This window comes from Nicotiana tomentosiformis, chromosome 4, assembly GCF_000390325.3.
Source record: "Nicotiana tomentosiformis chromosome 4, ASM39032v3, whole genome shotgun sequence".
In the NCBI taxonomy this organism is placed as follows: Eukaryota; Viridiplantae; Streptophyta; class Magnoliopsida; order Solanales; family Solanaceae; genus Nicotiana; species Nicotiana tomentosiformis.
In genome coordinates this window covers 114,384,856-114,456,944 of record NC_090815.1, presented here as the reverse complement: position 1 = coordinate 114,456,944, position 72,089 = coordinate 114,384,856, and the positions used below count along the sequence as shown (strand labels likewise).

The following is a 72,089-nucleotide window of genomic DNA, read 5'->3' as shown; positions in this document are numbered from 1 at the left end:
TATAACACTCTTATTTGTTCATTTAAAGGTCATCAAAAGCATATATACAATAAGTTAACCTCTTCTTATGTAAAAATATTGGCCAGATTCTTATTGGTCTAAGTCTAAATTCCTTCTATACATATTCGTCAAAGACCAAATAAAAGTACATTACCTTAAACTCATTCTAAATAAACTCTGCCATTGACAATTTTGCAATTTTAAAATCATGTTCATTAAGACAATTTTTCAAATTTATAGTTGTTTCAAAGTTTCAAGTATATTAATTTATTTAAAGTTTAAATATCAGTTATAGTTATAATTTTACATAGTATGGACGTAGATTACTTTATTTTTAAAATTAACATTAATAATAATTCTGACTTCTAGAAATTTATACCTAAAGTTAAATAAAAACTCTTTAAAAATAAAAGGAAAACAAATTAACATGCATTGGTGATGCCTTTTAGGTAATCAATTGTTGAAAGTATTTGTAAAAGAAAAAATACTATGAATTATATACATCAGAGGCTAAGGATAAACATTAAACTCCCAAAGCATGTTTAAAGTCCGCAAGGATATAATGTTGGTTTAAGGAAAGAATTGAAGTAAAGTAAATTTTAATTGAATTTGAAGTCCCAAATATTAGGAACTTGTATGTAGTTTAAATAAGATTTTTTTTTAAAAAAGCTTTAGTTGATTTTGAATTCCTAAATATTAGAAAAATAATTAAATGATTATAAAATCTATTTTTAAAGTGATCTAGTATAACATCTTTTTTTAAAGGGTAAAAAAGATGAACAATATTTCACTAAGGACCTTCATACTTTTATATAGTATAGATATAGATTACGCGCGTTGTATGTGTTCTCCTATGATTGAATATTTAAAAGTTTAACATACATATTATTTAAAATATATTCGAATGTAAAATAAATTTTTAAAATTATAAGTTTCTAAAACGATGAATGCTTAATGGAACCTTATGTAACCTTTTCCTTTTCATTCCTACAATCAAAGAGTAGAATACAAGTCTGTTTAGGCTTCTAAAATTAGAAGCCTATAAGAACTTATATTCTACCGTTTAATTGAGGGAAAGAAGAGGAAATTTTTTAAAGTTTCCTTTTTTTTCTTTTTGTGTTTGATAAGCAGGAAAGTTTTTGAAATATTCTTACATAAAACAGACAACTTCCTTCATATGCAGTTTTGAAGGATTTGTAGTTAAAGTTAAATTCTAAAATATAAGTTTAGCCCTAAATATTAGAGTATGATTTTTTTATTTAGGTGCAAAGATCTAGAAAAGTCAAAGTGGTATATTTATAATAAACACCAAAATTCGCGTCACATAATAAAGTTAAAAAATAAATAAAGAGAATAATAAAATTTTAAAGATTAATTGTTATTACAAATCCAATACAAGTGCGGTTACGAAAGGTAAAAAGTTGATTAGCTATGTTAATTTGAGTACTTTTCAGTTAAACTAGGCCTAATAAATCCCTTATCAAGAAGTTCCTGAAGCTGCTCTTTCAATTCCTTTAACTCAGTTGGTGCCATACGATACGAAGGAATAGAAATGGGCTGAGTACCCGGTGCCAAGTCAATACCAAAGTCAATATCCCTGTCGGGCGGCATACCCAGCAGGTATGTAGGAAACACATCCGGAAAATCTCACACCACCAGAACAGAATCAATAGAAGGAGTATCAGCACCAACATCCCTCACAAAGGCCAAATAAGATAAACAGCCCTTCTTAACCATCCACTAGCCTTCAAATATGAAATCACTCTGCTGGGAACATAGTCTAGAGAACCTCTCCACTTAATCCTTGGTAACCCCGGCATCACCAACGTCACAGTCTTAGCGTAACAATCTAGAATAGCATGACATGAAGACAACCAATCCATACCCAAGATCACGTCTAAATCAACCATACTAAGCAATAAGTATAGATACATGAACAGATGAAACTAAGGACTCACGTGGCATATCCAGATAATGAGCAAAATACGATGATACATACGAATAAGTGGAACCGAGGTCAAATAATATAGAGGCATCCCTGTGGCATACTGAGACAATACCTGTGACCACTGCATCTGAAGCAACAATATCTGGTCTGGCAGGAATAGAATAGAATCGGGCCTGACCGCTACCTGATCGGCCTCCCCCTCTAGGGAGACCTCTAGCTGCCTAGGCCCTACCATAAGCTGGTTGGGCGGGTAGTGAAGTAACTGGTGCTGAAGTCGTAATCTGACTCCTCTGCTGAGCTGGACCTCCCGAAAGGCGGGGACAATGTCTCTTTATGTGACCTTAATTTCCATACTCAAAACAACTCCTCCCTGCAAATGGCGGTGAATATTGAGGTGGGACCCGAGAACTAGATTAACTATCAGAGGGACCTGGTACAGATGAACCCTGAACTGATGGTGCACGAGACGAGCTCTGAGCTAGAAGGGCACTAAGAGATGACTGGCTCTGATGAGCACTGTATGAACCATGGCTAGATGATATACCGCGGTGAACCAGATGAGCCATCTTGGCGTGCCTATAAGGACGTCCTCTGTTGTGGTGGAACTGACCCCTAGAAGGAATACCGCTGAAACCACCCGATCTACGAGGCCTCTTGGCCTCCTTCTCTCCACGGTCCTGACTCCGGACCATCTCTATCTGCCGAGCAATATCGACTACCTCGTCGAAGGTAGTACCAGATACCCTCTCCCTAGTCATGAGCAACCACAGCTGATACGTGAGGCCATCAATGAACCTCCTAATCCTCTCCCTATCAGTGGGAACCAACCAAACTGCGTGACGATCCAACTATAAAAACCTCATCTTGTACTAGGTCACAGACATGCCATCCTGACGAAACTGCTCAAACTGTCTACGCAGCTCCTCCCTACGAGACTGTGGCACAAACTTCTCCAAGAAGAGAACGGAGAACTCATGCCATGTAAGTGATGCTGCACCGACTGGCCCGCTCCTCTCATAGGCCCTCCACCATCTGAAAGCAGCCCTAGTAAACTGAAAAGTAATGAATAAGACCCCACTGGTCTCTAGAATACCTGTCGTGCGAAGAATCTGCTGGCACCTGTCCAAAATGTCATGGGCATCCTCAGACTCAGCCCCACTGAATGATGGAGGCTGGAGCCACCCAAACCTCTCAAGTCTCCTCTGCTCATCATCAGTCATAACGGGACCCACCTGGGCCTGAGCAACAACAACCGGCTGGACTGGTAGTACCCCCGGTGTCTGAAATCCCTACATTACTTGCTCTGGAGTACGGGCGGCGGGGGTATGAGTACCTCCCCCGACCTGAGAAGTGGCTGGTGCGGCCTGAGCCGAAACCACCTGAGCAAGGCCAGTGCAAACAGTCTATATCCGGGCCATAGACTCTTGAAGGCCTAGAATCATAATGGGCACAACTGGTGCCTGAGCTGGCCCCGCTGGCTCAACCACATCCGGAACATGCTCCTGAGTTGGAGCAGCTGGTGGATCTGCAGGTGCTGCTCTAGCTACTGTACGAGCTGCACCTCTGCCCCTACTGCGGCCCCGACCTCGACCTCGACCTCTCGTGTCCAGCTGGTGGTACTGGTGGCTGGACATCCTATCCGGTTGTACGTGTTCTCACCATATGTGAGAGAATAGAACAACATAAATTTAGTGACCGGAATCAACAAATTCGCACGACAAGAATACAAGAATGTAAAGTTTCCTAAGGGTTCGGTAGCCTCTCGAAGATAAGTACAAACGTCTCTGTACCGATCCGCAAGACTCTACTAAACCTGCTCATGACTCGTGAGACCTATGTAACCTAGGCTCTGATACCAACTTGTCACGATCCAAATCCAACTTGTCGTTATGGAGCCTATCATGGTACTAGGCAAGCTGACTATGCAGGCATTTCCAACACTCTAAAGCTTTGAAAGAAACAAAAGCAGTTAAAATTAAGGAAAAACCTTTTAAAAATAGAGTAAGAAATCATAATTCCATACAAAATCTCTCCCAAAATCGGGGCGTCACCGAGTACATGAGCATCTACATAAAGACATGGTCTAATACACCGTCTAGGTAATAAAACTGAAACATAAAATGAAAGATAAGGAGGAAGAGGTAAAGTTTGTGAACGCCAAGCAGCTACCTCGATAGTTTCCGAAAATTCAGACTCCATAACTCAGCACTCGTCTTGACTAGAAGCACCTGGATCTGCACACGAGGTGTAGGGTGTAGCGTGAGTACAAGCAAATCTAACCTTTGGACTGAAAGGTAGTGACGAACTCAGCAGGTGCAGTTCAATATAGAAATAACAGTACTTCAATGTAGGCATGCTTTCAAGTTCAACAGTTAAATTCAATTCAAGTAAAATAGATCAATCCTAAATGATATGAGGAGTATGACCTCTCTACATCTACATGCTAATGCACATACTGTATGTGATGCACTACGTTGAAAGCCTCGTGTACTCACACTTTCAGAATACTCAATCACTCAGTATTGTATATGACCAATCCAGCCCAAGGAAGATCTATCCCATAAATATATATACATCAACTAACAGTCAGTCACTCAGTACTGTATAAGCCAATCCAACCCAGGGGAAGATCCATCCCTAAATATAAATGATTCGGACAAGATTCATGTCCAGGGAAGATCCATCTCTCAATATAGTCAGCTGTGCATACTGGGGTATGTACAGACTCCGGAAGGGCTTCTTCAGCTCAAGCGCTATAATAAGCCAGATCCAGGTATAAATTAATAAAATATATTGCGGCGTGCAGAACGATCCCATAACTGTCGCTCTCAATCAGGCCCTCGACCTCACTCAGTCATCAATCTCTCTAGTCTCTCTCTCTCTCTCTCTCTCTCTCTCTCTCTCTCTCTCTCTCTCTCTCTCTCTCTCGGGCTCACAATATCATGAAACTAGCCCAAAAATGATGATATGATACAGTAATAAATAGCAACGGAGATTGAGATATGATATGCAATGAATAAATAATATTTAGTACGAAATTGTAATATAATCAATAAGTTGACAGCAAGAAACGACCACTATGGATCCCCAACAGTACCAACATATAGCCTAAACATGATTTCTAGCATGATTGGTAGCTTAATTACTTATCACAGGATGAAAACACAGATATCAACAAGACAAATCCACTATACAGTTCCATGGAATCGACCAAGTCACAGTTCTTACGGTGCGCGCCCACACATCAGTCACTTGGCGTGCGCGTCACCTCAACCCCAATCATATAACACATAATTCGGGGTTTCGAACCCTCAGGGCCAAGTTTAGAAGTGTTACTTACCTCAATACGAGCAAATCTCTACTCCAACACACCTTTGCCTCGCGAAAGGGCCTCCAAATACCTCGAATCTAGCCACAAACAATGCGATACAATCAACACAGGCTAAAGGAATTAATTCCATAAGGAAATACTAAGTTATTAATCAAAAGTAAAAAGTCGACTCAAAGGTCGGCCCCCGGGCCCACGTCTCGAAATTCGATAAACGTCACAAAACCTGAAAGCCCATTCAACCACGAGTCCAACCATACCAAATTTACCAAAATTCAACACCAAATCGCCACCCAAATCCCCAAATCAAACTCTCCAAATCTCTAGGCTCAAACTCCCAAATTCCACCTTAAATACACACAAACTAGATGAGAAAATCAATGGGGAAACACTTTTATTGAATAAATTAGACCACAAGTGACTTACCTCCATAAATCCCCCGAAAATCCTCTCAAGAATCGCCAAATCCCGAGCTTGAAATGTTTAAAATGGTGAAAAATCTCGGAACCCTCGTTTATAAGACACTGCTCAGGCTTTTCGCACCTGAGGCCAAATGACCGCACCTGCGGAACCGCTTTTACTGTAAAATCCTATGCTTATGCGGAAATCACTTAAACCCCAGGGCCTGCATCTGCTCTCTAGGTACCGCACCTGCGGAGGCGCTTCTGCGGCCCACTATCCTCCTCTGCGGAACCGACCTCGCCCCTCAATCCGCATATGCGGGCTCGCAGATGGGGTTACCCCCTCGTACCTGCGCCCCGCCCCAGGCCAGCCGAGCTTCGCACCTGCACATAACCAGCCGCACCTGTGGCATCGCAGGTGCGAAAAATCACCTCGCACCTGCGACCTCTGCCCATATCTTTCCAGGCCGTTTCTACAATTCCCTTCTCGCTTTTGCGAGCTCACAGTTGCGGTCAAAACTCCGCAGGTGCGATCGCACAAGACTGGTGCACTTCAGTAGTCTTTCAAATTTGAAATCTTGATCCGTTAACCATTCGAACTCCACCCGAGGCCCGACGCCGAAACCCATCAAATCACGTCCGATTGACCCCAAATTTTGCACACAAGTCACAAATGACACCACATACCTACTCCAACTCCTGGAACCGGAATCCGACTCCGATATCAAAAAGATCACTCCCGGTCAAACTTTCTTAAAAATTCACTTTTCGTCATTTCAAGGTTAATTCAACTACGGACCTCCAAATGACAATCCGGACACGCTTTTAAGTCCAAAATCACCCAACAGAGCTAACAGAACCATCAAAACTCCATTTCAGAGTCGTTTACATATAAGTCAACATCCGGTCAACCATTTCAACTTAAGCTTTCAACCTTGAAACTACCCCGGTAAGTCACATAATAGTTATAAAATACAAAATGAACAGTAAATAGGGAAACGAGACTACAACTCTTAAAACGACCGACCGGGTCGTTATATTGGATGAGAAGATTCTGGAATGGGGCGTTACTAAAAGAAAAAAATCAAAAGGAATAACATATAAAAAGATAATAAGCCATTAATGAAAGAGGTATAGGAAAACTTTTTGAGGAACTGCGATTTCCTATGTATTTTACTGAGTAAATATTTAAAGCTGGTCGTAGACTCGTAGTTGAGGTGATGTGGCACGTCTGCATAATCAATAATTGTATATTTTTTGTTCTTTTTATTTTTTCAACAAAGCAAATAAAACCCTTCAATGGCTAGCAATTGTATTTCTTTTTTTTTTCAAACAAAAGTAAAAAGAAAGTAAACTAATCCAAAGTATCTTTTCCTTATAGGTTGTGTTCATTGGAAGTAACTATTTTTACAATTCCAGAGATTGTCGTTGGTAGCCATATCACTTTTTAAAATTCTCTTACTAACAGTCGTCTTTAAAAGTCCTTTTTATCTCATTGTTTTAGTCTCTTTTCTTTCCGGGTAGAACTCCTTTGTCAATTTTTTCATCTTTCATGAATTTGCCTTATTTTTTATACATTTTCAAAAGTCTAAAAATATAATTTGAAAAACTAATGAGTGAATGATCATGATAAGATATTGAAAAAGATGTTCCATTTAAGAAAAGTCAACAATCATCTTTTCGCGTCATGATATCAACAATCATTTATCTTTTTTTATTTATCTTTTTTTTATTGGCATAAACAGACAATCATGGTGAACATTACGTTAAGAAATTATTTTTTTCCGGTTTAAATAATGTTCTCCTCTATGCCCGAGGATTGGAGGCATGTTTTTGGACATTCCAGTGCTAGGGAACCTATATAATACATGATATAATTTGGTAAAAGGTACCACAATTAACCTTTTATATTTTATACTAATTAATACGGTTTTACATATTCTTATATCTTAAAATGCAACTATCTATTATCATACGCGATTCCTATTGTGTATAAAAAGATTATACATCATGCACATCAATTTCTTCGTATAATTACCATGGTAAAAATGGATTGATCTTAATTATAAAAATAATTATTATTCAGACTAACATTAATTGCTCAGCAATTCTGGTTAAAAAATCCTAATCTAAAATGACACTAATTACGGTAGAAAAATATAATGCTAAAACCTAAAGTGACGTAAATTGTTGGGCAATTTAATTTTGGTTTTCTCGAAATACCTTTTTCTATTATAATTACGAATTTATCCAACATAAATTGTACTTACAAAGGGTAAAAAAGGTGAACGATATTTCGCTAAGAGTTTCATGCTTTTAATATAGTACTAACCTATGCGTACACGCGTTGTGCGTGTTCCCTATCTCAATAAGTATAAGATGTTAAAAAATTACATAAATATTTTATTATAAATTATTTGAGTAATGACATAAAGATGAAAGAGATAAAATGTCTTCAAAAATCCAAGCAAGAAAGAATATAGATTATCAATTAAGCTTTCAATTTAAAGAAACACTTACAAATTAATTTTATGAAATAACTACAATTTGTAAACCTAATAATAGATACTATCTAAAAAATATTGTCTTTTATTTTTTTTGATATTGCATCCTTATTAGGTGCGATGACCCAAAATGTCATCTTATATTTTAGAACACGAATCTGCGCTCTTAAGCCTTAAAAATCTTAATTTTATCCTCTTCGATTTGCGTGCACAGTCCGGGCATATTTTCGCAAAGCTTTTATGTTGAAAATTGATGAAAATAAGAATTTATGCCTTAAAAGTTGATTTTAGTTGATTTCGGTTAATATTATTGGTAAATGGCCCGAATCTATATTTTGACGATCCCGGTGGATCCGTATCGAATTATGGGACCTGGACGTATGCCCAGAATCAAATTCGGTAGTCCCTACCTCAAGTTATGAATTTTTGATGAAAATTAAAAGTCTAAAAATTAATTATTTTTAAGAATTGATTGATGTTTGGCATTGTTAGTGCCGAGTTCGTATTCTGGTTTCGGAGCCTGGTACAGGTTCATTATGATATTTAAGACTTGTCTGTGAAATTTGGTGTGAAACGGATTTGATTTGACGTGATTCGGACGCCCAGTTGAGAAGATATGAATTTTAAAGTATTTTTGAGAATTTTATTTTAGCGATTTGATCGCGCGAGCAAGTTCGTATAATATTTTTAGACTTGCGTGCATTTTTGATTTGGAGCCCCGAGGGCTCGGGTGAGTTTCGGATAGGCCAGGGATGTTTTGGACTTTGAAAATCTGGTATTTTGCTGCAGCAGGTATTCTGGCAGGTCCTTCTTCGTGTTCGCGAAGGTACTCTCGCGAATGCGAAGAGTAAACTAGGCAGCTGATATTTTCTTCTTCACAAACGCGAAGGCTTAGTCGCGAACGCGAAGTGATGGGGGCATTACCCTTCGCGAACGCGACTAGCTCCTCGCGAATGCGTAGTGTTAGGCACACATGGAGGAGGGTTGGTCGTTCCATCATCGCGAATGCGAGCAACGTCTCGCGAACGCGAAGGCCAGGGGGAGTAACCATCGCGAACGCAAGCAGGGTCTCGCGAACGCAAAAACTTGGCAGCCAGTACCCTTTGCGAATGCGACAGTGGCCTTGCGAACGCGATGCACACTGTCGCCCAGTTCATAAAACAGAATCAAACATGGGTTTAAGCCATTTCTTCAACATTCTTCAAGAACCAAACGGGTAGAGGCGATTTTCAAGAGTCATTTTCTTCCCCAAAGTGTTGGTAAGTGGTTCTAAATCATTTTCTTTCAATTACCCATTACATTTCTTGAATTATCAACTTAAAATCTAGAGTTTTCATGGTAGAATTAGGGGTTAGGGTAGAAACTAGAAATTTCGAAAATTTGGGGATTTAGACCTCAATTTGAGGTCGGATTCCAAAATTACTTATATATTCGGGCTCGGGGGTGAATGGATAAATGAATTTTGGTCCGAATCTTGAGTTTTGGCCAAGCAGGCCAGGGGTCGATTTATCGACTTTTTGGAGGAAAATTTGAGAAGATTTAATTTATGCAATATAATTTATTTATTTAGCAATCTTTGATATTATTGAGTCATTTTTGAATAGATACGAGTGGTTTAGAGGTGAATTCTAAAGGAAAAGCTGTGATTGAGAATTAAGTGGCTTTTGGAGCGAGGTAAGTGTCGCGTCTAACTTTGGCTTGAGGGAATAGGTATTATGTGTTTATTTGCTACGTGTTTGGTTGTTAAATACGATGTATAGGTGAGGTGACGAGCATGTATGCGTCGTTGTCGAGTCATAGCATGCGAGTAAAATTCGATTCTTGTCTATTTTGTAGCCTTAAATTCTACTATCCATGCTTAGCGGGTTTTTTTTAATATGTTGGGTGACTTATATCTGGTTTCACTGAGATTTGGTAACTTTCGAATATTGATTCAAGGTTGAGGTTACATTGTGCTATTGATTATGGGTAAAATATCGGTTTCTTTGTGATACTCCTATCTATCCGTTGTTATTGATTTTGTGCTTTGTGAGAAAGAGTGTAAAGCACGAAGGGTGATGCGTGCATGCATTATTTATATTGTGAGGAAGAGTGTAAAGTACGAAGGGTGATACCGTGTATATTATAAGAGGTTTAATGCATGAAGGGTGATGCCGTGCCGTTCTATTTATTTATTTGGTGAGGTTGAGAGTAAAAACATGAAGGGTGATGCTGTGCCATTCTATTTATTTATTTGGTGAGGTTGAGAGTAAAAGCACGAAGGGTGATGCCGTGCAGTTTTCCTTTGCTGTTTTATTCGCTCAATTCGTTTAAGGATTTTCGGTTTAATTTTGTCTTTTCATTATTCTCACTCTTTATATTGTATTCCCCTACTGTATGTCCCCTTCCCATTATTTCTGCGTTATTTGTTTATTTACTGCTGTTGCCATTAGCATGATTATACTGTTCAAGTTATATATGGGTGTCTTGTCCTAGCCTAGTCACTACTTTGTCGAGGTTAGGCTCGACACTTACCAGTACATGGGGTCGGTTGTACTGATGCTGCACTCTCCACTTTCTGTGCAGATTTTGGTACCGGCTCAGGTTGATCGAGATTTTTCTATTGGTCCGCTGTCCGGAGACTCAAAATAGATATGTCGGCATCCACCGACCTTGAAGTCCCCGTCTATCTTTTTTGTCCTACTGTTTTCTTTCATTCAAACAGTTGTATTTCTTTCAGACTATTACTTGTAGTAAATTCTAGAATGCTCGTGAATTGTGACTCTAGATCCGGGTGGTAGTAATTAATATAGGTTTTATAATATTTCGCACTTCTTATATTTCATCTTAGTTAATTATTGTTATTTACTGAATGGAAATAAGGAATTGGTTTAATGATTCTCTAACGTTGGCAAGCCTAGCAAGTGAAATGTTAGGCGTTATCACGGTCCCGTCGGTAGAAAATTTCGGGTCGTGACATTAGGGAACATTAAAACCTACCAAATTAAGCTTTAAAATTAGAAATAACTACGTAAGAGTTAATAAAAAAAAAATAGATACTTCATCGAGGAACATAGGCGAGAATTCTCTCCCATCTAAATTTTCAAATAATATTATAAGTCAAATAGGTGTACGACCCCTTAAACTTGGCTCCAGTTTCTATTTTAACACCTTAACTAAGCCTATTACCTATTGAATACTTTAACCTAAATCAATGTATGCCTATTAAACACAAAAGCTGACATGGCAAGAGAGCTGTATTTCACCCCCTCTTACGCGCGTGAATTTAATGGGTTTAAGATAATGTTTTTCTTTTTTTTTGTTTATATCAAAATTGACATTTTTAAAAGCAGAAGAAGAACGACAATAAATTTTATTGTCGAAATTAATGGAGATCGCCGGAATTAATAAATTTTATTGCCGGAATAAATTTTATCAAGGTTTTAATATTTACACACCAACCACGAAATCGGTAATAGACAGAACACGAACGAATCTCCGATACCACAATGATGGAAGACCGGAACAGATGGGTTGCACATTTCAGATGAAGCTGCCAAGGACAATCAATCCTATATCAATGAAAGGTATGGACAAAATTTTGCATCAAAGAATGCGTGTAAATACTTCAAGAAGGTAAAGAATGCTCAAGAGGCCCATGAAGCTTAGATCTACTTGGCCTTTTAGTACACACCTTCTATGGATTCAACTTCCGATGCAACATCCAATGATGAATCCAATTAAACTTCTTTATCAGGTATACATAATTTCAGCAACTAATCTCCCTAATACTGCCTAAGAATTACTGATTTCAGTTGTGGGCAAAAAGGTTTGAATACAGTTGAGTCCAGCATAATATTGTTGTCCCTCTGGTCAAAATAACCTATTTCAGGTAGGCAGTGAATGTCAGATGATACCTCATTTTTAACAGATCTAAGCTTCACTAAAGTAGTAAATATTCAAAGGCTCAAGAGGCCCATGAAGCTGATATCCGCAAGCTACCCCCAACGCTTGCTGGGGTGCTGGACGATGATGTACTTAGGCTGGTGGGATTTCATGGAATGAAAAAAGAAAGGGGGTAGTTGGGAAGAAGATGATGGTGAGAGGGGGTGTTTAGAATAAATCTTTTTTGTTTTCAAAACTTTTTTTTGACTATTTGGGCCCAAATGCCACGTGTCTCCCTCTTATTTGTCATTTTTGCTAAGTCATTCATGTGTGAATTACACGCACCTTATTGTTTTTACTGGTTATGAGTAAAGTGTTCAATAGATCACTTTATATAATATTAAAGTGTCTAATAGGAAAAACACTAAGTTAAAGTATCAAAATAGAAACTGGAGCCTAGTTTAAGGGACCGTATGGCCAATATTATATTTATATTACATAGTTCAAACAAGAAAAAAATTTATAAGGTAAAAATTTTAAAATCTTATATAGAAAGTCTTACAAAATAGTTAAAATAAGGAAAACATTACTCCTAAATATTACCAAAGCATTAAATGACTAATTTGTCTAGTGTGAAACTTATTTTTAAAGGGTAAAAAAGGCGAACGATATTTCACTAAGGGGTTTCATGCTTTTAATATAGCGCGTGACCCTCGTATTAATAAGAATAAACTTTTAAAAATAATATAAATAATATATGTGAATGCAAAAATTCAAATTAGTGAGTGAAGGAATTCAACTACTAATACAAATACATGAATTCAAAATTCAACTACTAATACAAAATTTTTTTGCTCAATACTCGAACAACACAGTTTTGATAATAAAATATGGAATCATAGTTTCTTTAATAGAAGTAGTCGCTTATATAATTCAAATAAGGTTTAATTGTGTATAGTTCTGTAATGATCCGATCAGTATTTTTGAGTATTACAGCTCTGTTCCCCCATTTACTGCTCTATTTGTGCTTTATAGCTGTATTATGACCTATCAGATTAGTTAGTTCGGGTCCGAAAGAATTTCAGAATGAATTGAGACACTTAGTCTCATAATGGAAAGCTTAAGTCTGAAAAGTTGACCGAATGTTGGTATATGTGTAAACGACCTCGGATTTGAATTTTGATGATTCCAATAGCTCCGTATGGTAATTTTGAACTTAGGAACGTGTCCAAAAATTTATTTGGAGGTCCGTAGTGGAATTAGGCTTGAAATGGCGAAAGTTGAATTTTTGGGAAGTGTGACCGGGGGTTGACTTTTTGATATCGGGGTCGGAATCCGATTCTGGAAATGGGAATAGCTTCGTTATGTCATTTATGACTTGTGTGCAAAATTTAAAGTCATTCCGGATTGATTTGATGTGTTTCGGCACAAGATATAGAATTTGAAAGTTCTAAATTCATAGATTTTTGAATTGGGGTATGATTCCTTGTTTTGATGTTGTTTGATGTGATTTTAGGCCTTGAGTAGGTCCATTCGTATGTTTTAGGACTTATTGGTGTATTTGGTTGAGGTCCCCGGGGCCTCGGACGAGTTTTGGATGATTAACGGATCAAAAATTGGAGTTGTGAGGTTGCTGAAGCTGTAGCCCTTATGGTGTGATCGCATCTGCGAGGGTCTTGGCCGCAGGTGCGGCAGCTCGAGCGCAGGTGTGGAGTTGGAGGGTGTCAGCAGAGGTCACACGTGCGATGGGATTTTCGCACATGCGATTGCGCAGATGCGGGCAGGGATTCGCAGAAGCGGAAAATGGTGAGGAAGCCGGGCAGCGCAGGTGCGACATTTTTCCGCAGAAGCGGGTGCGCAGGTGCGAGCCCAGGCTCTGTAGGTGCGAAAAGCCTGGGCAGAACCCTTTAAGTTCGTGGGTTCGATATTTTCACCCATTTTCGGATTTTGGAGCTTGTTTTGGGCGATTTTGGAGAGGAATGTTTTCACACAATTTGGGGTAAATGTTCTTGACTCCCTTGTGATTATATTTCATGAATTAATCTTCATTTTTGGTGTAAGATTATCGAATCTTCAAGAGAAATCGAAGGAAATTCCTATAATTTCATAAAACAAATATTTGAGTTTTGAACATCGATTTGGAGTCGGAATTGAGTGAAATTAGTATGGTTGAACTTGTAATTGGATGGGTTATCGGATTTTGTGAGTTTTGTCGGATTCCGAAAAGTGGGCCCCACAGGCAATTTTTGGAGTGTAATTTCAGAATTTGTTGGAAAATATTAATATTTTGATATGGAATTAATTCCTATAATTGTGTGTACTGAATCAAATTTATTGTGGCTAGATTCGAACCGTTCAAAAGTTGATACGCGCAAAATGGGATTTCTGGAGCATGTTGATCTTGCTTGGAATTGGATTCGTTTTGTTCGAGGTAAGTAACTCTTCTAATCTTGGAGCTGAGGGTATGAACCCTGAATATATGTATCATGTGAATTGTTAGGAGGTGACGCATATGCTAGGTGACGGGCGTGTGGGCGTGCACCATAAAAATTATGACGTAATTGGTTCCGTGGAATTTTGTAGTCATAATCTTGGCATTTTCTATGTAGTTTTATGTGTTAAAGAAATTGGGCTGAGAATCATATTAAAAATCATGTTGAGGCTATGTGCCAGTATTATTATTGAGACCCACAGAGGTCATATTGCTGTGAATTATTTGTTTAAATTGAAATTTATACTCAGTCATATTTATTTCATTGCATATCATATCTCGGTCTCTGTTGTTATTTATTGATACATCATATCATCATTTTCAGGCTATTTTCATGACATTGTGAGCCCATGAGAGAGAGACGGGAGAGATTGATGACTGAGGGAGGCCGAGGGCCTGACTGTGAGGATATTTTTGGGATCGGACTGCACACCGCAACAGGCCATGTTGGCGATATATATATATATATATATATATATATATATATATATATATATATATATATATATATATATAATAATTATTATTATTATTATTATTATGTTGTGGATCGGGACTGCCTGCCTGCCGCATGCCTTATAGGCTTTATATAACACATGAGTTGTCCGTGCAGTACGTGAGTTGTCCGTGCGGTTTTGTAATGACCCGACCTATCGTTTTGAGCATTTACACTTCGCTCGTTTGTTTGAGGGCATGAGTAGATCCGTATGATGCATTTTGACATATGTGAATTGTCGGTTTTGATTTTCAGGTTATTCGGAATCGAAGTGGAAGAATGGATTTCATTGTTGAAGCTTTAAATTGAAAAAGTTGATTAAGTTTGACTTTTTGTGAATTTGAACCTGGAACGTAGTTTTGATGGTTTCGTTAGCTCCGTTCGGTGATTTTGGACTTAGGAGCGCATTCGGATTTTGATTAGGAGGTCCGTGGTTGATTTTGGCTTGAAATGGCGAAAGTTGATTTTTTGGAAAGTTTGACCCGGGGGGTTTACTTTTAGATATTAGGGTCGGAATCTGATTCTGGAAATTGGAATAGCTTCGTTATGTTATTTGGGACTTGTGCGCAAAATTTGAAGTCATTCTGGATTGATTTGCTATGATGCGGCACGAGTTATTGAATTTAAAAGTTCAAAGTTCATAGATTTCGATTTGAGGTGTGATTCATCATTTCGATGTTATTATGCCTGATTTGAGGCCTCGAGTAGGTCCATGTTATGTTATTGGATTTGTTAGTATATGCGTATGGGGACTCAAGTGGCTCGGATGAGTTTCGGATGAGGTTTGGATCAATTTCGTTGCATATTGCATTGTTGAAGTCTGCTGATTCTGGTGTTTTCGCACCTGTGGAAATGGGCTCGCAGGTGTGATAGTCGCATGTGCCACAAAGGCGTCACAGATCGAGACGAGAGCTGGATGAGGAGGCCCGCAAAAGCGGCCAATGCGCGCAGAAGCGCGACCGCATGTGCAGTGCCCGGCATCGCATAAGCGATCATGGCTGACCAAGATGTTCTCACAGAAGCGAGATTTTTCCCACAGAAGCGAAGGTCGCAGATGCGACCTCTTGTCCGCAGGTGTGGATTGACTTGGCTGAATCCTTTAAGTTCGAGGGTTCGCAATTTTTCACCCATTTTCAGATTTTGGAGCACGATTTAGGTTTTGGAGCAATTTTTATCACAAGGATTGGGGTAAGTGCTCTACACTTGGTTTTGATCTTATTCCATGAATCTACCTTCGTTTTGGTAACTGGATTGTGAATTTTAAAGAGGAAATTGGGAGTTTTTGCCTAAAAGTTTCATAATATGAATTTTTGAATTTTGAACATCGAATTGGAGTCGGATTTGAGTAAAACTAGTATGGTTGGACTCGTAATTGAATGGGTTGTTGGATTTTGTAAATTTTTTCGGGTTCCGAGGTGCGAGCCCGGGTTGAGCTTTTGGCCGATATTTGGACTTTTGATTCAAGATTTGATCTTTTTCTATCGGGATAGGTTCTTTTAGCATTGTTTGATGTACTTGAGTTATTTTTGGTTAGCTTCGGGCTGTTCAGAGGTCGGAACGCGCGAGATGGCATCTTTGGAGCATCGTTTGGCTTGCTCGGCATTGGTATTGGCTTATTCGAGGTAAGTAACTCTTCTAATCTTGGAGTTGAGGGTATGAAACCCCGAAATACGTGTTATGTGATTAGTGTTGAGGTGACGCACATGCTAGGTGATGGGCGTGTGGGCGTGCACCATGTGAATTGAGACTCTGTTGTTCCCATGACACTGTATAGTGGTCCTACTTTATTGATATCCGTGTTTTCACCATGTGATAAAGTAGTTAAGCTGTAAATCATGCTAGATATCATGTTTAGGCATTATGCCGATACTGTTTGGACCCATACTGGTTATTTCTTACTGTCATCTCACAAATTTCATTGATATTTCATACTCAATCATATCCATGCATTCATACCATATCTCAGTCTCAGATATTATTTATTGATACATCATATTAACTTTAGTTTCTTACCATGACCCACTACATTTCTAAAATTACTAGTTTTAGTGTATGTGCGTTGCACGTGTACATCGCGTCAATTAGTATAAAACGTGTAAAAAAGAATAAATTATTGAAAAATAGCAATTGATGTTAAAATAAATGCAATATTTGTTCAAATGATTACAATAAATGTTATTAAATTAATACAATAATTGAATTCAATATCTTCAAAATATATAAAGATGATGGATTTAGTAGAATTAGTTATATAGTATTTGGAGTTTTGGGATTTTATTAATTATTATATAGCTATATGTTATGTTGTTATATCACACGCAACATCTATTTTATTAATGTTATATTCATAATATCATAATACAATAAAATAATAAATTAATTATTAATTTTGGACAAACAGGTATTTTTAACGCAATTAAGCACACATTCTTTCAGTTGGTATAAATAAAGTATAAAAACTTTATGATAATCAATGTGTAAGGAATAAATTAGTTTTCTATTTTATTGGACAATACAAAAAAAAAAATCTAATTTTAATTTATCAAGATTCTAATATAAATATTTTATGTAGAAAAATGAGGTTAAGTTACTTTATCACAAAAGATATTAAAAGTTTAAAAACTTGTTCTGCTATTTTCTTTTCTTTTTTCCTTTCTTGGGTTTAGTCTAACATTAATTTTTTTAATTTAAATATTTATATGTATGTTTTTAGCATGTGAGATTTGTTCTTTGTAACTTTAGTACATAACACTCTTATTTGTACATTTAAAGGTCATCAAAATTATATATACAATAATTGAACCTCTTCTTATGTAAAAATATTGCTGAGATTCTTATTGGTCTAAGTCTAAATTCCTTCTATACATATTCATCGAAGACCAAATAAAAGTTAACATTTTCTTAAACTCATTCTAAATGTCACGACCCAAATTTCTCCTCCATATGACATCGTGACGGCACGTAGTCCCTATGACTAGGTAAGCCTAATATTGCGGAATAATAAAATAAAAACATAAATTTAACAACTAGTTGTTCAAAAATACACAGTAATCCCAAAATCCAGAACATCGTGAATCACAAACTACAGAAGGAAAGTCTAGTGTCTTTATATATCAGAGTCTAACAAAAGAAAAATACAGAAGATAACAGACATGGGAAAGAGTAGAAGGGGACTCCGAGGTCCGCGGACGCGGCAGATATACGTTGAAGTCTCCAAAGTTGTCCTGGCTCACTGATAGTGCGGCTGATAAGGAGCACCTGGATATGCACATGAAAAACATGTGTAGAGAGTAGCATGAGTACATCACAATTGGTACCCAGTAAGTTCCAAGCCTAACCTCGATCGGGTAGTGACGAGGTCAGGTCAGGGCCCTACTGGTATGTATATATATAATAAAAACAAGGTAGAATGAAATACCACAGTAAAATAAAGACTAAAATTTAATAGGAATAAAATCATAGAAGACAACAACTCAGTATATAGAGATAACAATGGGGAATCTCCCGAGATACCATCTCGTAGTCCCAAACGTAAATGTACAACGGGATCTCCTGGAATACCGTTCGGTAATCCCAAAGTAAATATGCAAGATAGGGGGATCTCCTGGAATACCGTTTCGTAGTCCCAAAATAAATATGCAGTACAAGGGGATCTCCCGGAATACCGTTCCATAGTCCCAAAGTAAATATGCATCTAAGAAATAGAATTCAATAGTTACGGCACGAAATTCTACAGTTCAACCTAAGTACCAGTTAAGGAAAGACAAGTAAATTCACTAAACATGCTGCACGTAGTTCAAGTAAACAATTAGGGCAAGTAGGCATGATATTCTAATCTAGAAGGATACTACACATGCTGATGAAACTCAAATAAGAAAGAAATCAGGTTATTACTTAGTAGAAAAATCAGATTTTTACACAATTAGCTCGTGTACGTACTCGTCACCTTATGTATACGACGCTCATATATAAAAATAGTACAAATCCTAAGGGAATTTTTTCCACACAAGGTTAGGCATGCCACTTACCTCGAACCAAGCTCAATCAATCTGTAACAATGCCCTTTCCACGAATATCCGACTCCGAATGGCCCAAAACTAGCCAAAAATAATTACATATCATAAATACAACTATAATAGGCTCATCTAATTAATGAAATCAATACTTTAACAAAAATTCTGAAATTCGCCCTAAGAAGTCGACTGGGGCCCATGTCTCGGAATCAGGCAAAAATCACAAAATCTGAAAGCCCATTCACTCACGAGTCCAACCGTACCAAATTTATCAAAATCCGACCTCAAATGACCACTCAAAACACCAAATCAAATTCTTCAAATCCCTAGCCTGGATACTCCCAATTTCCACCTTAAATACACACTAACTAGGTGGAAAAATAAATGAGAAAACAAGATTATTGATCAAAAATAAGCACAAGGGACATACATCAAGAAATCCCTCAAAATACTCCCAAGATATCGCCAAACCCGAGTTTAAAATGTTGAAAATGAGTAAAAATCGCGAACCTTTGCATTTAAGTGTTACGTCCAGAAATCTCGCACCTGCGGATTCTCTGTCGCATATGCGACGCCGCACCTGCGGAAATGCCATCGCAGGTGCGGATTCCACTTAGAATCCCAGGTTTCGCTCCTACGGCTATGCGACCGCATCTGCAACTATCGTAGGTGCGGTAATGCATCGCATCTGCGGCTTTCCCTCGCACCTGCGCCCAGCTGCCCGAATCCGCGACTCTCGCAGGCGCGGGAAATTCTTCGGACTCGCAATTCCTGCCCAGTTGCTTCTTGGCCGCATCTGCGGCTCCTCCTTCACACATGCGATCATGCACCTGCGGTCTCCTATCCGCAGGTGCAAAAACACCATAAACAAGAAAATCTCCAGCAACTAGCCTAAGTCCAAATTCAATCCGTTAAGCATCCGAAACACACCCCGAGGCCTCCGGGACCTCAAACAAACATACCAACAAATCCTAAAATACCACCCGAACTTAGCCCAGCCCTCAAACCATATCAAATAATGCTAAAATCACAAATCATCCTCCGATTCAAACTTAAGAACTTGAAACTTCAAAATTCGACAACTGATGCCGAAACCAACAAAACCACGTACGTCCGATTGACCTCAAATTTTGCACACAAGTAATATTCAACATTACGGACATAATACAACTTACGGAATCGGAATCTGACCCCGGTATCAAAAAGTCCACTACCGGTCAAAATCTCCAAAAATTTCACTTTCGCTATTTCAAGCTAAAATGAGCTACAGATCTCCTAAACACAATCCGGACACGCCCCTAAGTCTAAAATCACCCAACGGAGCTAACGGAACCGATGAAACTCCATTCCGGAGTCATCTTCATACAATTCTGACTCCAGTCAAAATCTTAAGACTTAAGCTCCCATTTTAGGGACTAAGTGTCCCAAAACACTCTGAAACCCAAAAACAAAACCTCCCGTCAAGAAACATAAGCAGAAAAAGGTACGAGGGAAACAATAAATAGGGGATCGAGGCTAATACACTCAAAACGACCGGCCAGGTCGTTACATCCTCCCCCTCTTAAAACAATTGTTTGCCCTCGAGTGAGCATAGAGACATACCTGAAGTGGTGAAAAGATGAGGATAACGGCTGCGCATATCCTGCCCGGTCTCCCAAGTCGCCTTCTCGACCGATTGTTCCCTCCATTGAACCTTCACAGAAGCAATATTCTTTGACCTTAGCTTTCTGACCTGCCTGTCTAAAATAGCCACTGGCTCCTCAACATAAGATAGATCCTTGTCCAATTGGACTGAGCAGAAATCCAATACACGACCCGGATCACCGTGATACTTCTGGAGCATAGAAACGTGGAATATTGGATGAACTCCTGCTAGGCTGGGAGGTAAGGCAAGCTCGAAAGCAACTTCCCCAACTCACCGCAACACCTCAAAGGGACCAATAAACCTTGGGATCAGCTTGCCCCTCTTTTCGAACCTCATAACGCCCTTCATAGGCGATACCCGCAGCAAGACCCACTCTCCAATCATGAATGAAACATCGCGAACCTTTCGATCCGCATAACTCTTGTGTCTGGACTGGGCTGTGCGAAGTCTATCCTGAATCAGCTTAGCCTTCTCCAAGGCATACTGAACCAAGTCCGTACCCAATAATCTAGCCTCGCTGGCTCAAACTATCCCACTGGGGACTGACACCGCCTACTATATAGAGCCTCATACGGTGCCATCTGAATGCTGGACTGATAACTGTTGTTGTAGGCAAACTTCGCAAGTGGCAAACGATGGTCCCAAGCACCCCCAAAATCTATCACACAAGCACGGAGCATATCCTCCAGTATCTGAATAGTGCTCTCGAACTGTCCATCCGTCTGAGGGTGAAATGTTGTGCTCAACTCAACCCGAGTATCCAACTCATACTGTACAACTCTCCAGAACCATGATGTAAACTGTGTACCCCAGTCAGAGATAATAGATACCGGTACGCCATGAAGCCTGAGGATCTCACGGATGTAGATTCGAGCTAGTTGCTCAGAAGAATAGGTAGTCATCATAGGAATGAAATGAGCCGACTTGGTCAGCCTATCTACAATCACCCAAACTACATCAAACTTCACCTATGTCCGTGGGAGTCCAACAATGAAATCCATAATGAACCGCTACCATTTTCACTCTGGAATCTCTAACTTCTGAAGCAATCCACCTGGCCGCTGATGCTCATAATTTACCTGCTGGCAATTCAGACACTAAGCTACATATTCTACTATTCCTTCTTCATTCTCCTCCACCAGTAATGCTGTCTCAAGTCTTGATACATCTTTGCGGCACCCGGATTAATAGAGTACCGCTAACTGTGAGCCTCCTGGAGAATCAACTCACACAAACCGTCCATATTAGGTACACATAGCCTGCCTTGCATCCTCAATGCACCATCATCCCCAATAGTGATCTCCTTAGCATCACTGTGCTGGACTGTGTCCATAAGGACAAGTAGATGGGGGTCATCATACTGACGCTCCCTGATACGATCATAAAGAGAAGACCGAGAGACCACACAAGCCAATACTCGACTTGGCTCAGAAATATCCAATCTCACAAACTAGTTGGCTAAGGCCTGAATATCCAACACCAATTGCTTATCTGCTGTTGGTAGATATGCTAAACTCCCCAAACTCTCTGCCCAATGACTCAAAGCATCGACCACCATATTGGCCTTCCCCAAATGGTATAAAATAGTGATATCATAGTCCTTAAGTAGCTCCAACCACCTCCGCTAACGCAAGTTAAGATCTTTTTGCTTGAACAGATGTTGCAAACTCCGATGATCGGTGTAAATCTCACAAGGAACACCGTACAAATAATACCGCCAAATATTCAAGGCATGAATAATAGTTGCTAACTCAGGGTCGTGGACCGGATAGTTCTTTTCATGCACCTTCAGTTGTCTGGATGCGTAGGCAATCACCCTACAGTACTGCATCAACACCATGTCGAGGCCAACTCGCAACGCATCATAATAAATTGTATAAGGCCCCGAACCTGAAGGCAATACCAATACTGGGGTTGTAGTCAAAGGTGTCTTGAGTTTCTGAAAGCTCTCCTCATACTCCTCTGTCCACCTGAACGGAGCACCCTTCTGGGTTAGCCTGGTCATAGGCATTGCAATAGATGAAAATCCCTCAACAAACTGACAGTAATACCCCGCCAAACCAAGGAAACTCCGGATCTCTATAGCTGAGGATGGTCTGGGCCAACTCTGCACTGCTTCAATCTTCTTCGGATCCACCTGGATCCCCTCACTCGATACTATATGACCCAAGAATACCAGTGAGTCTAGCCAAAACTCACACTTTAAATTTTTTGCATATAACTTCTTTTCTCTCAAGGTCTGAAGCGCAGTCCTCAGGTGCTGGTCATGATCCTCCTGACTCTGGGAGTATACCAGAATGTCGTCAATAAACACAATGATGAATGAGTCAAGATAAGGCCGGAACACACTGTGCATCAAGTGCATAAACGTTGCTGGGGCATTGGTCAACCCAAAAGACATCACAAGGAACTCGTAATGACCATACCGAGTCCTAAAAGCAGCCTTCGGGATGTCTGGCTACCGAATCTTCAACTGATGATAGCCGGAACGTAAATCAATATTAGAAAACACCATGGCACCCTGTAACTAATCAAATAAGTCATCAATACGAGGCAATGGATACCTGTTCTTCACTGTAACTTTTTTCAACTGGCGGTAATCAATACACATCCGTATAGAACCATCTTTCCTTTTCACAAATAAGACAGGAGCACCCCAAGGTGACACACTGGGCCGAATGAAGCCCTTATCAAGAAAATCCTGTAACTGCTCCTTCAACTCTTTCAACGCAGGAGGAGCCATACGATATGGAGGAATAGAGATGGGCTAAGTGCCCGGCAAAAAATCAATGCCAAAATCAATATCTCTGTCGGGCGGCATTCCCAGAAGAACAGCTAGAAATACTTCTGGAAACTTCCTCAATACTGGGACTGACTCAACTGTAGGGGTATCAATACTGACATCTCTCACATAAGCTAGATATGTGTCACACCCCTTCTCAACTATTCGTTGAACTTTAAGAAATGAAATAACTTTGTTAGGAGTATACTCTAAGGTACCTCTTCACTCTAATCGTGGTAATCCTGGCATAACCAGCATCACGGTTTTGGCGTGACAATCAAGACTAGCATAATGGGGCGACAACCACTCCATGCCCAAAATAATATCAAAGTCCATCATGCTGAGCAATAATAAATCGGCTCTGGTCTCAAAACCACTAAGAGCAATCAAACACGACCGATAAACGCGGTCCACAATAAGAGAATCTCCCATAGGAGTAGACACATAAATAGGGGAACTCAAAGAATCCCGAGATACACCCAAATACAAGGCAAAATAAGAGGACACATAAGAATATGTAGAGCCTGGGTCAAATAATACCGACGCATCTCTATGACAGACTGGAACAATGCCTGTAATGACAGAATCAAAAGTGACTGCCTTTGTACGAGCAGGAATGGCATAATATCTAGCCTGGCCTCCCCCTCTAGGGTGACCTCTACCTCCCCGACCTCCACCTCAAGCTGGCTGAGCAGGTGGGGTGGTAGCTGGTGCTGTAATCATAGCCTAAGGACCCCGTGGAGCACGTTGTGGCTGAGAAGTCTGTGGAGGTGCACCCCTCCTAAATCTAGGGCAATCCATCACCATATGGCGAGTGTCGCCACACTCAAAACAAGCTCTAGGAGGGCGTGGATGCTGTGACTAATCTGGATGCTGGGGTGGAGTCCCTCAATATATCGTCGAACCCTCTCTCGAACAGTGGCAACCAAGGCTGGTGCATGTTGGTCCAAATCACTGAAGCGAACTGCATACTCTGACACAATCATTGCACCCTGGCGTAGCTGCTCAAATCGCGCGCCATGAGTCCCTGAGGCTCTGAGGGACATACACTCTCAAAAACATGTCTGAGAACTGAGTGCATGTAAGTGAAACTTCCTCATCCGGACTACTCAACTCATAAGCATGCCACCACTGATAGACTGCTCCTCTAAGCTGGAATGTAGTAAAAGAAACCCCGCTCGACTCCGCTACGCCCATAGTACGGAGAATATAATGACACTCTTCCAGAAAACCCTGAGCATCATCTATAGCCAATCCGCTGAAGGTAGGTGGGTGGTACTTCTTGTACCTCTCAAGTCTGAGCTGCTCCACCTCAGAAGTTGCTGCCCTAACTTCGGGCTGAGCTGGAGCTACCGGCTGCATTGGTACAATATCTAGAACCTGGTCGACCTGAACTCACTTCTCTGGAGTACCGGTGACAGGAGTCTGTGCTCCTCCCTCGGCTTGAGATGTGGCGGGAGCAAGTGGGATCAATCTAGCCCGAGCTAAGGTGCTGAACATGCTCAGAAACTAGGCTAAAGTCTCTTGGAGGGCTGGTGCAGAAACAGGTACCTCAGGTGTCTACCCTCCAGCTGATTCTAGTAGGGGCTCCTCTGTAGCAGCTCGTGTGGGTGCCCTGGCTGCACCACGTGGACGTCCTCAGCCACAACCCCGGCCCCGGCCTCTCGTGGATCTAGCAGGGGGCGCGGGTGCCTGGTCATCAGATCTGCTTGTACGTGTCCTTACCATCTGTGAGAGAATAGAATAAAGAAGTTTAGAATTTTTGAAGTCAACAATTTTTGCACGACAAGGAATCAAAGTAGTGAAATTTTCCTAACAGTTCCATAACCTCCCAACGATAAGTACAGACGTTTTCGTACTTATCTGCAAGACTCTAATAAACCGGCTTGTGACTCACAACACCTATGAACCTAGAGCTCTGATACCAACTTTTCACGACCCAAATTTTCCCTCCGTATGACGTCGTGACGGTACCTAGTCCCTATGACTAGGTAAGCCTAACATTACGGAATAGTGAAATAAAAACATAAATTTAACAACTAGTTGTTCAAGAATACAGAGTAATACCAAAACCCGAAACATCGTGAATCACAAACTACAGAAGGAAAGTCTATTGTCTCTATACATCAAAGTCTAACAAAAGAAAAATACAGAAGATAATAGACATGGGAAAGAGTAGAAGGGGACTACGAGGTCTGCAGGCGCGACAAATGTACCTTGAAGTCTTCAAAAGCTACCCGCCTCACTGATAGTGCGGCTGATAAGGAGCACCTAGATCTGCACACGAAAAATATGTGTAGAGAGTAGCATGAGTACACCACAATCGGTACCCAGTAAGTGCCAAGCCTAACCTCAGTCGGGTAGTGACGAGGTCATATCAAGGCCCTATGGGTATATATATAATACAAATAAGGTAGAATGAAATATCGCAGTAAAATAAAGACTGAAATTTAACAAGAATGAAATCATAGAATACAACAGCTCAGTACACAGAGATAACAATAGGGGATCTCCCTAGATACCGTCTCGTAGTCCCAAACATAAATGTGTAGGGGCATCTCCCGGAATATCATTTTGTAGTCCCAAAGTAAATATGCAAGACAAGGGGATCTCCCGGAATACTGTTATGTAGTCCCAAAATAAATATGCAGTACAAGGGGATCTTCCGAAATACCGTTCCGTAGTCCCAAAGTAAATATGCAGTACATGGGGATCTCCCGGAATACCGTTCCATAGTCCAAAAGTAAATATGCAGCTAAACAATAGAATTCAATAGTTACGGCACGAAATTCGACAGTTCAACCTAAGTACCAGTTAAGGAAAGAAAAGTAAATTCACTAAACATGTTGCACGTAGTTCAAGTAAATATTTAGGGCAAGTGGGCATGCTATTCTAACCTAACAGGATACTACACATGCTGATGAAAATCAAATAAGAAAGAAATCAGGTTATTACTTAGTAGAAAAATCGGGTTTTTACACAATTAGCTAGTGTACTTACTTGTCACCTCACGTACATGTCGCTCATATATCAAAAACAGTACAAATCCTAAGGGAATTTCCCCCACACAAGGTTAGGCAAGCCACTTACCTCGAACCAAGCTCAATCAATGGTAACAATGCCTTTTTCATGAATATCCGACTCCGAATGGCCCAAATCTATCCAAAAACAGTTACATATCATAAATACAACTATAATAGGCTCATCTAATTAATGAAATCAATACTTTAACAAAAATTCCGAAATTCGCCCTAAGAAGTCGACCCGGGCCCACGTCTCGGAATCAGGCAAAAATTACAAAATCCGAAAGCCCATTCACTCACGAGTCCAACCATACCAAATTTATCAAAATCCGACCTCAAATGACCACTTAAAACCCCAAATCAAACTCTTCAAATCCCTAGCCTCCAACTCCCAATTTCTACCTTAAATACACACTAACTAGGTGGCAAAATAAAGGTTAAAGCAAGATTATTGATAAAAAATAAACACAAGGGACTTACCTCAAGAAACCCCTGAAAATGCTCCCAAGATATCGCCAAACCCGAGTTCAAAATGTTGAAAATGAGAAAAAATCACGAACCTTTGCATTTAAGTGTTCAGTCCAGAAATCCCGCACCTGCAGATTCTCTGTCAAATCTGTGATGCCGCACCTGCAAAAATTCCATCGCAGGTGCGGATTCCACTTAGAATCCCAGATTCCGCTCTTGCGGCTATGCGACTGTATCTGCAACTATCGCAGGTGCGGAAATCCATCGCACCTGCGGCTTCCCCTCGCACCTGTACCCAGCTGCCCTTCTTTGCACCTGCGGTTCCTGTCCAGCTCCTTCTTGGACGCATCTGCGTCTCCTCCTTCACACATGCGATCCCGCACCTGCGGTCTCCCCTCCGCAGGTGCGAAAACACCAGAAACCAGTAAATCTTCAGCAACTAGCCTAAGTCCAAATTCAATCCGTTAAGCATCCGAAACACACCCGAGGCCCCTCGGACCTCAACCAAATATACCAACAAATCCTAAAATACCATACGAACTTAGTCGAGCCCTCAAACCATATCAAATAATGCTAAAATCACAAATCATCCTTCGATTCAAACTTAAGAACTTGAAACATCCAAATTCGACAACTGATGCCGAAACCAACCAAACAACATCCGATTGACCTCAAATTTTGTACACAAGTCATATTCAATATTATGAACCTAATACAACTTCCAGAATCGGAATCCGACCCCGGTATCAAAAAGTCCATTACCGGTCAAAATCTCCAAAAATTCGATTTTCGCCATTTCAAGCTTAAATGAGCTACAAACCTCTAAAACACAATCCGTACATGCCCCCAAGTCCAACATCACCTAACGGAGCTAACAGAACTTGCAAAACTCCATTCTGGAGTCATTTTCACATAGTTCTGACTACGGTCAAAATCTATAATGACCCGACCGGTCGTTTTGAGCCCTAGAGCATTAATCGGTGATTTAAGGCCATGGGTAGCTTCACTTCGGGTATTATGACTTGTACGCGTGGTCGGAATTAAATTTCAGAAGTTCAGAGTTGATTTGATAAGAAAACTCTCCTTTCGGAAGCTTTAAGTTGGAAGAATTGATTAAGGTTGGATTTTTGAGAAAACAACCTCAGAATTGGGATTTAAAGGTTCCAAAAGGTTCGTATGATGATTTTAGACTTGGGCGTATATCTGGGTCGAATTTTAGATGACCCGGGAACGTTTCGACACCTATTATGGAAGTTGGCATTTTTAGACGGATTTCTTAAATTTGATTTGAAGTGTATTTCAATGTTATCAATATTCGCTTGGGATTTCGAGCCTGGGAATAGCCCTGTATGGTGATATGAAGTAGATTTGGAGGTTCGAAGTTCATTTTGGCATCATTTGGCGAAAGTTAGAAATTTGAAAGTTTTTGAGAAGTTTGATCGGAAGTGGACTTTTCAATATCAGGGTCGGATTTCGATTCTGGAAGTTAGAGTAGGTCCGTAATGTCAAATGTGACTTGTGTGCAAAATATTAGGACAATCGGACGTGATTTGATAAGTTTCGACATCGATTGTAGAAGTTGAAGTTTCAAAGTTCATTAAGTTTAATTGGGGTACGATTCATGATTTTGATGTTGTTTGATGCGATATGAGGTCTCAAGCAAGTTTTTGTTATGTTATGGGACTGGTTGGTATGATTGGACGGGGTCCCGTGAGCCTCGGGTGTGTTTCGGGGTGGTTTCGGATCATTTCGGGTTGTTTTGGACTGTTGTTTCTAGTATCTAGTTTCCTTCATCGAGAACGCGAAGGAAGTCCCGCATTCGCGAAGAAGAAATTTTGGGGGTGCTGGATTTGACCTTCGCGAATGTGAAGCAGTGGACGCGAACGCAAATGCGAGGAAGGAGCTGGGCAAGCCTTCGCGAACACGGTCAAAGCGACGCGAACGCACAGAAGAAAGGAGAAAATGGGTCCGAGTTGTTGGCCTTCACGAACGCGAAGTGTGTAACGCGAACGCGAGGCAAGAACTGGTCAAGCTTTCGCAAACGCGACACACTGGTCACGAATGCGAAGTAGGAAGGGAGCTGGGCTTGGAAGTGCTTAGCCTTCACGAATGCGGGTGTGGTACCGCAAACGCGGAGGTCACGAACGCGAAGAAGGGCCCGGCATGGGCAAATTGTTTTAAAGACGGGGTTTGGCCATTTTTCCTCCATTTTTCATTTGGTTGGGTGATTTTTGGAGCTCTTGGAAGGGAGATTTTTGTCATCTATGTCAAGGTAAGTGATTCTCACCTATTGCAAGTTAAACACTTGGATTTTGTATGGATTTAGACATGAAAATTTGTAGAAATTTGGGATTTTAAGAGGCAAACCTAGAATTTGGTATTTGTGGATTTTAACAACGAATTTGGGCATGGAATTGGAAATGAACTATATATTTGAGTTCGTGAGGTTATGGGTAAAGTTTATCTTCTAATATTTTAGGAATTCGAGCACGTGGGCCCGAGGGTTGCTTTATCGATTTTTTGAACGGAGTTAGAAATTGTTATAAATTGATTAATTATTAGTATTAGGGCATATGTTGGACTAGTTTTGGAGCGACGAGCATCAGTTTGAGGTGTTAGAAAGGCTTTGGAGCCGGTTATGAAATTTCGGAGCGAGGTAAGTCTCCTTTCTAACCTTTAAGAGGGAATTAACCCTAAAGATAAACTAAATTATTGTGTGATTCAATTTGTGGGGGCTACGTACGCACAAGGTGATGAGAGTCCATGCGTAGCTACTAGCTATGCCTATGTCCGGGTAGTTTTAGGCTCACATCATGCCTTATTGATATTGTTATTGATTTATGTTTAATTGTTTGCCTCGAGAGGGAGCGAGATTGAGTTTGCTTATTAAATGTTTTGAAAGGAGATGAAATTGAAGAACTTAAGATTTAAAAAGGTTTCATTTGAACTTCGTAATCTCGAAAAGGATTGAGGAATACCATAATAGCTTAAGAAATCTATGTGTAACCGCATCGCATGTATGTTTCGCTAGCGGGGTAATTTACTTAAAAAGCTACAAGCTAAATTTCCCTCATTTTGAATAGAATCAAGAAAGAGATAGGATTTTTAATGTTAAATTATTTTTGACCACGTCGCAAGTATGATCCGCGAGCAGGGAGATCTCCTTAAATTTACATTTGACCGCGTCGCACGTATGATTCGCGAGCGGGGTATTTCCTTCTAGCACTCTTATAGGATCAGGCCATTCACCTTGGCAGGATTTATGTACCACACTCTTATGGGAGCGGGCCGTTCGCCTCGGCAGGTTAATAGATACATCTATGGTTCGTGCCGTTCGACCCTCGGCAATGCACAATTTACTTTTATGTTGGATCGGGCCGTACACCTTGGCATTTCCTATATATTATCCTCATGGAATCGTGCGAAATATTGGCAAGAAGCCGGTGTATATGAGATTTTTCCATGGTTTAAATTATGACCACCTCTTTGATGAAATCAACCATCTCTATATATGCTCCGGTTATAGAGGGAACTTGCTAGTTGAGAGCTCGAGTAAAATTGTAAAGAGGGGAATTATGCCACATATTTTACACATGTTTATTTCATATATTTACTCGGTTTCATATCTATTCACTTCTTTACTGTACCTGATATTAATTAGAGCCCATAGTAAGTGTCCGAGTCGACCCCTCATCACTACTTCTTCGAGGTTAGGCGGGATACTTACTGGGTACGCGTTGATTTACGTACTCATGCTACACTTGCTGCACATTTTTGTGCAGGTGCACATATGTTTAGCAGCCTTGTGGGTGCAGAGGCGCGATTATGGCGGGGACTTAGGTGAGTTGCATTCTATATGACGATCCGCAACCAACAAAGTCTCCCTTAGAGTACTTATATTTTTCCTGTCCAATTTGTATTCCGGATAGCTATTGTATTTTATTTTACATTCCTAGTTAATGCTCATGCACTTGTGACACCGGATTTTTGGAGGATTATGGGTTGTGCTGTATTGGAAATTTTAAAGATATTATTATTTATTTTTGTAAACTTCATCTTTTACGACTTAAATTGAAGGAAAAACATGATTTCAAAAGTAACAAAATGAGAACCCAATTAAGTATTTATTGTTGGCCTGCTTGACAGTAGAGTCTGGCGCCATCACGACCCTTATGGATTTTGGGTCGTGACAATATGGTATTAGAGCACTGGGTTCACTTAGGTCTCACGAGTCATGAGCAAGTATAGTAGAGTCTTGTAGATCGATACTGAGACGTCTGTACTTATCTTTGAAAGGCTATAGGGCTGTTAGGAGCACTTCCCTTCTTGATTCCTCATCGTGCGATTTGATTCCTTTGAGGCTTATGCTTTCATTTCCTTCCCATTCAATCTTATGCGACGTGAGCGCTGATTATAAATCAGAAATTAAGGAATTGTAATGGTACTGCAGATGTGGTGCAGGATGTTTCTCCCTGCGTAATTGTTTGGGCTATTGTCGTCGCCTTGCAGATGGATATTCTGTCATTTCAGCTCAGTAATTGTACTTCTGAGATGCCTTGAGGCTATGCACAGGTTGCTATGATGCTCATGAGTTGTAATCGCACAGTATTGATGTAATGGTAGGATGCTTGGCTATGTGTCGGGGCAGTGAATGACTTAGAAGTTGGTTTACTTAGTGCATGGTTCCGAGATTTAGTATCTTATTTCTGGCGGAGAAAAAGCAATTGGCCTATGAATGTCCAAATTTGGGTTGATGGAGTAACAAGGCTTGGTATTTTCGAGCGTAGTAGAGTTCTTAAACTGTGATGTGGTGTCATCATCCTTGTTGAATGCGTTAAGGTTCGCCGATATTATGGCGTTATTCAATTTGCCTTTAGGGCAGGGTATTGTGAAATGGTGCTTGAGATGCAGTTGTCAGAGATAACAGAGTATAGCGATTTTGGAATCGAATTGGTACTTCTAGTATTGATGGCTCAAGGAATATGATCTTCAGAAAGGTTAAAGTCGGTAGCGATCGATGAGTTCAAGTGCTATAGAGACAGATTTTGATTTAAGGCAACAATTGGGTAGCGAAGGATGAGGAAGAGCATGTTGGAAGTGTCTTGTCGCGGTTAAGTTTCTAGAAGGCCAAGTGTGAGAAGCAGAAATTGGGTAGTTACTTAAAGGAGAGGGTTTGACCAAAATGGGAGAGTGGCAGAGTATCATATCGGTTACTGATTTCGTAGTAATTGTACCTAGTGCAACGACATTGGATGATGTCGGCATGGAGTTTCCACAGGCGGGTTATCTGTTGTGAGCAGGTTAGCGGTCGCGTGGTGTTGATGAAGCCTCTACGAAGAATTTCTACTGACTATTCAGGAAGAGGTCAAATATGTGCATGTGGCTAGTGATTCAGAGTGTCTATAAAGAGTTTAACAGAAAGGTTTCGAGGAATTTGGTGGGTTGATTGTGCAAGATCATGTCAATGATGAAGAAAGAATCTTGGCGGGTTCTAGAGTTATGCAATGGTAGCTTCAAGCTAAGTGGGAGAGTTCCACCGCCTACAGTTGGATTGCATGGTTGTCTATTTGTAAGATTTTTGGTTATCGGCATATTGATGGGTTATTACGACTAAGGAAAGGGAACATCATGGGTAATTCGAGCAGAGAAATTGATTAATGTGTGCTATATTTGGCCTTATCGATTCATGTCCAGGCTTCTCAGAGTTTATGTTTTGTGTAGATGTGATGTACAAGGAAAGTGATTCAGCCGGGTTCTTATTGAGAGAGTGTTCATGTGCTAGCAGAGCCTTGGAGTTGATTATATTCGAGACCAGGTCGGAATGGGTGACTCTCAACAACAGTCCTAGTGGATTCAAAAGTTAAAGTGTGGTGCCTAAGGATTTTGAGCTTGTAGTATGGTTAAGTATCAAGCTTTTGTAGCAGATTATGAAAGGGGCTTGGAGTGTTCTACGTTATCTTTGGGTTGCGGTGTGGCATTGGAGGAATGGAAGAAAATAACTTCAGATTCATAGAGGGATTTTCTAGAATAGGTGTACCAGTTGAAGATGCGAACATGCGCACAAGGAGGGTATGAGATGGTTCGTGGGATTTGAGACAGCGTGGTCTCGTGAAATAAGGTCACTCGAGATGAGTGCAGAATTAGGTTCGTGATGTAATTATTGGAGCTATTATTATTTCTAAGGCAAGTTAAGAATAAATTGGGAAAGGACGGGTCAGCTAACAATGGTTGAATTGACATGATGGTGGCAATGATCAGTTCTTTCAACGTATTGAGTTATGCATGTGATTTGTGGCGCTACGTGCGAGGCTTGACGGCCGCCGTAATTGATTTTATTTGTAGGTATTCAAGTACTATGGCATGTTATGTATAGATAGATCCCAGAAGAGTTATGGTGGTTCAGACCACTACTTGAGGTTGGTATTTTCTGCGGATATGAGAATTCAGTCATGTGTTGCAGTGGTTCTCTTGAAATGAGTTAAGTAGAATGTTTCTATATGATGAAGTGTTTATCTTATTAGTGGTTCAGGAGTTATGATGAAATTCTTGCACTCTTGCGCATTGGCATGATTTAGTGCATCAAGTAGCATGGGATTCGAAAGTTGAGGATTCAAGATTGCAGTTCGGTGTTGACAAGGTTGTCATGAGCTCGGATGAGCAGGAAAAAGTATTTAGATGTTTAAAGTAAGATGGTATTGTTTTTGGCATCACCTAAGGTCGTTGTCATGTGTAAGAGGCTTGTGTATTGATTTGTGGATTCTTGATTTGCTTTACAGCTTTAGTGGGGTCGGTAGTATGGATGTGCAGACTTGTTACCTGGTGCGGAAGGTCGTGGGAGCGTATCCCACAGGAAGAAGGTATAAGTGTGACATGTAGTCACTTGATTGAGTGAATATTGAAACCAAGTATGAAGATTATGGCGATATCGATAATTCAAGAATTTATGCCTGGAGGGCGCTCGGTTCATGTGGTTGAGGACTGTGGAAGTTTGTTCTGGTTATGATGGATGTTCTAGTGTGTTATGGGAAAAAAGGGTTATTATGGATCCTTGAAAAGTTATTAGCCTAGTACGGTGCAATCAGAATCAGCTTGAGGTCTGTGGATGAATTTAAATATGAATATGGGCTCTATATCAGGCCGGATGGGTTCATTTCAGCATAGCGCTCCTTATGGAGGAGTATTCGGATGTTGGACGTCATTTCTTCGTCGACTATCTCATGTAATGCTATATTGTGCCGTGTGAGTTATGAAACGACTTGATAAATTTCTTATGTGTTGAGGTTCCGCGTAGCGATGGTGTTATGTGAGCAGGATGGCTCTCGAGATTCAGATCATATATCGCACCTTAGTTATGCTTGAGTTTTGAAGCGTATGGCGCTGTCGGTCCTCCCAGGGATAGTATTATGCATTTAGCGTGCTTGTGTCCGATATTCAGATATTTTGTAGTAATGAGCATTCTAACTCGGTAAGTATTTCCTTATAGATTTGTTTTGTGCGAATCGGGTGGCACGCCTCCACAGGTATGTTGTTTGGATTGGGTTGCATGCCGCAACAATGTGATGTTGAGTACAGTCCCCTATATTCTATTTTGTGTGTTTGGTGTCCCATGTTTTGAGGAAGGTTCATGACACCTTTTCGGTTGTCTAATTAGTTACGTTGGTTGAGTAGTCCCTTCCAGATTTCATTTTCCTTATGTATCACATTCGAGTTGGCAGCTTGTTGGCACATTGTGGCATCATATGAGACTTTTGATCATGTTTGAGGTGGCTTATTGCCTGAGCAGCTTGTACTGGGGTAAGACGAGATTATTGGATCCGGGATCAGTGCGATCGGATTATATGAAGTATAGTAAAGAACAAATACCATTATTTGGTTATAGTGGGGTGATGATTCTAGTCAGGAGGAGAGACTCAATGATTTGTTGACTCGGCAGTTGGTTATGAATTTCTACACGTCTCTTCTGTCCTGGCGGTATTGCAAGAGTTGGAACCAGACTTATATATGTCATGAGGTGCATGGTGAGCATCAGATTCGGGGAATGTCGACTATTATGATCAGAGAATATTATTATGGTCATGTGAATATTGCGGTGCATGGTGTGAATTCGGCAAAGGTATGCAGTCGTGTTCTAGTACATCGTGTGGGGATTGATACGGTGTTCGTATGTTGGAAGCATGCCTGGCAGAGAATTCCGGATGTTGGAACTGGTCTCTAAGGCTTATTTGCCTAAATAAAAGAGAATATCTTCATATTTGATCGAGCTAATATGCTCAACTGAGTTGTGGTAGCACGGGTAGGTGCACGAGGTGTTAAACAGTGATTTCGGACAACTCCAGTGCAGTTCTTACCACGTTCGAGGATGAACCTATGTTTAAGTGGGAGAGAATGTAACGACCCGACCGGTCATTTTGAGCCCTAGAGCATTGATCAGTGGTCTAAGGCCATGGGTAGTTTTACTTCGGGTATTATGACTTGTACGCGCGGTCGGAATTGAATTTCGGAAGTTCAGAGTTGATTTGGAAACAAAACTCTCATTTTAGAAGCTTTAAGTTGGAAGAATTGACTAAGGTTGGATTTTTGAGTAAACGACCTCGGAATTGGGATTTGAACGTTCCAACAGGTTTGTATGATAATTTTGGACTTGGGCGTATGTCCGGGTCGAATTTTGGATGACCCGGGAACGTTTCGGCACCTATTATGGAAGTTGGCATTTTTAGAAGGATTTCTTAAAACTGAGTTGAAGTGCATTTCAATGTTATCAATGTCCGTTTGGGATTTCGAGCCTGGGTATAGCTCCGCATGGCGATTCTGGTGTTGGGAGCACATCTGGGAATAGATTCAGAGGTCCAGAGGTCATTTTGGGGCCATTTGGCTAATGTTAGAAATTTGAAGGTTTTTGAGAGGTTTGACCGGAAGTGGACTTTTCGATATCGGGGTCGGATTTTGATTCTGCAATTTGGAGTAGGTCTGTAATGTCTAATGTGACTTGTGTGCAAAATTTTAGGACAATCGGACGTGATTTGATTGGTTTCGACATCGATTGTAGAAGTTGAAGTTTCAAAGTTTATTGAGTTTGAATTAGGGTGCGATTCATGATTTTGATGTTGTTTGATGCGATTTGAGGTCTCGAGCAAGTTTGTGTTATGTTATGGGACTGGTTGGTATGATTGGACGGGGTCCCGAGGGCCTCGGGTGTGTTTAGGGGTGGTTTTAGATCATTTCGGGTTATTTTGGACTGCTGTTGCTCGTATCTCGTTTCCTTCATCGCGAACGCGAAGGAAGTCCCGCGTTCGCGAAGAAGAAATTTTGGGGGTGCTGGATTTGGCCTTCGCAAACGTGAAGCAGTGGACGCGAACGCGAGGCAAGAGCTGGGCAAGCCTTCGCGAACGCAGCCAAGGCAACACAAACGCGAAGAAGAAATGAGAAGATGGGTCCGAGGATGTTGGCCTTCGCAAACGTGAAGTGTGTAATGTGAATGCGAGGCAAGAACTGGTCAAGCTTTCACGAACGCGACGCAGTGGTTGCGAACGCGAAGAAGGAAGGGAGCTGGGCCTGGAAGTGCTTAGCCTTCGCGAATGCGGGTGTGGTACCGCGAACGCGAAGTGGAATTTGAGGCAGCTGGGTTTTTGGCCTTCGCGAACGTGAGACGGAGGTTACGAATGCGAAGAAGGGCTTGGCCTGGGCAGATTTTTAAAGACGGGGTTTGGCCATTTTTCCTCCATTTTGCATTTGGTTGGCGATGTTTGGAGCACTTGGAAGGGAGATTTTTGTCATCTATGTCAAGGTAAGTGATTCCAACCTATTGCAAGTTAAATACTTGGATTTTGTATGGATTTAGACATGAACATTTGTAGAAATTTGGGATTTTAAGAGGAAAACATAGAATTTGGTATTTGTGGATTTTGACCACGAATTTGGGCATGGAATTGGAAATGAACTGTATATTTGAGTTCGTGAGGTTATGGGTAAAGTTTATCTTCGAAAATATTTGGAATTCGGGCGCACGTGGGCCCGAGGGTTGCTTTATTGATTTTTCTAGCGGAGTTAGAAATTGTTATAAATTGATTAATTAAGAGTATTAGAGCATATTTTGATTGGGTTGCAGCTTATTTGACTAGTTTTGGAGCGACGAGCGTCGATTTGAGGTGTTAGAAAGGCTTTGGAGCCGGTTATGAAATTTCGGAGCGAGGTAAGTCTCCTTTCTAACCTTGTAAGAGAGAATTAACCCCATAGGTGAACTAAATTATTGTGTGCTTCTATTTGTGGGGGCTATGTACGCACGAGGTGACAAGAGTCCGTGCGTAGCTACTATCTATGCCTATGTCCAGGTAGTTTTAGGCTCACATCATGCCTTGTTGATATTGTTATTGATTTATGTTTAATTGTTTGCCTCGAGAGGGAGCGAGAATGAGTTTGCTTATTAAATGTTTTGAAAGGAGCTGAAATTGAAGAACTTAAGATTTAAAAAGGTTTCATTTGAACTTCATAATCTCGAAAAGGATTGAGGAATACGATAATAGCTTAAGAAATCTATGTGTAACCGCGTCGCACGTATGTTTCGCGAGCGGAGTAATTTCCTTAAAAAGCTACAAGCTAAATTTCCCTCATTTTGAAAAGAATCAAGAAAGAGATAGGATTTTTAATGTTAAATTATATTTGACCGCGTCGCAAGTATGATCCGGAGCGGGGAGATCTCCTTAAATTTAATAGATGCATCTATGGTTCGCGTCGTTCGACCCTCGGCAGTGCACAATTTACTTTTATGTTGGATCGGGCTGTACGCCTCGGCATTTTCTATATATATATATATATATATCCTCATGGAATCGTGCGAAACATTGGTAAGAAGCCGATGTATCTGAGGTTTTTCCCTGATTTAAATTATGACCACCCTTTTGATGAAATTCACTATCTCTATATATGCTCCGGTTACAGAGGGAACTTGCTTGTTGAGAGCTCGAGTAAAATTGTAAAGAGGGGAATTATGCCGTGTATTTTACATATGTTTATTTCATATATTTACTCGGTTTCATATCTATTCACTTCTTTGCTGTACCTGATATTAATTATAACCCATAGTAAGTGTCCGAGTTGACCCCTCATCACTACTTCTTCGAGGTTAGGCGGGATACTTACTTGGTACGCGTTGATTTACGTACTCATGAGACACTTGCTGTACATTTTTGTGCAGGTGCACATATGTTTAGCGGTCTTGTGGGCGCAAAGGCGCGATTATGGCAGGGACTTAGGTGAGCTATATTCTATACGACGATCCGCAGCCAACAGAGTCTCCCTCAGAGCACTTACATTTTTCCTGTCTAATTTGTATTTCGGACAGCTGTTGTATTTTATTTTACATTCCTAGTTAATGCTCATGCATTTGTGACACCGGGTTTTGGGAGGATTATGGGTTGTGTTGTATTGGAAAATTTAAAGATATTATTATTTATTTTTGTAAACTTCATCTTTTACGATTTAAATTGAAGGAAAAACAAGATTTCAAAAGTAACAAAATGAGAACTCAATTAAGTATTTATTGTTGGCCTGCCTGACAGTCGAGTCCAGCGCCATCACGACCCTTATGGATTTTGGGTCGTGACAAAATCCTAAGACTTAAGCTCCTGTTTTAGGGACTAAGTGTCCCAAAACACTCAGAAACCCAAAAACAAAACCTCCCGGCAAGTCACATAAGCAGAAAAATATACGGGGGGAAATAATTAATAGGGGATCGGAGCTAATACACTCAAAATGATCGGCCAGGTCGTTACACTAAATAAACTCTGCCATTAACAATTTTGCAATTTCAAAATCATGTTCATTAACACAATTTTTCAAATTTATAGTTATTTCAAAGTTCAAAGTATATTAATTTATTTAAATTTTAAATATCAGTTATAGTTATAATTTTACATAATACGGATGTAGATTAATTTATTTTTAAAATTAACATTAACAATAATTCTGACTTCTAAAAATTTATACCTAAAGTTAAATCAAAACTCTTTAAAAATAAAAGGAAAAATAATTACCATGCATTGGTGATGTCTTTTAGGTAATCAATTATTGAAAGTATTTGTAAAAGAAAACAATACTACATATGAATTATATACATCAGAGGCTAAGGATACACATTAAACTCCAAAAGTATGTTTAAAGTCCGTGTAACGATCCAATCGGTCGTTTTGACTGTTAGAACCCCTTCCCTTAAATAAGACTCCCCGCATGTGCTTTTACTAATTTATGACTTACGGGGATGGTTGGTTCGGGATTTGAAAGTGTTCGGGTTGAAATTGGAGCACTCGGTTCCTTAGTTGGCTTTAAAAAGGGTGAGTTTGACTTCAGTCGACATTTTTAGTAAACGACCTCGGAATCAGGATTTGACGGTTCCAATAGGGTCGTATAATAAATTTGGACTTGGTTGTATGATCGGATCGGGTTTTGGATGACCCAGGAGCGTTTCGGCGCCTATTATGGAAAGTGGCATTTTAGAAGAATTTCATAAATTTGGGTTGAAGTGCATTTAAATGTTATCGATGTCCGTTTGGGATTCCGAGTATGGGAATAGCTCCGTATGGTGATTCTGGTCTTAGTAGCTCCGTATGGGAATCCGATTCCGGAAGTTGGAGTAGGTCCGTAATGTTAATTATGACTTGTGTGCAAAATTCGAGGTCAATCAGATTTGATTTGATAGGTTTCGGTGTCGAATATAGAAGTTTGAAGTTCTAAAGTATAATGACCCAACCTGTTATTTTGACTTTTAGAACCTCGTTCCCCTAAATAAGACTTTCCGAATGTACTTTTAATAATTTACGACTTGCGGGGATGGTTAGTTCAGAATTTGAAGGTGATCGGGTTGAAATCGGAACTATTGGTTCCTTAGTTTGGCTTTAAATGGCCAAGTTTGACTTCGGTCAACATTTTGAGAAAACGACCCCGGAATCAGGATTTAATGGTTCCAATAGGTTCGTATGATGATTTTGGACTTGGGCGTATGTTCGAATCGGGTTTTGGATAACCCGGGAGCGTTTTGACGCTTAATAGTGAAAATCAACTATTTGAAGGTTTAAAGTTCTTTAAATTTGGTTTGGAATAGGTTTTGGAGTAATCTAGGTCCATTTGAAATTTTGAGTTTGGGAATAGTTTCGTATGCACGCAAAATTTGGTGTCACTCCGAGTAGTATAAGTATATTTTGGCACGTTTGGAGTAAGTTTGAAGAATTTGAAAATTTTAAGTTGAATCAATTTGGTTTGGGGTTTGATTCTTAGATTTGATGTTGTTTTACGCGTTACGAGAGTTCGAGCTAGTTCGTTTTATGATTTCAAACCTGTTGATATGTTCGGACGGGGCCCCAGGTGTCCCGAGTGTTAATCGGACGAGGCTTGGACCCATTTTGGAATTTTAAAGAATAGCTGAAGCTTCCAGCTTCTAGTATGATCGAACCTGCGCATGGGCAGCCGCAGGTGCGAGCCACCAGCCGCAAGTGCGAAGAGGAGGAGTAGGTCTGCCATCGCAGGTGCGGAACTTTGGGCGCACCTGCGAACATGCATGTGCGAGGCATGGTACGCAGATGCGAAGCTGGTCCAGGCGAGTGAAACTCGCACATGCGAGGAACTTCCGCAGGTGCGGTCACTCCTTCGCAGGTGCGAAAAACCTCCTTGGACAGAACCTTAAAACGGACAAAGCTCGGTCCATTTTGTTTGTTTTTATTCCATGTTTGGGCGATTTCAGAGCTTTTTGAGAGGGGATTTCAACTAACAACTTGGAGGTAAGTTAGTTCTATACACCTTGAGTTAAATACATAGATAATGGGTAGATTATAACCGGTAAATCTTAGAAATCAAGGGTTTAGATGAAAAACCTAGATTTGTATAAAAATGAGATTTTAACCATGAAAATGGTTATGGAATTGGATAGAAATTATATATTTGAGTTCTTGAGATTATGGGTAATGTTTTCATCCGAAAATTTTTAGAATTCGGGCACGTGGGCTCGGGGTGAATTTTAGAAATTTTACCATTTTGGATAGGGTAGTTTATTTAATAGATGAATTTTGAATTATTGAACATGTATTAATTATTTTATATAACTTTTGGATAGTTTCGGATTTTTCGGCATCGAATTGAGGTTTTTACGCGATATTTTGATCGGAAAGTGGACTTTGAGACAAGGTAATTCTCTTGTCTAATCTTATGAGGGGGAATTTACCCCATACGTGATTAAATTGATAATTATTGTTAATTGTGGGGGCTACGTATGCACGAGGTGACGAGAGTCCGTACCTAGCTACTATCTATGCTAAATTCCGGGTAGTTTAGGATTCAAAGCATGAACTATGAGTGTAAATTATATTCTTTATTTAATTAACTTAATTGATATATATTGTGAATTGTTAGGGAAAGATAGTAAAAGATGAAAATCTTATATACTTAATTTTATGCTTAAATTAATTTATTTGTTAAAAGAAATTGTTCATCCTCTCGAATTAATCTATAATAAATATACTCTCCTTCCGGAGGTACATAAGAAAATGTCCCCCTTTCTTGTGGAGCGGGCCGAACGCCTCAGCAGTATAGATGCATCTATGGATCGCGCCGCTCGTTCCTCGACAATATACACGACACTTTGGATTGGGCCGTACGACCTCGGCAGAAATCGTGCCTAATAATAATAATTATACGATACCTTTTATTTTAGTTGCAGTTTGTGAATTTAATTAATAGATTGGAAATTGTTGCATTTGAAGGAATTTAATTATTTCTGCTGGTTAAAAAATATTATTGTTAACTCTGTGAATCATGTTGATTTAGATATTCTAGTTTTACTTCCATTATTATTATTGACCCTTAGTGAGTGTCAAAGTCGGCTATCTCATCTCTACCTCTTCGAGATTAGGCTTGATACTTACTAGGTACACGTTGTTTACGTACTCATGCTACACTTTTTGTGCAGGACCTGATACAGGTGCTATAGTTGGATCTATCGGCGCGCACCCACAATATCCAGAGGCTTAGTGGTGAGCTGCCCTTCTGAGCCATTCTGCAGCAACCAGTGCCTCTTCCTGAATTTGTTTTTATTCTGTCTATTTTATTTCAGACAGTATTTGGAATTTTTGTATAATCTACTAAATGCTCATACACTTGTGACACCAGGTCTTGGCACACACACTAGTAGAAGTTTTTGGATTTAATTACTTTCTTTGTTATTTTAAATTTACCAAACCTTTTCACATTGTCTTGATTATTGCAAGTACGAAGAGTTTAATTTTTCGGTTAATTTTTTTAAAAAAGGATTGAATATGTGTTTAAATTACTACTTGGCTTTCCTAGTTGTAGTGTTGGCGCCATCATGACCTATAGGTGAAATTGGGCCGTGACAACATGGTATCAAAGCACTAGGTTCACGTAGATCTTACAAGTTATGAGCAGACCTAATAGAGTCTTGCGGATCGGTACAGAGACGTCTGTATTTATCTTCGAGAGGCTATAGGGTGTTAGAAAACTACCTTTGTTCATCTTCCATCGTGTAATTGATGTAGTACTAAATATCTTTCTCTTATTCTCTCACAGATGTTGAGAATGCGCTTTAATGAGGTTCCAAATCAGGGAAAAGCTACTCCCCCAGTTGCCAGAGGCAGAGGTAAAGGCCAAGGGAGGGCTCCAGCTTGCAGTAGGGGCGAGGACATCCCAGAACTGTTCAAGTTATGCCACCAGTGGGTCCAGCAGAGCATCCCACTATTGAGGAACAGGGTAAGGTGCTTGTGGCAGAGCCAACTCCGGTGGATTTCACATCTACACCGGGATTTCAGAATGTCATGGGTTGTACGCTGCGGTTCATGGACACTATGACTCAGGCCGGTTTATTTTCGGCAGACCCAGCCACATCTCAGGCGGGCGGGGGAGCCCAGACCCCTACCACGCAAGCTCATGGGCAGGCAGTTGCTGTATATCAGACCCAGGGTGCACTACCCATGGGTGGAGCCCAGCCAGTGGCAGCAGCTACACCTGAGCCTAGGCCAGTTGCAACCGCTAATCCGCAGAAACTATTGGATAGATGGACTAGACTGCATCCTCCTATCTTTGGGGGTGAGTGACATGAGGATCCACAGGATTTCATTGATCGGTGAAAGGACAGACTGTACAACATGAGGATATTGGAGTCTCATGGGGTTGACTTTGCTAATTTTCAACTAGAGGGCAGAGCCTGTAGATGGTGGAAGTCTTGCCTTCTTGGCAGACCAGCGGATTCTCCTCCCATGACTTGGGACAGGTTCACCCATATCTTCCTGGACATATATATTCCACCCTCCCAGAAGGAAGAGTTGTGGTTTTAGTTTGAGCAGCTCTAACAGGGTCAGATGTCAGTGACCGATTATGAGGCGAGGTTTTCTGAGTTATCTCGCCATGCACTTATGATACTCCCTATTGAGGCGAAGAGAGTGCGGAGGTTTGTTGCGGGTTTACATACTGGCATTCAGGCCACTATGGCTCGAGAGGTTGAGATGGGTACTTCTTATGAGCTAGTCGTGGAGATAGCCTGGAGGATTGAGAGTGTGCGTCAGCGGAGCCGAGAGCAGGTTATGGAGAGTTCAGAGGTGCTCCGTCTAGGGGTAGAGGTCAGTTCGGGAGAGGGCAGTCCAGCATGCCCCCATATCCAGCACCACCACCTCCTCGGGGTGCTCCAGTACGACCTTATTTCAGTGCTATACCAGAGAATTTTTATCGCCCACCAGTTATTCAGGGTTCTTCCACTGGGTATTTAGGTCACCAGCGCCATATTCTTAGTCAGCAGCCCATTATACCTAAGAGTTGTTACGAGTGTGGGGATCCCGGTCACATATAGAGATTCCTGCCCCAGAATTCGGGGTAGACTAGTGCAGCAGGGTCAGCAGCATATGATTACCGCACCAGTTGCTCCACCAGTAGTCCGACCACCAAGAAGAGGAGGAAATGTGGGTAGGGGCCATCCTAGAGGTGGAGGTTAGCCAGGTGGAGGCCATCCGGTTGGCGCTCCAGCTCGGTCTATGCTTTTCCGGCCAGACCAGATGCAGAGGACTCAGATGTCGTGATTACAAGTATTATTTCTGTTTGCGGCAAGGATGCCTCCGTATTATTTGATCCAGGATCTACATATTCCTATGTGTCATCTCTATTTTCTCATTTCCTGGGTGTTTCTCGTGAGTCCTTGAGTACTCCTGTTTATGTGTCCACTCCTATAGGCTATTCTGTTGTTGTGAATCGGATATACCGGTCTTGTGTTATTACATTCTATGGTTATGAAACTAGAGTAGATCTTCTATTGCTTGAGATGACTAATTTTGAAATTATCCCGGGTATGGACTAGTTATATCCATATCATGCCATCCTAGATTGCCATGCTAAGACTGTTACCTTGGCTATTCCAGAATTTCCTAGGTTGGAGTGGAAGGGTTCGTCTGTTAGTGCATCTAATCGGGTTATTTCATTTATGAAGGCTCAACACATGGTTGAGAAGGGTTGTTTAGCTTATCTAGCCTATGTTCGGGATACTACTGCAGAGACTCCGACTATTGATTCAATGCCTGTAGTTCGGGAGTTCTCCGATGTAATTCCTTCAGATCTTCCAGGCATGCCACTTGATCGTGATATTGATTTCTGTATTGATTTAGCTCCAGATACCCAGCCTATATCTATTCCATCGTATCGCATGGCTCCGAAAGAATTAAAATAATTGAAAGAACAACTTGAGGAGTTATTAACCAAAGGGTTCGCCAAACCGAGTGTATCGCCTTGGGGTGCACCGGTATTATTTGTGAAGAAGAAGGATGGTACTATGCGAATGTGTATTGATTATCGCCAATTGAACAAAGTCACTATTAAGAACAAGTACCCGTTGCCACGAATTAATGATCTATTTGACCAGTTGCAGGGTGCTAGGGTGTTCTCTAAAATCGACTTGAGGTCGGGGTACCATCAGTTGAAGATTCAGAATTCGGATGTTCCGAAGACTGCTTTCAGGACCAGATATGGTCATTATGAGTTTCTAGTGATGTCTTTCGGTTTAACTAACACCCCGACAGCATTTATGGATTTAATGAACAGAGTATTCAGACCATATATTGATTCGTTTGTCATTGTCTTCATTGATAATATTTTGATTTACTCGCGCAACAATGAAGAGCACGAGCAGCATATGATAGTGGTGCTTCAGACGTTGCGAGAACAAAAGCTATATGCTAAGTTCTCCAAATGTGAATTCTGGCTAGAGGCTGTAGAATTTTGGGGGCATATTGTATCGGGCGAGGGTATTAAAGTTGATCCCAAAAAGATTGAGGCAGTTCAGAATTGGCATCGTCCCACTTCGGCAACTGAGATCAGGAGTTTCCTAGGTTTAGCAGGTTATTATCATCGATTCGTGGAGGGCTTCTCATCTATTGCAGCACCTTTGACCAAATTAACTCAGAAGGGTGCTCTGTTCTGATGATCCGATGATTGTGAATTGAGCTTTCAGAAGCTCAAGACACCATTGACTACAGCACTAGTGTTAGTATTGCCTTCCGGTTCGGGGATGTATACAGTGTATTGTGACGCTTCACGCGTTGGCTTGGGTTATGTATTAATGCAGGAAGGGTGAGTTATTGCATATGCTTCACATCAGCTGAAGCCCCACGAGAAGAATTATCTGGTACATGATTTGGAGTTAGCTGCAATTGTTTACTCTCTTAAGATTTGGAGGCATTATCTTTATGGGGTGTCTTGTGAGGTTTACACTGATCATCGCAGTTTGCAGCTTTTGTTCAAGCAGAGGGACATAAATTTGAGGCAGTGCAGATGGCTGGAGTTACTGAAATATTATGATATTACTATCTTATATCATCCGGGCAAAGCAAATATGGTTGCAGATGCCTTGAGTAGAAAGGCAGAGAGTATGGGTAGTTTGGCTCTCATTTCAGCAGAGGAGAGGCCATTAGCTTTGGATATTCAGTCTTTGGCCAACAAACTTGTGCGGTTGGATATTTCAGAGCCCAATTGAGTTCTTGTATGTGTTGTAGCTCAGTCTTCATTATTTGAACAGATCAAGGCTCGCCAGTATGATGATCCACACTTAATGGTTCTTCGAGAAACGGTACTACAGGGTGGTGCCAAGGATGTTACTATTGGCGTGGATGGTGTTTTGCGACTCTAGGATCGTCTATGTGTTCCTAATGTGGATGGACTAAGGAAAAAGATCCTAGAGAAAGCACAAAGTTCTTGGTATTCTATTCATCCAGGTGCTACGAAGATGTATCGTGACATGAGGCAACATTATTGGTGGTGACGGATGAAAAAGGACATCGTTGAGCATGTAGCTAGGTGTCTAAATTGCCAACAATTTAAATATGAGCACCACAGGCCAGGTGGCCTACTTCAGCAGATGACTATACCGGAGTGGAAATGAGACCGCATTACTATGGACTTTATAGTCGGGTTGCCGCGGACCTTGCGGAAATTTGATGTAGTTTGGGTGATTGTTGATAGGTTCACCAAGTCGGCACACTTTATTCCTATAGTGACTACGTATACTTCAGAGAAGTTGGCCCAGATATATATTCAGGAGATAGTTTGGTTGCACGGTGTGCCAATTTCTATCATATCAGATAGAGGCCCTTAGTTTACTTCACATTTTTGGAGAGCAGTACAAAGTGAATTGGGGACCCGTGTAGATCTCAGCACAGCCTTTCATCTACAGACCAACGGGTAGTTAGAGCGAACAATTCAGATTTTGGAGGATATGCTCAGGGCATGTGTGATTGACTTTGGAGGTCAGTGGGATCGTTTCTTGCCTTTGGCCGAGTTTTCTTATAATAACAGTTACCAATCCAGCATCGACATGGCACCATTCGAGGCTTTATGTGGTCGGCGATGTCGTTCCCCCATCGGTTGGTTTGAGCCCGGTGAGGCTAAGTTATATGGTACTGATTTGGTGAAGGATGCCTTGGAAAAGTTAAAGTTGATTCAGGAGTGACTTCGTACAACGCAGTCCAGACAGAAGATTTACGCAGATCAGAAAGCACGTGATTTATCATTTATGATGGGTGAAAAGGTTCTCTTGAAGGTTTCGCTGGTGAAGGGAATCATGAGATTCGGGAAGAAGGGCAAGTTGAACCCAAGGTTTATAGGCCCATTTGAGGTGTTGAGACGAGTTGGAGAGGTTGCTTACGAGCTTGCCTTGCCTCCCAGTCTATCAGGAGTTCATCTGGTTTTTCATGTATCTATGCTTTGGAAGTATCATGCCGACCTATCACGTGTTAGACTTCAGCACGGTTCAACTAGATAATAGTTTGGGCTATGAAGAAGAACCAATTGCCATTGTTGATAAACAGGTTCGCCAGTTGAGGTCCAAGAGGCTTTCTGCAGTAAAAGTCTAGTGGAGGGGTTAACTAGTCGAGGAATTATGATAATTTACTAGAAGCATTCTTTCGAACTACTCTAGTTGACAATTTGTACAACTCATAAATATCACACTAAAGCTTCGTTATCTCTAATCCCTCTTTTAAATTCAAGTAAGTAATCTCTTAACTTAATCAAAAGTGGCGTTGTTCAACAACAATCTAATCAAGTGTTCTTTCTCAAGCAACACTAGACAACTAGACATGATTAATCAAGGGCCCTTTCAATTAATCACAAGAAATACATAGTTGAACAATTAAAGAGTAAAAACGGCTCAATTATATCAAAACGTAATCAAGACTTCATCCAACAATTAGTTCCATCAACCCTAGATGACGAGTTTAGCTACTCATACTACTATGCACGATTACAATATAAAAAGTCATAGCCAACAATGGAATTAAGAAGAAGATGATGAAAAACTCGTAGGAGAATTCTCCGTCTTGCTCCTTTTGTGTTCTTGCCTCCAAAGTTCTTCAAACAAACAGAGATACCCTCTTTTTGGGTGATCTGGGCTTTATATAGGTCAAGGTTAGTCGCCTTTCAAATTACAAATATGGCCTTGGACGATTTTTCTTGGAAGCACGTGCGCGGCCGCGCATCAACCGCGCATCGACCGCGCACTTTGGCCAGTTTCTGCCTGACATGTGCGGCCCAGTGTGCGGCCGCGCATAGATCGCGCACCTGGAGGATTTTCTGCAGCATTTATTTCTTTCTTCTTTTTAAGCGTGCTAACCTCCAATTGGCCTTCAATGCTCCATATTAGCTCCAAAATACTCTTTAACATCCTCATAGCCCGGAATTACTCCTGCAAAGCATAAAGTTCTTAATTAGAGCAATTTGTTATCATTTAACATTCAAATATCAATAAAGTGCAGCTAAGTTAGAGTGCAAATAGTAGCTAAACTACATAGTTATAGCCTACTATCAATACCCCACACTTAAACCATTGCTCGTCCCCGAGCAATCAAACCACACTCTACAGGGGCCTAACTTCACTAAGCGACTTCCCTAACTCATCACACCAAGAATATTTCACATAGATTGATTATGGTAATGTAACATCTTCACCTTAAGAGTTGACTCCCACGCACCACACAATATTCCTAACTTACTCACTTACTCTAACGCAGAGGTCAAGAATTACCTTTCCTTCATGAATCAAGTGCCTGCTCACAACAAAAGGGACTCATTCCACAATCAATAAAATTCACGCATAATGAGGGACTTCAAAATAGATAGAATTCACTCACCCTCAGAAACGATATTCTTGTGCCACAAAAGATGCTCCATAGGCTTGCCCGTAGTGTACTACTCTACTAATCTAGCTCATTCAGTCTAGGATCAAGTAGGACTTTATTTGGTTCTAATGTAAGCTGCGGGTCAGGTAGGATATATTTGGATATAAGAGTGACTACACCTCTCTAAGCACTTTAATACATATACTTTTACATTCAAGTCCATACTTATGTGAAACCATAACTCCACCTTCACATCAATATATATTAACTCCATACATCGTTAACCACAATTACATCAAGAGTCATCACTTATCAAGGAATTTGTTTTTTCACAGCAATACCACTATTTTTTTCTTTTCTTTCTTTTTCAATTCAAGTGGCTCTTACTTTTTCAAAACAGTGCACCTTTTTCCTTATTTCATTATTTCCACTCAAAAGCCAAACCAACCACCCCACACTTTAACTTTTACACAGTTCATAACAATTCAAGTGCTCATGAGAGGTTAGAAGGTTCAAATAGATGGTTAATTCAAACAAATGGGTAAGGCTTGTAATGTGGTTGCCAAAGAAATAGGATTACAAGCTCAAAGGGGTTAACTATGATACATAACAATTAGGCGGGTAAAATATATATATATATATATATATATATATATGGCTCAACAAGAAAATGCCTATATCACTTCCAAAACTGAACAAAACTACTATTTCGCTTTGCAAACACACGGAGCAAGTTCTAGGCATCAAATGCAATGCACAAAATAACACCCAAAACTCACACACACATGGCACATAACTCATTCAGGATTGGACTCATCAAGACACTCTAGTCAAAGCAGTTAAGCAAAGTTAAGATTATACAATTTAAGGTACTTATACAAGAGTCAAAAACTGAGCCTAAGCGTCACAACCAAAATATTCACTATTCTTAAGGCATAACAAGGTCAAGAAAAATTGCTTCAATTCAATTCATAGCACAATGGCTCCTACTCCTAAAAAAATAAAATTAACTACACCCGATTCAAACAAAACCCTTGGAAAAGAACCACGGCACAAAGAAAAATCAAGGAGAAATTACTATACTACCTACAAAGAAAATCTTTTTTTTCTTTAGACTTAAATCCCTCGAGAAACCCGTCAAATGATATCCATCATCGGGACAAATCGAAACTTTTGAAGATTTTTTTTAATATATTCAGTTAACTAAAGAAACTACTCTACTCATCATAACTTTATACATACAACATACATACAAAATATCCCCCACCCAACATTTAAAATGGTGGCATGTCCCCATGCCACACAAATACAAAAATGCGAGGTAAAGGAAACTTCTCTGGTACATCAATCCTGATTGGAGACAGTGCTGGGGACGAGATGGCACGCCTTCCCCAGCGCACGCAGCCAAGCCATGATCTTCTTCTCAGATTTTGCATTTTGGGTGGCCAGTGTATCAACTCGAGTCCCCAAATTCGTGACAGAAGTGCGTAACCCTGGCATTTCATGTTCTACGGCTGTCATCCGCGTATCCCATCTGACCATAGATGTTCCCTCAGCCTCAGCAACTTGCTCGTGTGGGGGTGACTTAGCCACAGCCTCAGCGTGCCTTTCATCTCCGTCCTTTAGCGCATCAAACTCATCACTATTAGCTCTGCCAGGTACCATAGGATCCTTCCCAATGGTCACTTTATCTGCCCGAAACTTTGGTTCTTTTTTCACTCTTCCATCCACATTCTTATTCTCCGGCACTCGTGCTGCCCGACATAATCTAGTGACTAGTGAAGGGAAGAAGAACCCATACCTCTTCACTGGACAACGGATGAACATCTTGTCGTGAATAACCTTAGGCATATCAAAATTATGGCCATTTATGAAGCACCAGATCAATGCAGCTCTGGGACTGTTCACCTCAGTGGTGTTGGAGGAAGGCAGCATGCGGCTATTGATGATATAAAGCCAACACTTCCCTTCAAAGGTGAGTGAGGCCGAGTGAAACTTCCACCCCGGTGTAACCCACACTATGTCTTTGTTTGGCACACAGATTGTTCTGAAAAACAAGTTCCAGGAGGTTGGTTCTCGCCTATACGTATCATAATAGTCCTTCTGCCCACCAAATACTGGCAGCCGATAAGCCCTCCTAATGGCGTCTATCGATGCATCAACACTCTTTTGCCGCACAGTGAAAATATGGTCCTCATGTTCAGAGAAGTTCGCGTAGAACTCTCGTACAACCATCAATTTGGCCTCCTCAGGTTATTCAAAGAAGATATCCAGCCCGCATCGAACCAACTCCTGATATATATTGGGGCAATCAATCTGGAGGGACCCCCTATCAATACCCCATTCAGTTATGGGCTTTTTAGGAGCCTTCTGACTAAAACGTTCCTAGGCTGAGCTTGATATAAATCTTGTGCTATCAAACTGAGTCGCATTGGTTGAGGCCCGTGCCCGGTACAAGCCTGCATGACCACTAGAAGAGGCACATGTGGTTCGTCTTTCTTTGAGGGTGGCATAGTACCTACAAAACAAATACCACTATCAGTACAAGGCGAGATGTGTGAACCAATAGTGGTTACTCAGTCTTCACCCGCACAATTGGTCACAAATTACATTCACGAACTCACTGTGGCATTTAAACAAACACTTGATGTGTAAATTCACCCCAAATTCCCCAAACACCCAATTATACCTCAATTCCACCACAATTTTAACAATGTCTAATCCAACCCAACAAGATGAAATTTCACTATCCTCACATACCAACAAGTATACTTAGTAATACAAAGCAATGAAAAGAACGACAATGACTTCTACTACCATACAATTAAAAGAGAAAAAGAAAAGAAAAAATTGGAAAAACTAAAAAAATAGAATCTGAAGGAAAAGGAAAATAGAAGCCATGGCACTTACCTAAAGAAGCTTGTGAGGAATAGATATTGGGGAGTGATTGAGTAGGGAAGAGGAGGAAAGGGAGGTAGGTTTTTGCTTTTGGGAGAAGGGATGGTTTTTGGGCGTGTGTTTGTTGTGAGAAAGAAGGGTTTGTTTTGTTTTTATTCAGATTTTAGTGGAGGAATTGGGGGGGGGGGGGGGGGGTTATTAGTAAGGGAGAAAAAAAATGAAAAGAAAGAAAGGGAAAAATAAAATTAACTAATAAAATAACCTAAAAACGCCGCCCAGTGCGTGGTCTATGCGTGGCCGCGCACGTGGGGCAGTGGAGGTCAGAAAACGTGCGGTCCATGTGCGGTCGATACACGACTGCGCATGTGCAACAGTAGGGGTCCGAAAGTGCGCAACCTGTGCGCGGCCGCGCACGTTTGTCCTTCAAAATATCTCCCTTTTAGGCACTTTTTACCTATCTCCGGATGGATTTCTTCACCCCGAGTCCTTCCGTCGTGCACAATTTCATCCCTGTACACTAGTAGACCTGTCAATACTTTCACCGTTCAAAATCAAATACAAAAAATAAGAACAAAGAAAATATATTGGGTTGCCTCCTAAGAAGCGTCTGATTTAATGTCGCGGCATGATGAATTACAACAAAACCATGGGTTGCCTCCCAGGAAGCGCCTGATTTAACATCGCAGCATGACATAGGCTTTCATGATTGCACTTTGATCACATATTGGGGCTCTTCCAAAGACATCACATCTTTCTCCCCTTTTTCTTCAACCATTCCAAGGTAGTGTTTCAACGTTTGCCCATTCACTTTAAACCTATTCGTTCCATCTTTTGATCAATTTCTACTGCTCCACTTAAGAACACTTGCATAACTCTAAATGGTCCTAACCATCTAGATTTTAGCTTACCCAGAAACAATCTTAATCTCGAGTTGTATAACAACACTAGATCTCTGGGTTTGAAGTTTCGATCTAGAATGTGCTTATCATGCATCATCTTCATCCTTTCTTTGTACAATCTTGCGTTCTCGAATGCATGGAACCAGAATTCCTCGAGTTCATGTAGCTCTGTGACTCTACTTGTGCCTGCGGCTTCCATATCCAAGTTCAACTGCCACAGTGCCCATAAGGCTCTATGCTCAAGCTCCACCGGAAGATGGCATGCTTTTCCAAACACTAACTTTTATAGAGACATATCAATTGGAGTTTTAAATGTTGTGCGGTACGCCCATAATGCATCATCCAACTTCTTTTCCCAATCATTCCCATTCACCATTTTGGTCAGGATACTTTTGATTTCCCTGTTGGGCACTTCCACTTGCCCGCTCGTTTGTGGATGGTAAGGTGTGGCAATCTTATGGCGAACTCCATACTTTTCTAACAGCCTTGCAAACCCTCTATTGCAAAAATGGGTTCCACCATCACTGATTATAGCTCTCTGAGTGCCAAAATGTGTAAAAATATTTTTCTTTAGAAAACTTATCACTCCTTTGGCATCATTTGTTGAAAGGGCCACAGCTTCAACCCATTTGGATACATAGTCAACTACTACCAATATGTACTTGTTACCATACGGGCTGACAAATGGTCCCATAAAATAAATCCCCCACATGTCAAATACTTCCACCTCTTGAATTGTAGTCATCGGCATCTCGTGACGGCAAGATTTGTTGCATGTCCTTTGGCACTCATCACAACTTTTCACCCAAGCATGTGCATCCTTAAATAAAGTCGTCCAATACAAACCCGACTCCAACACTTTCGCCGATGTCCGAATTCCTCCAAAGTGCCCACCATATTGTGAAGCATGCCAAGGCTGCAAAATAGAAGATTGATCTTTCTCGGGGATACACCTCCGGATCATGTTATCTACACATATTTTAAAAAGTAAAGGTTCATCCCAGTAATAAGACCGACAATCGCGAAAGTACAATACCGCTTGCCAAATAATTAGTAATATCAGCATGTCATGGAATCTCCTCCATTGCCACTGCTAGTAATTGTTCATCCGGGAATGTCTCAGTTATATCTTCAACCTCTACTTTCTTTTCAGCTCCCTCCAACCTTGAAAGATGGTCTGCCACTTGGTTATCTGTCCTTTCCTATCGCAGATCTCCAAATCAAATTCCTGTAGCAATAGAACCCAACAGATCAAGCGTGGCTTTGACTCCTTCTTTGCTATCAAGTACCTAAGTGTTGCATGGTCAGTATAAACAATCACTTTTCAACCAATCAAATAAGACATAAATTTGTCGAATGCAAACACCACAGCCAACATCTCTTTCTCAGTCGCGGTATAATTAAGTTATCCACCGCTTAGCGTTCTGCTTGCATAGTAAATTAGGTGCACTATCTTGTCCTTTTGCTACCCCAGGACTGCTCCTATAGCATAGTCACTTGCGTCACATATGAGCTCGAACGGCTGCACATAGTTGGATGCAACGATGATTGGTGAATTTACCAGTCTCTTCTCCAGCTCCTCAAATGCTAACCTGCAATCATCAGAGAACAGAAAGGGATGATCCTTTTCAAGGAGTTTACATAAGGGGTTATCAACTTTAGAGAAATCTTTTATAAATCGCCTATAGAACCTGGTGTGCCCAAGGAAACTTCTCACTGCCTTGACCGAAGTGTGCGGTGGCAACTTCTCAATCACGTCAAACTTAGCATGGTCGACCTCAACCTTTACTGGACACTCGATGCCCTAACACTATACCTTCTTATACCATAAAATGGCACTTCCCCCAGTTCAGCACTAAATTTGTCTCCACACACCTTTTTAGCACTCTCCTTAAATTGTGAAGACAGTCTTCGAATGAATCCCCCACCACTGAGAAATCATCCATAAAGACTTCCATAATATCTTCAACCATATAAGTGAAAATGGCTAACATACACCTCTGATATGTAGCCGGTGCATTGCATTCTCCGAAAGGCAAATATGCCATACATACAAGTAAAGGATGTTTTCTCTCTATGTTCAAGGGCTATTGAGATCTGATTGTATCCCGAATATCCATCCAAAAAGTAGAAGTGAGACCGCCCAGACAACCTATCCAACATTTGGTCAATGAATGGCAAGGGGAAATGGTCTTTCTGGGTGGCTGTGTGCAGTTTTCTATAATCCATGAAAATTCGCCAACCCGTGACTGTACGAATCGAGATCAACTCATTATTCTCATTTTGCACGACTATCATTCCACCCTTCTTTGGCACACACTGAACTGGGCTGGCCCAGTTACTGTCAAAGATGGGGAAGATGATACCCGCATATAACCACTTGATCACTTCTTTCTTCACCACTTCTTTCATGTTCGGGTTCAGCCTTCTTTGATGTTCTCTGGATGGTTTGTGCCCCTCTTCCAAGAGAATCTTGTGCATACAAAAGGTCGGGCTGATACCTTTTATATCTGCCATGGTCCAACTAATAGCAGTCTTACATTCCTGTAACACCTGAAGGAGTTGTTCTACCTGCAAAGCTAACAAACCGGATGAGATAATAATAGGTTAATTAGAGTTAGGCCTTAAGAAAGCGTACCTGAGGTGAGCTGGAAGCGATTTTAGGTCCAATTGTGGTGGCTCCGCTATTGATGGCTTCGCAGGCGGTGTTGCCCTTTCTTCTAACTGTAATGGCTAGAACTGGGGTTCCCGTTTCCAGAACCCTTGACCTTCGAGAGCAATGACCCACTCTGCCAACTTACACCATCCACATCTTCCAAATTCATCAAGAAAGCTTCTAATAGATCTCTGACATTAAGGGTCTCATCCTCCTCTTGTAGTATTACATCCACCGCCTCCACTAGTGAAAAATTTGCAAATCTGCTGGGCCTCCTCATAGATTGTTGAACATTCAATATTATTTTCTCATTATTAAACCTCATTTTTAACTCTCCAGTCTCACAGTCGATCAATGCTCTCCTAGTAGCTAAGAACGGCCTCCCCAAAATTATTGGTATTTCTTCGTCAACTTGAAAATCAAGAATAACGAAATCAGCTGGAAATAAAAACTTCCCCACTTGGACGAGCACATCATCCAGAATTCTTGTCGGCCTTTTGACTGTGCGATCAGCTAGTTGCAACAACATTGAGGTCGGTATAGCTCTACCAATGCCTAATGTTATGTAGATTGCCAAAGGCATCAAGTTGATACTGGCTCCTAAGTCGCACAATACTTTAGCAAAAGCATAACTTCCAATTGTGCATGGGATAGTGAAACTACCGGGATCAGACAATTTTTGAGCCATAGGTCTTGTCACTACCATGCTGCAAGTTTGAGTTAGAGTTACAGTAGACAGGTCCTGGAAGTCAGATTTTCGAGACATCAGATCCTTCATCATTTTTGCATAACCTGGCATTTCCCTCAAAGCGTCCATCAGCGGAATATTCAATTGAATTTGTTTAAGCTTTTCCATGAATTTCCTATATTGATCATCTTTCTTTTGCTTTGCCAACCTTTGAGGGAATGGTGCAGGAGTTAGCTTCTGCCCACTGCTTGGTGTCTTTTCTTTATTAGGAGCCTTTTCCACCACCTGTTCTGTGAGTTGTTCAAATTCCTTCTCCTTGCCTTTGTCCACTTGTGCATGTTCAATTACAACTTCTGTGAGCTCTGTTGACTCGTCGGTCTCTAATGTCACTGGAGTAATTAGCACTGCGTCTCTCCTATATTGAGCAACTTCTTGCTCTCTATCTAAATCCCTTCTATTCCTGAGACTCACTGCCATTAGTTGATTTGGGTTCTGCTCCTTTGGATTGATGTTTGTGTCTGCAGGCAACGTTCCTTGTGGGCGATTGTTCAAGGCCATAGATAACTGGCCTAATTGAGTTTCAATGCCTTTAATAGCCGAATCATGTGAGGCCAACTTTTCTTGCATCTTTCCATTTGTCCCAATGAGTTATTGCAGCATGCCCTTGATTTCTATCATACTACTATCCTGCTGTTGATGAGGCGGTTGGTAAGCCAACTATTGTTGGTGCTGCTGATTGTAGCCATGCTGCCTTTGATAAGGCACGACTTGGCCTTGTGGTCGTGCTCCCCCTGGAATGGTATTGTATTGTTGTTGGGTTGGTCAGTACTACTGATTTTGAGGTCCCCATTGCTGTCCACCTTGCCTATGACCCCCAAAATTATTGGCGTAATTCATGTCTTCTCTGAAGCCCTGGTTATCATTCTCTCCACTCCACGAGCAAACATATGACTGATTTATGCAGGGAGTGCATAGGCCTCCATTTGTAGTATCAACAATGTGCACCTGTTTCGTACCCATCTCATCAATTTTCTTTATCAATAAGCTCATCTGGGTCATGAGAGTGGCTATGGTTTTTGCATTTGTATTGTTTGGGTCAAGAGCAACAGAATGTACTATTGGAGTGAGTGTTGTATTTCTCATCATCCAGCCATCTTGTCAAGAAGAATCTTGCACTCTGTGAATGTTTTGCTCAAGAATGCACCTCCAGCTGAAGCATCTACATTGACCTTCAGACCGTCAGCCAAAGCCATATAGAATATCTGTCCTAGCATATGATCTGGAATGCCATGGTGTGGACACTTCACTAGCATACCCTTAAACCTCTCCCAGGTTTTCTGCAAAGTTTCAGTCAGTTTCTGCCTAAATTGCGATATCTCATCAATTTGCCTCGCAGTTTTGTTGTGTGGATAGAACTTGTTTAAGAACTGCTTGACTAGTTCCTCCCAAGTAGCAATGGAGTTTATTGGGAGTGAATTCAGCCAAGTTTGAGCCTCCCCAGTCACTGAGAATAGGAACAGTAATAATCTGATTGCTTTAGGAGTCACATTCGGTTGTCTTTGATTGACACAAATTGATAGAAAGTTCTTCAGATGTTGTTGTGGGTCTTTAATGTACGAACTAGAGAATAGCCCTTTATTCTATAGCAAGTGTAGCATGTTGTTGGTAATCTGAAACGTCTCCGCTTGTATCGGAGGGACTGCAATTGCAGTGGCCAGGTTATCAGTAGTTGGTTGTGCCCAATCATATAGAGCAGCTTCCGGCACAAGAGGTGCTACCACTCCGATGTTTGGGTCAACTCGATCATTCCTACTGTTCTCGTTGACGTACTCGACGTCGTCCATTTCAATTTCGAATTGTTCGTCTTGTTTTAGCTGTTTGCCCTTCTTGTTAGCCCGATTCAATACCCTGAATGCTTTCTCGGTATCTAAGAGTCCTTCAAAAAGTTCACCAGTTCTCAAGGAGATTCTAGGCATGCACCTGAATCACAGAAGAGTTCAAAAGTGAGAATTTCAATGGAAATATTTTTAACACCACAGAAAATTGATCTAAACTGAAAATCCTAGCAATTCTTCCAAGTTGTAATAAATAACATTGTTAGCTCCCCGGCAACGGCGCCAAAATTTGATCACACCCAACTATGCCTTATAAAAAGGACTAAGCGGTCACTGCAAAAATAATCCAGTTCAAGAGTCCGGAGTCGAATCCCACAGGGAACTAACCTATTTGCTACAACTTTTAGTATCGCTAATGATAAGCTCAGACAATTTTTAGAGTTCAAGATTTTATTTGATAATTAATAAAAATTATTTAACTAAGGAAAATGACAATAAAAGCTATCAATAAGCAAGAATGAAGTTGAATTCAAGGGTAAAAGAATCTAGGGCTATTGATTTCCCCAATTGTCGGAATAATTCCTGACACGTTATCTATAATCGCGTCATAACACTCTATAAAGATGATCTTGCTTATCAGACTTATCTCTCGATTAATTATGATAATTTACTAGAAGCATTCTCTCGAACTACTCAAGTTGACAATTTGTACAACTCATAAATATCACACCAAAGCTTCGCTATCTCTAATCCCGCTTTTAAATTCAAGTAATTAATCTCTTAACTTACTGAAAAGTGGCGTTGTTCAACAACAATCTAATCAAGTGTTCTTTCTCAAGCAACACTAGACAACTAGACACGATTAATCAAGGGCCCTTTCAATTAATCACAAGAAACACATAGTTGAACAATTATAGAGTAAAAACGGCTCAATTATATCAAAACGTAATGAAGACTTCATCCAACAATTAGTTCCATCAACCCTAGATGACGGGTTTAGCTACTCATACTACTATGCACGATTACAATATAAAAAGTCATAACCAACAATGGAATTAAGAAGAAGAAGATGAAAAACTAGTAAGAGAATTCTCTGTCTTGCTCCTTTTGTGTTCTTGCCTCCAAAGTTCTTCTAAAAAATAGAGATACCCTCTTTTTAGGCGAGCTGGGCTTCAAATAGTCCAAGGTTAGTAGCCTCTCAAATTACAAAATTAGCCTTGGACGATTTTTCTCGGAAGCACGTGCACGGCCATGCATCAACCGCGCATCGACCGCGAATTTTGGCCAGTTTTTGCCTGACATGCGCGGCCTAGTGCGCGGCCGCGCATAGACCGCGCACCTGAAGGATTTTCTGCAGCATTGTTTTTATTCTTCTTTTTAAGCGCACTAAGCTCCAATTGGCCTTCAATACTCCATATTAGCTCCAAAACACTCTTTAATGTCCTCATAGCCCGGAATTGCTCCTGCAAAGCATAAAGTTCTTAATTAGAGCAATTTGTTATCATTTAACATTCAAATATCAATAAAGTGCAGCTATGTTAGATTGCAAATAGTAGCTAAACTACATAGTTATAGCCTACTATCAGGCAGCCGCAGGTGCGAAGAGGCGGAGCAGCTCTGCCACCGCAGGTGCGGAAATTTGGGCGCACCTACGAACGCGCAGATGCGAAGCTGGTCCAGGCGAGTGAAACTCGCACCTACGAGGAACTTCCGCAGGTGAGAAGCCGCAGGTGCGGTCACTCCTTCGCAGCTGCGAAAAACCTGCTTGGACAGAACCTTAAAACGGAAGAAGCTCAGTCCATTTTGTCCGTTGTTTTTTCATGTTTGGGCGATTTCAGAGTTTTTTGAGAGGGAATTTCAACTAACAACTTAGAGATAAGTTAATTCTACACACCTTGAGTTAAATACATAGATTATGGGTAGATTATCACCGGTAAATCTTAGAAATCAAGGGTTTAGATGAAAAACCTAGATTTGTATAAAAATGAGATTTTAACCACGAAAATGGTTATGGAATTGGATAGAAATTATATATTTGAGTTCTTGAGATTATGGGTAACGTTTTATATATATATGAGTTCTTGAGATTATGGGTAACGTTTTCATCCGAATTTTTTTGGAATTCGGGCATGTGGGCCGGGTGTGAATTTTAAAAATTTTATCATTTTGGATAGGGTAATTTATTTAATAGGTGAATTTCGAATTATTGAACATGTATTAATTATTTTATATAACTTTTGGATAGTTTCGGATTTTTTGGCATCGAATTGAGGTTTTTACGCGACATTTTTATCGGAAAGTAGATTTTGAGACAAGGTAAGCCTCTTCTCTAATCTTGTGAGGGGAAATTTACCCCATAGGTGATTTAATTGATAATTGTTATTAATTGTGGGGACTACATGCGCATGAGGTGATGAGAGTCCGTACGTAGCTACTATCTATGCTAAAGTCCAGATAGTTTAGGATTCAAAGCATGAACTATGTGTGTAAATTGCATCCTTTATTTAATTAACTTAATTGATATATATTGTGAATTGTTAGGGAAAGATAGTAAAAGATGAAAATCTTATATACTTAATTTTGTGCTTAAATTAATTTATTTGTTAAAATAAATTATTCATCCTCTCGAATTAATCTATAATAAATATACTCTCCTTCCGGAGGTACATAAAAAATTATCCTCCTTTCTTTTGGAGCGGGCCGAATGCCTCGGCAGTATAGATGCATCTATGGATCGTGCCGCACGTCCCTCGACTGTGTACATGATACTCTGGATTGGGCCGTATGACCTCGGCAGAAATCGTGCCTGATAATAATAATTATACGATACATTTTATTTTAATTGCAGTTTGGGAATTTAATTAATAGATTGGAAATTGTTGCATTTGAAGGAATTTAATTATTTCTGCTGGTTAAATAAAATTATTGCTAACTCTGTAAATCATGTTGATTTAGTTATTCTAGTTTTACTTCTATTATTATTATTAACCCTTAGTGAGTATCAAAGTCGGCCATCTCGTCTCTACTTCGTCGAGATTAGGCTTGATACTTACTGGGTATACGTTGTTTACGTACCCATGCTACACTTGCTACACGTTTTGTGCAGGACCTGATACATGTGCTATAGTTGGACGATATCCAGAGTCTTAGTGGTGAGTTTCCATTCTGCAGCAACCAGTTCATCTTCCTGAATTTTTTTTATTCTCTCTATTTTATTTCAGACAGTATTTAGAATTTTTGTATAATCTACTAGATGCTTAAACACTTGTGACACCAGGTCTTGGCACACACACTAGTAGAATGTTTCGGATTTAATTACTTTCTTGGTTATTTTAAATTTACCAGATCTTTTCACATTATCTTGATTATTGCAAGTAGGAATAGTTTAATTATTCGGTTAATTGTTTTAAAAAAGGATTGAATATGTGTTTAAATTACTAGTTGGCTTGCCTAGCTGTAGTATTGGGCGTCATCACGACCTATATGTAAAATTGGGTCATGACATAAAGTTCATAAATCTTGAATTGGGGTGTGATTCGTGGTTTTGATGTTGTTCGATGTGATTTGAGTCCTCGAGTAGGTTCGTGTTATGTATTGGGACTGGTTGGTACGACTGGACGGGGTCCCGGGGGCCTTAGGGTGATTCCAGACCAAGTTTGGGTGTTTTGATATTGTTGGTTACTGGTTCTGGTGTTGTTCTTCGCGTTCGCGAAGAAGGAATTTCTGATGTCCATTGTCTGACTTCGGAAGCTTATATCTCTCAATCTATAACGAATCTGGAGATGATCCAAAAATAAAAGTTGTATACCTTGGTGTCTAGTAATCCGAAAGATAAACCATTTGTCATTTGGAGTTTTGTACTAAAAGTTATGGTGGATATACTACAGATTGTCCGGAAAGAGTTTTTAAATCTCTACTGCATAAGGTTGACTTTGGAAGCTTATATCTCTCAATCTACAATGAATTGGAAGATGATCAACATATGAAAGTTATAGCCCTTGATATCTAGTATCCATAAAGTTAAACTATTTGTGATTTTGAGTTTTGTACAAAATATTATGACCATTATACTAGAGGCTGTCTGAGAAGAGTTTGAAAATGGCTTTTGAGAATTTTGTTCATCGCGAACACGAAGAAGGGTCACCTAGGCAGTGTATAAGTTTGCAAAAATGAGTTTGGCTCATTTCATCTCATTTCCTTCATGGCAGCCGACCTAGGAGCGATTTTGGAGCTCCATCTTCATCATCTATGTCAAGGTAAGTGATTTCTACCTATTGCAAGTTAAATACTTGGTTTATATACGAATATAGGCGTGAAAATTCATGGAAATTTGTAGAAATTTGGGGTTTTGAAGAAAAATTTGGAAATTGATATTTTTGGATTTTAACCACGAAAATGGCTATGGAATTGGATAGAAATGGCATATTTGAGTTCTTGAGGTTATGGGTAACGATTTCCTCTGAATGTTTCCGGAATCCGGGCACTTGGGCCCAGGGTGAATTTTAGGAATTTTACCATTTTGGATAGGGTAATTTATTCAATAGTCTAATTTTGAATTATTGAGCATGTATTAATTATTTTATATAACTTTTGGTTAGTTTCGGATTTTTCGGCACTGAATTGAGATTTTTCGCGACGTTTTGATCGGGAAGTGGGCTTTGAGACAAGGTAAGTCTCTTGTCTAACCTTGTAAGAGAGAATTTATCCCATAAGTGATTTAAATTAATAATTGTTGCTAATTATGGGTGCTACGTACGCACGAAGTGACGAGAGTTTAGGACTCAAATCATGAATTACTTGTGATAATTGCCTCTTTTAATTGCTTAAATTACTGGAATTATATTATAAATTATTTGAGGAAATAGTAAATGATCAAAACTTCATATACTCGAATTTTTGTGTAAATTATTGGATTATTAATAAAGATTGAATATCCTACGTGTTAATATTAATAACCTCTCATTCCGGAGGTTCATAAGAAAATGTTCTCCTTTCTTGTGGAGAGGGCCGAATACCTCGGGAGTATAGATGCATCTATGGATCGCGCCGCACGTCCCTCAGCAGTGTACACGACACTCTGGACCGGGCCATACGACCTCAATAGAAATCGTGCTTAATAATAATAATTACATGATACTTTGATATTTTATTGCAGCTTGTGAAGCTAATTGATAAATTGAAAATTATTGAAATTGAAAGAATTAATTATCTCTGCTTGTTAAGAAAATTACTATTATTCCTATAAATGTTGTCAATTAAAAATATTCTATTATAATATTATTGACCCTTAGTGAGTGTCAAAGTCGACCTCTCGTTACTACTTCTTCGAGATTAGGCTTGATACTTACTGGGTACACGTTATTTTCGTACTCACTCTACACTTGCTGCACATTTTTATTGTGCAGGTACATATATGTCTAGCGGTCTTGTGGGCGCATAGGTGTGGTTAAAATGCGGGGACTTAGGTGAGCTGCATTCTAAAATATGATCCGCAGCCAACAGAGTTTCCTTCAGAGTTATTTATATTTTTCCTGTATAATTTGTATTCCGGACAGATGTTGTATTTTATTTCAACTCCCTAGTAAATGCTCATGCACTTGTGACACCGCGTTTTGGGAGGATTTCGGATTTTTCTGTATTGAATTTGTTAAAAGTATTATTATTTACTCTGTAAATCCCCATTATTTACTATGTATATTAAAGAAAAATATAATTTTAAAAGTAATAAAAAAATGAGAACCCAATTTTGTATTTATTATTGGCTTGCCTAACAGTGGTGTCCGGCGCCATCACGACCTTAATGGATTTTGGATCGTGACAACATGGTATCAGAGCCCTAGGTTCACGTAGGTCTCACGAGTCATGAGCAAGTCTAGAAAAGTCTTGCGGATTGGTACGGAAACGTCTGTACTTATCTTCGAGAGGCTACAGGGCTATCAGGAGCATTTTCTTTTCTTGATCCCTCGTCATGCGATTTGATTCCTTTGAGGCTTATGTTTGTGTTTCTTTCCTATTCAATCTTATGCGACGTGAAGCTCTTGTTATCAATTAAGAATTGCGGAATTTTAATGGTACTACAGATGTGGTGCAGGATGTTTCTCCCTGTGTATTTGATTGGACTATTGTCGTCGCCTTGTGGAATGTCGTTCTATCGTTTCAGCTCAGTATCAGTATTACCTAAGATTTCCAGATTGGGAATTGATTGTTATGATGATTCGTGTGTTGCTATCGCACAGTGTTGTGCAATGGTAGGATGCTTGTCTATGCGTCAAGGCAGTGAATGACTTGAAAGGATGTTTTACTCAGTGCATGATTCAAAGATTCAGTATTTTATTTCCGGCGAAGAAAAGGCAAACGGACTACGAATTCTTAGGTTTAGGTCGATGAGGGTAACGACACTTGGTATTTTCGAGCATGGTGGAATTTTTCATCTCTGATGTGGTGACGTCGTCCTTGATGAATGTGTTAAGTTCGCCGTTGTTATGGTCCTCTTCAATTCGCCTTTGGGGCAGAGTATTGTGAATGGTGCCGGGGAAGCGGCTGTTAGGGGTCGCAGTGTGCTGTGGATTAGGATCAAATTGGTGATCCTAATGTTGATAGCACAAGGACGATGATCTTCGGGGAGATTTAGAGTTGGCGGCGATCTATTGGTTCAGGTGCTACAGAGATGAATTTCTATTTAAGAAAACAACTGGGTAGCGAGGAATAAGGAAGGACATGTGAGAGGTGTCTTGCGGTGGTTAAACTTCTAGAAGGCCAAGTGTAAGAAAACAGGAGTCTAGTAGTTGCTTAAAGGAGAAGGTTTAACCAAAGTGGGAGAGTGACAGAGTATCATATGGGTTATGTGGTAGAATCACTATACTCCTTGAGAAACGTTTAGAGTGATTTGGGATTCATGGTGGACAGTGACTAGGTCTACGAACTTAATTTGGAATGTTGACTGTTATACTAGGGGGAGATTGGATGCGACAGAAATGAGTTTGCTTAATATGAAGAGGAATGCAACATGACTTCGGGTTGGGAAGTACTGTCGTAATTTTTGTAATGTCAATAAGGAGTGAAAGAACTTGTATAGCTGGTGAATGAGCACGGGCTCAGATTGGTTTAAGGACTTCATAGAAATTGTACTTGGTGCAGCATTGTTGGAAGATGTCGGCATGGAATTTCCACATGTGGGTTATTTCTGGTGAGCAGGTTAACGGTTGCATGGTGTTGACGAAGCTTCTGCGAAGAATTCTACTAGCTACCCGGTATGAGGTCGAACATGTGAATATGGCTAGGGATCCAGAGCGTTCATGAAATGGTTAACAAGAAGATTTGGAGGAATTCAGCGGGTCAATTGTGCGAGGTCATGTTAACGAAGAAGAAGGAATCTTGGCAGGTTCTAGGGTTATGAAATTGTAGCTTCGAGCTAAGTGGGAGAGCCCCACCGTCTACGATTGGATTGTATGGTTATGTACTTGTGAGGTTTCTGGTTATCGGCATGTTGTAGGTTATTGCGACTAAGGAAAAAGAACATCAGTGGTAAATTGAGCAAAGGATTTGAAGAATGTGTGCTGTAATTGGCTTTATCGATTCATGTTCAGGCTTTGAAGGCTCAGGGTTTATGCTTCGTGTGGAGGTAATGTGCAAAGAAAGTGATCCAGCAGGGTGCTTCTTTGAGAGGGTGTTCATGTGCTAGCAGGTCTTTGGAGTTTGATTATATTTGGGGATAAGTCAGAGTGGGTGACTCTCAACAACGGTCTTAGTGGATTCAAAAATTTAAGTGTGGTGCCTAAGGATTTTGAGTCCGTAGTATGGTTAAGCATCTAGCTTTTGCGGCAGATTATGAAAGACGCTTGGAGTGTTCTACGTTATCTTTGCGTTGTAGTGTAGCATTGGAGGAATGGAAGAAAGTGACTTCGGATTCATAGAGGAATTATCACAATGGGACCAGTTGAAGATGCGAATGTGCGCACAATAAGGGTATGAGTTAGTTCGTGGGTTTTGAGGCAATGTGGGCTCGTGAAATGGAGTCACCCAGGGCGAGTGCGGATTGAGTTCGATATAATTTAAATGGAGCTATTATTATTTCTAAGAAAAGTCTAGGGTAAAATTAGAAGCAGTCGGATCGGTTAGAAATGGTTGAATTGGCATGATGGTGGCAATGATCAGTTCCTTCAGCATGTTAAGTTATACATGTAGTTTGTGGTTGTACACTTGGGCAGGAGCGCCACCACCACTTGGTTAACTTAAGAGGTATTTGATTCGAATGGCTTGTTCATGTAAATGGATCCCGGAAGAATTATGGGAGCTTAGATCACGACTTGAGGTTTGCATTTTTTTGTGATTATGGGAAATCAGTCATGTATTGCTATGGTTCTTCCGAAACGAGTAAAGTGAAAGGTTTCTATATGATGAAGTGTGTATCCTATTAGTGATTTAGGAGTTATGATGAAATTCTTGAGTTTTCGTGCATTGGTGAGATAGGTGCGGTGAGCGGCATGAAATTTGAAAGTTGAGGATCAAGGTTGCAATCCAGTGTTGGCAGGGATGTCACGAGCTCAGATGAGCAGGGAAGGATTCAGATGTTTAGAGTGAGTTGGTATTGTCTTTAGCGTCACTAATATCGGTGTCATGTGTAATAAGCTTTGTGTACTGATTTACGGACTTTCGATTCGCTTTACAACACTGTATGACTGGTGGTCTGGATGTGCAAACTTTGTTACCTGGTGCGGAAGGTCGTGGGAGTGTACACCACGAGCAGATTGTATAAGCGTGACATGTAGTCACTCGATTGATTAACAGATTTAAAACCAAGTATAGAGATTATGGTACTATCACTAATGTGAGAATTTATGCCTGAAGGGCGCCTGGTTTATTTGGTTTTGGAATGTGAAAGTTTGTTTCGGATTTGACGGTTGTTCTTGTGTGTCATGGGAAATATTGTTATTGTGGATCCTTGAAAAGTTATTAGCCTAGTGCTGTACGATCAGAAATCGGCTTAAGGTCCGTGGATGGATCTAAATATGAATGTGGGCTCTATATCAGGCTGGATATGTTCATTTCAGCATAACGCTGTTTTCGGAGAAGTCTTCGGGCCTTGGATGTTATTTCTGTTGTTGGCCTTTCTGTGTGGTCTCTATTGTGCCATGTGGGTTGTGAGGCGGTTTGATTATTTGCACTCGTATTGAGCTCTCGTATAGTTTGCGGTGTTATATGAGCAGGATGGCTCTCAAGATGCATGTCATTTATTGCACCTTAGTCATGCTTGAGTTTTGTAGCGTATGGCGCTATCTAATGGTATTGTGCACTTAGCATCCTTATGGTTGACAATTGGGTATTTCGTAGGTATAGGCGTTTTGGCTTGATGGGTACTTCCCTATTTAGTGTCATGTGTGGATCGGGTGGCACGCTGCCACGGGTATGTTGTTTAGATTGTGTTGCACGCCGCAACGGTATCATTTGTGGATTGGGGGTGCACGCCGCAACAGTATGATGTTGAGTACAGTTCCCAATATCTATTCTTGCGTGTCTTATTTCTCATGTTCTGAGGAAGGTTCATAACACCTTTTTGGTCATTTAAATTGCTACATGGGTTGAGTAGTTCTTTCCAGAGTTTATTATTCCTTATGTATCACATTCGAGTTTGTGGCTATTTGGCACATGGTGGCATCATATGAGACTTTTCATAGTGATTGTTGTGGCTTATTACCGGAATGACTTGTATTGGGTGAGGCGAGATTTTTGGACCTGGGATCAATGCGATCAGATTTATACGAGGCATATTAAAGAGAAAATATCGTTATTTGGTTCATAATGAGGTAATGGTTCCTGTCATGAGGAGGGACTAAATGATTTGTTGACTATGTAGTTGGTTATGAATTTCTACACATCTTTTCCGTCGTGGCAGTATTGCAAGAGTTGGGACAAGACTTATATGTGTCATGAAGTGTGTTGTGGGCATCGGATTCGTGGAATTTTGTCTATCGTTGTCAGAGGATGTTATTATGGTCATGTGAATAATGCGGTGCATGGTGTGAATTCAGTGAGAGTATACAATCATGTATTTGTACATCGTGTGGTGATTGAAATGGTGTTCGTATGTTAGAAGCAGGCCTAATAGAAAATTTCGGATGTTGGAATTTGGCTCTAAGTCTTATTCGCCTAAATAAAGGGGAGGATCTTCAGATTTACTCGGGCTAATGTGCTCAGCTGAGTTGTGGTAGCACAGATAGGTACTCAAGGTGTTAAACAATAATTTCAGCAAACTCCGGAGCAGTTCTTAGCATGTTCGAGGACGAACGTATATTTAAGTGGGAGAGAATGTAACGACCCAACCGGTTGTTTTGGCTGTTAGAACCCTGTTCCCCTAAATAAGACTCCCTGTATGTGCGTTTACTAACTTAGGACTTGCGGGGATGGTTGGTTCGGGATTTGGAAGTGTTCGGGTTGAAATCGGAGCACTTGGTTCCTTAATTGGCTTTAAAAAGGGCGAGTCTGACTTCAGTCAACATTTTTAGTAAACGACCTCGGAATCGGGATTTGACGGATCCAATAGGTTCGTATGATGAATTTGGACTTGGGTGTATGATCGTATCGGGTTTTGGATGACCCAGGAGCATTTCCGCGCCTATTGCGGAAAGTTGGGATTTTAGAAGAATTTCATAAATTTGGGTTGAAGTGCATTGCATTGTTATCGATGTTCGTTTGAGATTCTGAGTCTGGGAATAGCTCTGTATGGTGATTCTGGTCTTAGTAGCGCATCTGGATGTTAATTTCGAGATCTGTAGGTTATTTTGGGGTCATTTGGCGAAAGCTAGAAATTTAAAGGTTTTTAACAAGTTTGACCGGGAGTAGACTTTTTGATATCGGGGTCGGATTCCGATTCCGAAAGTTGAAATAGGTCTGTAATGTTAATTATAACTTGTGTGCAAAATTCAAGGTCAATCGGATTTGATTTGATAGGTTTTGGCATCGAATGTAGAAGTTTGAAGTTCTAAAGTTCATAAAGCTTGAATTGGGGTGCGATTCGTGGTTTTGATGTTGTTTGATGTGATTTGGTACGATTGGATGGGATTCCGGGGGCCTCAGGGTGGTTTCGGTCCAAGTTTGTATGTTTTGATGCTGTTGGTTGCTGGTTCTGGTGTTGTTCTTTGCATTCGGGAGGAGCCTCTTGCATTCGCGAAGAAGGATTTTGCCGTTGGGACTTTGTTCTCTGCATTTGCGAAGAGGCTCTCGCGTTCGCGAAGAAGGAATTTCTGTTGTCTATCGTTTGACTTCGGAAGCTTATATCTCTTAATCTATAATGAATTTGGAGATGATAAAAAAAAAATAAAAGTTGTAGCCCTTGGTGTCTAGTTTTCAGAAAGATAGACCATTTGGCATTTAGTGTTGTGTACAAAAAGTTATGGTGGATACACTACAAACTGTCCAGGAAGAGTTTGGAAATCTCTACTGCATAGGGCCCAGTTATTGGGCTACATACGCATGAGGTGACGAGAGTCCGTACATAGCTACTATCTATGCTAAAGTGCGGGTAGTTTAGGATTCAAAGCATGAACTATATGTATAAATTGTATCCTTTATTTAATTAACTTAATTGATATATATTGTGAATTGTTAGGGAAAGATAGTAAAAGATGGAAATCTTATATACTTAATTTTCTGCTTAAATTAATTTATTTGTTAAAAGAAATTGTTCATCCTCTCGAATTAATCTATAATAAATATACTCTCCTTCTGGAGGTACATAAGAAAATGTCCTCCTTTTTTGTGGAGCGGGCCGAACGCCTCGGCAGTATAGATGCATCTATGGATCGCGCCGCATGTCCCTCGACAGTGTACATGACACTCTGGATCGGGCCGTACAACCTCGGCAAAAATCGTGCCTAATAATAATAATTATACGATACCTTTTATTTTAATTGCAGTTTGTGAATTTAATTAATAGATTGGAAATTGTTGCATTTGAAGGAATGCAATTATTTCTGCTGGTTAAATAAAATTATTTTTAACTCTCTGAATCATGTTGATTTAGATATTCTAGTTTTACTTCCATTATTATTATTGACCCTTAGTGAGTGACAAAGTCGGCCATCTCGTCTCTACCTCTTCGAGATTAGGCTTGATACTTACTGGGTACACGTTGTTTACGTACTCATGCTACACTTGCTGCACTTTTTGTGCAGGACCTGATACAGGTGCTATAGTTAGACCTATCGGCACGCACCCACGATATCCAGAGGCTTAGTGGTGAGTTGCCCTTCTAAGCCATTCTGCAGCAACCAGTTCCTCTTCCTGAATTTTTTTTTATTCTGTCTATTTTATTTGAGACAGTATTTGAAATTTTTGTATAATCTACTAGATGCTCATACACTTGTGACACCAGGTCTTGGCACACACACTAGTAAAAATTTTCGGATTTAATTACTTTCTTGGTTAATTTAAATTTACCACATCTTTTCACATTATCTTGATTATTGCAAGTAGGAATAGTTTAATTATTCGATTAAATTTTTTAAAAAAAGGATTGAATATGTGTTTAAATTACTATTTGGCTTGCCTAGCTGTAATGTTGGGTACCATCACGACCTATAGATGAAATTGGGTCATGACATAAAGTTCATAAAGCTTGAATTGGGGTGCGATTCGTGATTTTGATATTGTTTGATGTGATTTGAGGCCTCGAGCAGGTTCGTGTTATGTATTTGGACTGGTTGGTACGATTGGACGGGGTCCCGGGGGCCTCGGGTGGGATTCGGGGTAGTTTCGGACCAAGTTTGGATGTTATGATGCTGCTGGTTGCTGGTTCTGGTGTTGTTCTTCGCGTTCACGAGGAGCCTCTCGCGTTCGCGAAGAAGGATTTTGCTGCTGGGACTTTGGTCTTCACGTTCGCGAAGAGTCTCTCGCGGGCGAAGAAGAAATTTCTGTTGTCCATCATCTGACTTCGGAATCTTATATCTCTCAATCTATAACAAATCTGGAGATGATCTAAAAAATAAAAGTTGTAGCCCTTGGTGTCTAAGTTTCCGAAAGATAAACCATTTGTCATTTGGAGTTGTGTACAAAAAGGTATGGTGGATACACTACAGACTGTCCGGAAAGAGTTTGGAAATCTCTACTGCAAAAGGCTGACTTTGGAAGCTTATATCTCGCAATCTACAATAAACTGGGAAATGATCAACATATGAAAGTTATAGTCCTTGATGTCTAGTTTCCAGAAAGTTAAACTATTTGTGATTTGGAGTTTAGTACAAAATATTATGACCATTATACTAGAGGCTATCTGAGAAGAGTTTGAAAATGGCTTTTGAGAATTTTGTTCATCGCAAACGCGATGGGGGTCTCGCGAATGTGAAGAAGGGTCGCCTGGGTAGTGTATAAGTTTTCAAAATTGGGTTTGGCTCATTTCATCTCATTTCCTTCATGGGAGCCGGCCTAGGAGAGATTTTGGAGCTCCATCTTCATCATCTATGTCAAGGTAAGTGATTCCTACCTATTGCAAGTTAAATACTTGGTTTATATATGAATTTAGGCGTGAAAATTCATGGAAATTTGTAGAAATTTGGGGTTTTAAGAAAAAACCTAGAAATTAGTATTTTTAGATTTTAACCATGAAAATGGCTACGGAATTGGATAGAAATGGTATATTTGAGTTCTTGAGGTTATGGGTAACGATTTTCTCCGAAAATTTTCGGAATCCGGGCGTGTGGACCCACGGTGAATTTTAAGAATTTTACCATTTTGGATGGGGTAATTTATTCAATAGACTAATTTCGAATTATTGAGCATGTATTATTATTTTATATAACTTTTGGATAGTTTCAGATTTTTCGGCACCGAATTGAGATTTTTCGCGATATTTTGACCGAGAAGTGGGCTTTGAGACAAGGTAAGTCTCTTGTCTAACATTGTAAGAGGGAATTTACCCCATAGGTGATTTAAATTAATAATTGTTACTAAATGTGGGGGCTACGTACGCACGAAGTGACAAGAGTCCGTGCGTAGCTACTAATATTCCTAAAGTCCGGGTAGTTTAGGACTCAAATCATGAATTACTTGTGATAATTGCCTCTTTTAATTGCTTAAATTACTGAAATTATATTATAAATTGTTTGAGGAAATAGTAAAAGATCGAAACTTCATATACTCGAATTTTGTGTAAATTATTGGATTGTTAATAAAGATTGAACATCCTACGTGTTAATATTAATAACTTCTCATTCCGGAGGTTCATAAAAAAATGCCATCCTTTCTTGTGGAGCGGACCGAATGCCTCGGCAGTATAGTTGCATCTATGGATCGCGTCACACGTTTCTCGGCAGTGTATACGACACTCTGGACCGGGCCGTACGAACTCAGCAGAAATCGTATTTAATAATAATAATTACACGATACTTTGATATTTTATTGCAGCTTGTGAAGCTAATGATAAATTAAAAATTATTGGAATTGAAAGAATTAACTATCTCTGCTTGTTAAGGAAATTATTGTTATTCCTATAAATCATGTCGATTAAATA

The 72,089-nt window shown here is 40.3% G+C and overlaps 1 protein-coding gene and 1 non-coding gene across 2 annotated transcripts; one reads left to right on the top strand and one right to left on the bottom strand.

Moving 5' to 3' along the window:
• Positions 1 to 53,474: 53,474 nt before the first annotated feature.
• Positions 53,475 to 56,378, bottom strand: LOC138910386 (uncharacterized). Its single transcript, XM_070201623.1, has 5 exons — positions 55,133 to 56,378; positions 54,404 to 54,986; positions 54,224 to 54,337; positions 53,969 to 53,999; positions 53,475 to 53,609 (listed from the first exon to the last, which is right to left on the bottom strand). The coding sequence occupies exons 1-5, from the start codon at positions 56,376 to 56,378 to the stop codon at positions 53,475 to 53,477; spliced, it is 2,109 nt and encodes a 702-aa protein (XP_070057724.1).
• Positions 56,379 to 57,035: 657 nt separating this feature from the next.
• Positions 57,036 to 57,142, top strand: LOC117275611 (small nucleolar RNA R71). The gene has a single exon (XR_004505803.1). It is a non-coding gene; the product is annotated as a small nucleolar RNA R71 (small nucleolar RNA).
• The last annotated feature ends 14,947 nt before the right edge of the window (positions 57,143 to 72,089 follow it).

What these genes read in the sequence shown, in the direction of transcription:
- LOC138910386 (XM_070201623.1), bottom strand. Translation starts at nt 56,378, where the DNA reads ATGCAAGAAAAGTTGGCCTCACATGATTCGGCTATTAAAGGCATTGAA. An exon ending in CCCCAGTTCTAGCCATTACA is followed by an intron (nt 54,987 to 55,132) that starts GTTAGAAGAAAG and finishes CCGGTTTGTTAG; the next exon opens with CTTTGCAGGTAGAACAACTC. An exon ending in AGGAGCTGGAGAAGAGACTG is followed by an intron (nt 53,610 to 53,968) that starts GTAAATTCACCA and finishes GATCTGCGATAG; the next exon opens with GAAAGGACAGATAACCAAGT.